At 39.7% G+C, this 72,089-nt stretch overlaps 2 long non-coding RNA genes across 7 annotated transcripts; one reads left to right on the top strand and one right to left on the bottom strand.

Annotated features, from left to right (window-relative positions):
* Window positions 1-18,070: 18,070 nt before the first annotated feature.
* On the top strand, window positions 18,071-46,337 carry LOC138753633 (uncharacterized). 2 transcript variants are annotated; one of them, XR_011351314.1, is made up of 4 exons: window positions 18,071-18,342; window positions 35,557-35,610; window positions 38,937-39,048; window positions 43,941-46,337. It is a non-coding gene; the product is annotated as an uncharacterized lncRNA (long non-coding RNA). The 2 variants fall into 2 exon arrangements; XR_011351315.1 differs by lacking the exon at window positions 43,941-46,337 and adding an exon at window positions 43,043-43,123.
* On the bottom strand, window positions 20,349-57,045 carry LOC138753632 (uncharacterized). 5 transcript variants are annotated; one of them, XR_011351312.1, is made up of 5 exons: window positions 56,973-57,025; window positions 41,114-41,198; window positions 39,156-39,196; window positions 28,810-29,018; window positions 20,349-20,543 (listed from the first exon to the last, which is right to left on the bottom strand). It is a non-coding gene; the product is annotated as an uncharacterized lncRNA (long non-coding RNA). The 5 variants fall into 5 exon arrangements; XR_011351311.1 differs by lacking the exon at window positions 41,114-41,198 and having other exon boundaries at window positions 56,973-57,039; XR_011351313.1 differs by lacking the exons at window positions 41,114-41,198; window positions 56,973-57,025 and adding an exon at window positions 45,992-46,009.
* Between the last annotated feature and the right edge of the window lie 15,044 nt (window positions 57,046-72,089).

Genomic DNA, 72,089 nt, shown 5'->3' on the forward strand with positions numbered 1-72,089 from the left:
TGGGGCATGGAGGTTCCTTTTTAAACTGGCTATTCGTGAATATATGGATTCTTGAGTCTGTGTGTGTGTGTGTGTGTGTGTGTGTGTGTGTGCTCATGTGCAACAGAGAGGAGAGAGAGAGAGAGAAAGGAAGAGGCAGACAGACAGGCAGAAAGAATGAGTCCAGTCATGTCAAATGTTGACAATGTATAAATCAGCCATTGGATCTGCATTCAGTCGCTTAGTAGCAGGATAGACTCTATTTCTTTAGGTTATCTGACTCAAAGTTATGCCAGCTGCTCAATCAGTACCTAAGCCATGAATCTCTGAATTAGATGGCTGAGGTACTGCACATTAATTCATTGAAATCTGAACCTTTACATTTAATTGCAGTTTAAAACTAATTTGTTCATACTTGCATTAATTTTCCTGGATTTTAATTTGTATTTTAAACTGCTTATCGTATCTGCCATCATGAAAGACTATTAGTCAGGTTTCTGCTTTAATTGGGAATAGATTCATATAATTTGCAGATTTCTATAAAAATGTAAACACAGAGATAGGTTCAGTGCCCTATATACCAAGAGGATGATGAACTGAATAAATATAAAGCATATTCCCATCACGTAGGAATATTTTTCAGCCCCTTGAGTGATACAGGAAATCCTTCTGAATTCTGTGATGATTTTTGAGATAGATATCATGTTATATTTTAGGGGTGCCTGCCATGCTGCAATTACATTACAATTGGGAAAGCTCTTTGAGCATTCTGCATACCCATTGTGCTAAAAGCCTGCCTCCTGCTGTTTGAGAGAACAGCTAATTTCTATAATATCATAATTCCACTGCTTCACAATGGATGCTGTACTGGCAGAGAACCGAAGTATAGAGGTTCAGCCGCAACAGCTATTTTAGACTTCTGATCATTCTAAGTCTGAATCAAAATCAGAAATTATTGCCATGAACAAGTCACAAAATTTGTTGTTTTATGGCAGCATCACAGTGAAAATATCCACCTTACAACAATAAATAAAAATAGTGCACGATAAGTCAATGTTTTTGGTTCCATTGATCATTCAGGAATCAGATGGCAGTGGGGAATAAGCTGTCCTTCTGCTTCTGAGTACTCATCTTTAGGTTCCTGTACTTTTTTCCCGATGGTAGCAGAATGAAGAGGGCACGGCCTGGGTGGTGGGGGTCCTTGAGGATAGAGGCTGCTTTCTTAAGACACCGCCTCTTGTAGATGTCCTCGATGAAGTGAAGCCAGGTGCCCGTGATGTCGCAGGTCAAGTTAACCACACTCTGGAGTTTTCTTTTCCAACTCCACACCAGACAGTGATGCAACTAGCCAGAATGTTCTCCACAATATGCCTATCGAAGATTTTGAGTGTTCAGTGACATACCGAGCCTCCTCAATTACTTCACAAAGTATAGCCACTGCCAAACCTTCTTCACAATTGCATCGACACGGAGGCTCCAGGGCAGATCCTCAGAGATGCTGACCCCAAGGAATTTGAAGTTCTTGACCCTCTGCACTACTGAGACCTCAATGAGGAATGGATCGTGTTCTGAATTTCACCTGAAGTTCACAATCATTTCCTTGGTTTTACTAATGGTGAGTGCGAAGCTGTTGATGCGACACCACTCAACAAGCTGATTTACCTTCCTCAATGCTGTTTGTTATTCTTCAACAACCATGATGTCACTGGCAAATTTTGAGAGAGCTTTGGAAATGTGCCTGGCCACACAGTCATAGGTATATAGTGAGTACAATGGGTTAAGTATGCATCCTTGAGGTATGCCTGTGATGTTACTCAGTGATGAGGAGTCATTATTTCCAATTTACACTGCCTAGAGTCTTCTGATGAGGAAGTCAAGGATTCCTTTGCAGAGGTGAGTGCAGAGACCAAGAATTTTGTCCTTCTTAACCAGCACTGAGGGAGTAATGATGTTGAAGACTGAGCTGTAGTCTATAAAGACCTGCCATAGGTATGAGTTGCTGTTTCAGAGCTGAGTGGTGAGCCAGCCATATTGTGTCTGCTGTGGAGCAATTGTGATAATAGGCAAATTGTAGTGGGACCTTTGCTTAGGTGTGTGTTAATTCCGGCCATGACCAACCTCTCAAAGCATTTCATCACAGGGAATGCTAGTGTTCTTTGGTGGTAGTCATTGAGGCAGCTCACTCTGCTCTTCTTGGCCACAGGGATGATGATTGCCCTTTTGCAGTTGGTGGAAACATCTGCAGCAATTAGAGGTTGAAAATGTTTGTGAACATTCCAGCTAGTTGGTTGACACAGATTTTCAATACCCTGCCAAGTACACCATCAAGGCCTGATGCCTTGTGAGGGTTCACCCTCTTGAATGATGTTCTGACGTCAGCCTCAGAGACATATCACAGGGACCTCAGACTTTCCAGGAATTCTCGTCGGCACTGTTGGGTTCTCCTTCTCAAAGTGGACATAGAAGGTGTTCAGTTCATAGAAGCATCACAGCTATCTATGGTATTCTCCCTCACTTTGTAGGCTGTAATGACCTGCTCTCTCTGCCATAGGTAGCATGCATTTGTCTCTGTCTTTAGCTTACTCCAGAATTGCCACTTAGTTTCAGAGATAGCTTTCTATAGGTTTTACCTGGACTTCTTGTAGAGATTTGGATCCCTGGCCTTAAATGCCCTTGATCTCATCCTCAGCAGGTTGTGAATCCTCTGATTCACCCAAGGCTTCTGGTTTTAGAGCACCTGGTATGAGCGCATGGGTATGCACTTGTCCACGCAGGTCTTCATGAAGTCTATGACACATGTTACATATTCATTCATGTCTAAAGATGGTGAGTCCACTGATTCAAAACAGTCCTGCAGATGCTCCTGTGCCTCCCTCAACCATACATTTGCCATCTTCACCAGTGATGCTGTGATCCTTAGTCTCTGCTTGTATCCCAGGAGTAGAAGTACAGAGTGGGGATCAGACTTACTGAAGTGTGGTCATGGTGTGACTAGGTAGGCAGTCTTCATGGTGGTTTAGCTGTGTCAAATTAGCTCTTCTGGTCTTACACGTGATGTGTTGATGATAGTTGGTTAGCGTCTTCTTGAGGTTGGCCTGATTGAAGTCCCCTTCAATGATCTGGAAGGCATCAGGACATTCTGTCTTGTGGCTGCTCAGTCCCTGCAGTGCCAACCTGTCATTAGCCAGGGCTGGACTGTACGCTGCAACCAGGATGATGGCAGAGAACACCCTCGGCAAGAAGAATGGGTGGCACTTGATTGCTAATTCTTCCCGGTTGGGAGAGCAAGACTGGGACGTAACCATCACATTTGTGCACCATGGTGAATTGATGATGACTCAAACACCACCTCCCCTGATTTTTCCTGATGCTGGCATCTAGTCAGTGCAGTGAAGGGTCTAGACCTCAGGCTGTAGCGCCATGCCCCGAATGTCCTTGTTTAACCATGTTTTCTGTGAAGCTCATTACACAGCACTCCTGGATATCTCTCTGATGTTGTAATCTGGTCTGGAGTTCAACTTTGTTTTTTGCAAGATTGTACGTTGGCCAGGAGGATATTAGGGAGCAGAAGCCTCAGGGCCTGACATCTTAGCTTAACCTGTAGCGCACCCCCCACCCCCCGCATCAACATGGTTGGGTCTTCTTTAAGTGGCCCGTGAATTAGTCGTTGGTAATTCCTGAGGTGTTGAAATTGTCCGCACAATGAATCTTTAAATCTCTCTCGATGTTTAAATGGACTGACTGCCTGCTACTTGTGACTCCTGTGGAGTTTAAATGGCCCGTTCACTGGCTGTTTGGACCTCCTGTGGTGTTTAGCTTGCCTAAGCGTTGGCTGTTTGAAGGTGCCATGGTCCATCAGAGATTGTCATTGCTACCAATTGCTACCATTCTTAGAACATCCTTATTCACAGGTAAGTTTGATTCTATGGTTATGGGGTTGAATTTTAATAGTTGGTGGAAACATCTGCAGCAATGAGAGGTTGAAAATGTTTGTGAACATTCCTGCTAGTTGGTTGACACAGATTTTCAATACCCTGCCAAGGACTATTTGATAATTCCCATCAGAGCTGCATGCAAACAGTCACCACTGTAAGGTGCTATCATGAAAAAAAAAATTCTTAGCAATGACCAGTAACAGAGGACCACTTAAAAGGTAATTAATAATGTAGCTTTTGGAAAATTTATGTTTGGGGTCTTTGAGAGGATGTACCAATGTGAAATGGACAGACATCAACCTGGATGACTTACTAAATGCCAGTGTTTGCACTAAATGAATGGTCAAAAATAATAAGTGTTTCATTGTCCATAGGAGGTAAACATATATAGCAAATGTTTCAGGCCTTGATGAAGGGTTCAGGCCTGACACATTGGTTATGTATCTTTGCCTCCTATGGACACTGTGGGACCTGCTAAATTTCTCCAGTACTTTTATGTTTTTACTATAATCACTGCATCTGCAGACTTTCTTAATTCACTCTAAAAAGTGTTTGCAGATTTCTAAATATTGATGATATAAAGTGAGCTGGTTGCCCACTTTGCCTCACAAGTCATACCTGCACCACTTGGCAAAGTGCAAAGCCAGGATTAGAAGAGAAACACAGGTAGCATTGTAACATGCTACGCTATTCCAAAATGTATGGCCTGCCCTAGTAAGACAGTATTACTGACATATGAAAGTGTTTGCATCGTCAACAACAGCAAGTTGCACCTTCAATCTGGAAGTGGTGATATATCGAAGGAGAATGGAGGTTGAAAAATTCATTAAAGCAATGAAGGAATGAAAGGAAAGAAATGATGGGAGAGTGTAGTTTGGAGGCTGCAAGGGTGAATGAGGTAAGATGTACACATTGGAAGGAATTGAGAAATTGTTCCAAAATTGTACATAAAATTGAGCTGTTCAGGTAACATTTGAGTTTCTGATCAAATGTATAACTGCAGACATACAATCTGGAGTGAACCAGGCTGTATAATAGGATATATTTGTTTTTTTCTTTCTTTTACATAAACATTCATTGCCATATTAAAGCTGTAACCTGGGCACATTATTTTCATCCAAATGAATAGCTAGTTAAATTGAATATAAGGTGAGACTCTTACCAGACCACTCACCTCTTGTATTGATTATTGATATGCCAGATAAGAAGGAGACGGTTCATAGATGGCACCTTAATACATTGCTGTTAAAAAAAAGACCAGACTTTATTTGGACTCTAGTTCTGTGAGACCAAATGTAATGCCACTGTGGATAAACTTCTTCTATGCGACACATTAAAAGCATATTTGAGAGGTCAAATAATTAGCTATGCCTCAAGGATTAAACAAGAGTATACAAGGAGGTGGAAGAATTGAAGAAGGAGATTACAGTTTTGAAAACAACTTCAACAAGAGGACTCTGAGGATAAACATAGATGGTTAATTAATAAAAAAACTCAAGTAATATAAAATGGAAAAAAGGGATAACAAGATTTAAGCAGAAATACTATGAACTAGGGGGAAATCAACCAATAAAGTCCTCTCCTGGCCATTGAAACCAGAACACACGTCCAGATCAATAAATGTGATTAAGCTAGATTCAGACAGGATCTCTTACAAACCAATGGATATAAATGAAGCTTTTAAGCAATTTTATGTTAATTTATATAAATATCAATTGGTGAGGGATTTGAATAAAATTGAGAGTTTTCTGACACAATTGGATCTACCAAATTTAAATTTAGAAGAAATAGAGGGATTAATCACTCCCTTTACTCAAATTGAGATAGGGAAAGCATAAGCCTCCTTGCAAATTAATAAATCCCCGGGAGAGGGTGGATTTCCATCAGAATTTTATAAAGAATTTAAAGATTTGTTAATACCTCTGTTTATGGAGGTATTAGATCAGGCAGTTGTGATCCACACCCTCACAGAATCTTTAATAACAGAACAGTTATTACAGTGATTCACAAAAAAGATAGGGATCCATTGAAACTGTCGTCTTATAGCCCCATATCACTTTTGAATACAGGCCACAAGATTGTTGCAAAAATCTTGGCAAATAGATTGGAAACTTATTTGCCTAAATTAATAAATGCTGATCAAACTGGCTTTGTGCCGGGGAGGCAATTGATAGGCAATGTATGCAGATTGCTCAGTATTATACATCTGGCCCAAACAAGAGATGACTTGAGTATTTCATGGCTCTAGATGAGGAGAAAGCCTTTGACAGACTGGAGTGGGGCTTTTTAATTCAAAGTGCAGGAAATATTTGATCTAAATTAAACATGTATTAACTGGGTTAGAGCTCTATATTCTGAGCCTAAAGCTAAAGTACTAACTAATGGTCAAATTTCAACAGCATTCTCACTGTCCAGATCTAACAGGCAAAGTTGTTCATTATCTTCGGCTCTTTTCCTCCTGGCTATTGAACTGTTAGCAGAATCCATATATCTAGATCCAGACATAAAGATTTTCAGAATCAATCTGGAACAACATAAAATCAATTTATTTGCTGATGATGTTCTGATATATTTGACATAACCAGTTAACTCATTACAAAAACTGAGGTCTAAATTGGAAGATTTTAGTATTTTAATGGGTTATAAGGTCAATTGGAACAAGAGTAAAGCTATGTCACTTACAGGTGGGAATTATGAACAAATAAAGAGAAATTCTCCATTTAAGTGGCTGCTGAATGGGATTAAATATTTAGATATTAAGGTAGATAACAACCTACAGAATTTATATGTTTAATTATCTTTCCTTGCCTCAGGAAACTGAGGATGATGTTAATAAATGGGTGACCCTCCCAGTAACTTTGATTGGAAGAGTCATTTGTATTAAAATGAATGTGCTGCCTAGAGTTTTCTTGTTTCTATACCTCAGAGATTCTTTCAAAATCTTAATAAATACATCAGGAAGTTCCTGTGGAAAGATAACCCTTCCAGAGACTCTATTGATAAATTAACTTGGAATTGGGTTGATTAACTCTCCTGGATTTCAAAAGTATTTTTGGACAACCCAACTGAAGATTTTCACCTCCCTCTTTGGCAGAAGAGACAAGTCTATATGTGTAAAAGTGAAGTTGCATAAGGTTGGTGAGAGGAGAGCAGAAAACCTTATATATATGTAAATGGAATTCTAAATTATTATCTGGCTCTAAAGAAGCCCCCCTATTAAAGCATATAATTACAATATGAAATAAAATTAATGGTCCAATTGGGAACAAGGGGAGTCTTTCACTTAAAACACCTCTGACTCAAAATATGTTAATTCAATTAACAATTGATAATAAAATCCTGGACACTAGGTCCCAGAGAGGGGTCAAGTGTATTGAGGAATGCAGGGACAAGTTATTACTATGGTAACCTATGACCATGTCCTCCTTTGGAATGGTCACCCTAGCAGGCAATTAAGTTTGGTACACTGTCTTGTACAGCAATTGATTATTTAATTTTGTCTGGGCTTGCCACTAAGGTCCTTAGCCTTCTATCCATACTTTCAGTCAAAAGTTATTCTTGTTCTTAATTTTTTACAAGGGAATTTCCTCAGAGCTGCTGCTCCAACAAACAGGGCACAAACCTGCAGTGTGGGGTTTCTTCTGTAATCTGGAAGAGGCACAGTCCTTCAGTTTAATGTCTTCAAATCGAGGTAGAGGCTTTGAAAGTTGTAAAATGTGAGTAAAAACAAATCAATTTTGCATATTTACATTGATGTTCGATATTATTTTGGACAATATGAATTGCCTGCAGAGTTGTGCAAGATGCAAGTGGCTACATCAGATCATTCTGATAAGACCTGAAGACTGATTTCATGCTCATCTTAGATCAACAATTTCAAAGGTTCATTGTTGTGTGAGCAATGGTTTTATTCTTGAAACTGGATGCCAACTGATTTCTATCCCAGGATTAACAAAGTTATTGACTGATTTTTCACCCGAACCTGAAAACTGTATAAGTATGCATAAGATCTTTCTTTTCACTTCTTTATGATGGGAGATAAATTCTTCTTTGTTGCTAGAACTGTTATCATGTAAATTATGTTCATTTCTTGGATGATTTATGTTGCAATGTGCCATTTAAGTCAGGTGTTATTTCCTGCTGACAAAATGAGTGAATGTAATCATTCTAGTCAAGATTGCCAGCTCAGAACTTTAAAATACATTACTTTTTCAAACGTTTGCTCTCCATAGATCATGAACATTAAGTTGCATCGAGTGATTTGTCAGCTATTATAGAATTCTGTACTCTGTTCCATTAAAATAGTTCTCATTGGTGTAAACATACACACACCCACACCCCCACCCCCACACCCACACCCACACCCCCACACACACACACACACACACACACACACACACACACACACACACACACACACACACACACACACACACACACACACACACACACACACACACACACCTTATGATTAAGTTGACTCCTAATGTAACCAGTCACATTTTTTGAAACTATTATCTATGGACTGGGTGTTGTTGGGCAGTAGACTGCAAGGACACGGTCTTTCAATTTAAATGATGCCTGCTGCTGTCGATCATATCCATTTTATTTCGAGTCATTCTTTGAGAGTCCATTTAATTCTTCAGTCAAAATAAATTGATGTTCATCTCAGATGATCTTCCGGTAAAGCAACAGTGAGCTATTGTATGTGCTAATAAGTTCAGATATATAATTTTATAATTCATTTTGTAAAGCCTCCTGGATAAAGTGGGATCCTAAAAGCAGAAACCGCTTGTCAAGGGAGCTTTTCATCGTGCATAGGTTCTATCTGGTCAATGTCTAATTCTGTTCCACTTTGCACTTCAATTGCAGTACATCAATTTCTAGTTGAAAGAGGAAAAACACAATCTTGAAAATTCCATTGTATGGCTGCTCTTCCAGCATAAGTCCTAATGCATTCACTTCTTTTCGTGAATGTGTTACAAGTGAAATTTCTATTTCCTCGTACATCAATACTTTTATTTGAAATATTTGCATTGTTAATGTCATGTAGCTTGTATGATATCATTAATTTTTTAGACAATTAAAATATAATTAGAGGAATGTTGAGTTTATATGTTCTTCACACATCTATGTCGGATTTCTAGGGTGCTCCGGTTTCCTGCCACATTCCATTACCTATGGAGTGAGAAGGTTAGTTGCTCACACCAATGTATTTGGGAGTTGCGGGCTTGTGGGCCAGAAGGGCCTGTTACTGTACTGTATCTCTCAATTAATATTTTAAAAATGAATTGAGTCAACATTGTTAATCACCAAATAGGCATGATTTTATTTTTCTGAGGAGACTGTTCCAAGGTTCAACTTCACCTTCACTGTAAACAGACAGTGTGCTTTACAGAGACAAAATGACGCTGTTGCAATGATGCTGAGGTATATAACCGATTAATATGATAGACATTGCAGCAGCATAAACATTGTTGTTACAAGTGAACCCTCAGTTTTTGACATGGTTGATTAAATGATTCTCAAAACTCCTGTGGAATTGTAGAAAGAGATATAAAGACTGGCACAACTTTCAGGCTGGATATTTCTTTTTTAATTAGGTCATGAGTAATAATTTAAAACATTTACTCTAATTGTAAGGCAGACAATCAAAGAAATAAAGGATAATACTCTGGATACTGAAAATCTGAAAAATGTCAGGCAATGCAGGAGATGCTCAGCAGGTCAGGCTTCAAGAAAAAGAGACACTTTCTCTGCTCATTTCAGCGGTGTCTCCAGACTTAAACCAGTGACCCATAGAGAAAAAGAGTTGAGGAGCTGGATTGTCATGATCCAGGCCCATCACCTGCACTTGAACCCACTTGAAGCTCAGTTACTCTTGAGATCTGGCTGAGGTGTCCATTGCAGCTCTTCCATGAATCTGACTAGGCTGTGAGTGGTGACTAAACCATTGACAGTGGGAACTAAGGCCCTGAGAATTGGTGAGCTTGATGACCTGATGCTGCAAATGGTCTTGGGCCTGATTTCTAAATATCCCTGATGACCAATAAGCTGAAATAAACTTCTAGGATTTTCAAAATATACTTTTAAAAGGTAATAATAAATAAATAAATAACCCAGATGAATTTACAATTACTTATTCAAAGATATAAATACACTTTGAAATAATTTTTAAAATCTAAACAAAAATCCCCTTTTATGAAAATGGGCATTATTGGATATATATTATCCACAGCCAGCATAAGACTGAAGGGATGGGTGTAAGAAAGTGTAGTGAGACAAGCATTAAAACAAATGATGAGTGTGGATGATAACTAAATGGACAGGAGTAGCAGAATCGTTATGTGTTGACTATAACATTGAGTATGCAATGCTGAGATGTATCTATTCAGAAGGAAAGGTGCTCTTCTTCAAGCTTATTTGAGCTACAATAGAACTGTTGGATGACAGGGACAGAAAATTCAGATTAGAAGTGAAATGGATAATTAACATGAATGATGAAGGGAAAATAGGAGTCACTCTTGCAGACTGCCTGGAAGTGTGGAGCAAACAGTCAGTAACTCTCCTTTTCGCCTTCTTGCCGTCATTTTCTCATACGTTGAAGAGCTCAAGCCTGAAACATTTGGTTATTTATTTTTACCTTTGCTAGGTAAAGGACACTGTTTGACCTGCTGACCTCCTCCAGCAATTTTTTTTGTTTTTACTTATCTCTGTTTTGTGTGTGTCATCTGTGATAACAAAGAGCAAAGGAGGTTTAAATCAAAATAATATGTCACTTAACACACGAAGTGTTTGAAGAGCTTAAATACATATGTTCCCATTTTTGAATGTGAAAGGGAATTGACTAACCTGAAGACAAAAGTTTAAAATTTTTTTGGAAAATTTCATTTTTGCATATCTTCATACATTTCAAATTAACTTGCTGTAACATTACATAATAGATGCTAAATAATTTCAATTCCCCTCCCCCACCTCCAACCATCCCTAACCCCTGCAGATAGAAAAAAGATAGAATAAAAGAAAGAACACATTCATTGTAACAATTATAATCACATTAATAATCCCAATATATTTCTTGATGAAAGTACCATATTTTCGGAGGGTGGGGGGATTGAATTACAAAGTTTGGATTAGTCTATATTCATAAATCTCATATAAGGCTCCCATATTTGACAACATTTATCATAATCATCTTTCAAATTATAAGTATTTTTTTTATAATGGGAGACAATATTTTATTTCATGAAACTATTCTTCTAATTTAACATTATTTCCCATTTTCCAGGTTTAGCTGTACCCTTTCTCACTACTGCTGTTGCTAGACTCAAAAATCTCTTTTTATATTTATCTCTTTCTTCTTTGGCTTGGCTTCATGGACGAAGATTTATGGAGGGGTAAATGTCCACGTCAGCTGCAGGCTCGTTTGTGGCTGTCAAGTCTGGTGCGGGACAGGCAGACACAGTTGCAGTGGTTGCAGGGGAAAATTGGTTGGTTGGGGTTGGATGTTGGGTTTTTCCTCCTTTGTCTTTTGTCATTGAGGTGGGCTCTGCGGTCTTCATTTATCTAATTCCAACTTAATATCTTCATCATTTATATTGGCCAACAAAAAAATTCTTGGATCTAATTTAACTTCACTTTTAATATCTTCTCTAAGGTAACACATAATTCTTTCCAAAAATCTTTTGCCTTTTCACACAACCATACTGAGTGCAAAAAAAAAATTACCAACCTCTTTTTTTTACATCTAAAACATTGAGCAGAGAAATTTAAATTAAATTATTCAACTTATAAAGTGTATAATATATTGGTTTGTGAGGTGTGAGATTACCAAATTTTAGAAGTTATTATAAGACAGCTCAATCGAGACTTTTGTCTTCTTGGTATCAAAGGGAAGAAAAAGTATTTTGTGTAGATATTGAGATGAATAATATCGGTGATGAAAGTCCAGTCAAAAATTGTATAAATGGAACTATGAAATTTTTAAAGGTAGAAAAGAAATACTAATTTTAAAACACTTGTTTTGAATATGGTATGGGATACATGTGGAAAGAGATATAAGGAATTATCAGTTGGCTCAATTGACTTTAAAACAAAATCAACTTCTCTTTACTTACAATGAATAATTCTTTATTTGACAATTGGTATGAAAAAGGTATACAAAAAAATACAAGATTGTTTTAGATATTCATTGTTTATGACATTTGATCAATTAAAGGAGAAATATGGGATACTACAAAATACAATATTTGCATATTATCAATTATGATCATATTTGAAGGAAAAATAGGAATGAATTTGAGACTTCCAGAGTATAGTCAATTTGAATATATAGCAGATACCTTTATTATTCAAAGATTTATAATAAATTACAAAAATAAAGGAAAATAAAGATTTGTATAAAACTAAACTGAAGTGGGAACAGGATTTAAATATATAAATTCAAGATGAAATTGTGTAGAGCTAATGTAACTAATACAATCAATGCTAGATATCAAATGGTTCAATAAAATTTTTTACAAGTTTTATATTTTTAAACCACTGTCATTTTAGTTCAACTAAAAACTGCAATTACCTCAATTAACTTGTGAAGGCATTAGATTTTACCCAGTTTTTTTTCAATTCTCAGCACCTTTTTGTCTTTTTATCTGACCAATTTAAAAACTATATTCGTTGAAAGTACAAGGGAAGGATAGCTCTTGGATTGCCATTACTATTCAAAGATTATTAGCATCTATTTGTGACGTTTCCAAAGAGAAGCTACCTTCTTTGAAAGGATGAGCATTCTTTAATTAGCATGGACACACGTTTGATCACAGTCCTCATCCCCAGAGTTCTAGTGCACTGCCGATCTCAATCGTGCACCCCATGCAAAATCAGCTTGTTGCAACAAGCAAAGTGAGTGAATGGGTTAAGGTGCTCAGCTAATAGCAGGAACACGTTTTATTGCTCTCAGCTTCAGAGTAAAGTAAATTTATTCTTTGGTCTCCTCAAGTCATCCGTTTCACTTGGAAATGGACACAAAATTGATAGTTCAGGTCGAAGATCCTGGAAAAGTGAGAAAACTAGTTTCAAGCTGCAGTGAGGATGATGAGGGATGAAGAGGATTGGAGGTTGTTCCCAGCTTTTCTTTTCATTCATTTAAGATTTTCAGCAGCTGCAGGTTTTGCTTAATTTACAGTAATTTATAAAACTTACAAAAAGCAATGGAAATATTACAAATTGAAAATAATATTTTGAAAAAGAAAATAATAAAAAATTTATGCCAACAATTCAAAATATGAGAATTATGGACTTAGTTCGGTCCTTCCAAGTCTTTCGTTTCTGCTGAACTGAATGGCCTTGTGGCTACTGCTGCTACGTGGCAGGAAGGTTGCTCTCTGCCACCCAAGCCTGTATAGAACTCAGCTTATAAAGAACAGCAATGAGGAGCAGCCAACAAAATGAGAGATCAGTGCCTACGCAGGGATCTCAGATTTAGTGGGGCTTACACAATAAAATGTCAAAATTTCTCAGCTGGTTCCAGTCCATACTTTTCAAAGGATTTTATCCCAGTGCAAATGCTGACAAGGTTCATGACTAAACTGGTAACTCAACCTTGGTCGTTATCGGTAATGGAAACTTTGAACAAATGTGCCTTGATCATTCAGAATTAATTAAATAAATCAATGAATTATTTGGGATCTGAAAATCTTATCAGAAATCATAATGGCTAACTTCATTCAAGCAATTAAAAATGTAACTGATAGTGAATGAGATGAATACTTTCTTGTAAGGTTAATGCCTACCATGGACCATCACAAGATAACATTTTTTCAACATTAAACCATAATGACCTTCTGACTTGATCCTCCCAACATCTTTTTTTTGCAATTGCTTTGTAAAGATTCTGTGGAAGATCAGTAGGCTAGCAATCATTAGGCCAGTCAGAGTGTTTTCTTTGCAATTTGACTGATGGTTTATGCCAAAATTAATTATGTTAATGTTCTTGTTATTACATAGAAAACACAGTGGGTTTCCATAATCTTGGTGCTCTTTTAATGTTCTTATTATTACCTAAAAAATAGAGTGGTTTCCATAATGTTGGTGTTATTTATTAACAACGACCTTGCACTCAATGCCACCGAAACTAAGGAGCTGATTGTTGACTTCAGGAAGGGAAAACCAGAGGTATATAATCCAGCGATCACTGGGGGAAATCAGAGGTGGAGAGGGTGAGCAAATTTGTTCTTGGGAGTCACTATCTCAGAGGATCTTTCCTGGAGACAACACCCTAATGGGATCATGAAGAAAGCACATCAGTGCCTCTATTTCCTCAGGAATCTGCAGAGGTTTGGTAGGACATCAGAAACCCTGAGATATTTCCACGAGGTGTGGTGAAAAGTGTGCTGACTGGCTGCATCACAGTCTGGTATGGGGATATGAATACCCCTGAGCATAAAACCCTCCAAAAGATAGTAAACTCAGCTCAGAACATCACAAGCCAAACCCTCCCCACTATTGAGAACATCCACAGGGAATGTTGCTGTCAGAGAGAAGCAGCAATCATCAAGGATCCACACCACCCAGCATACACTCTGTTCCCACTAAATGCAGGAAAGAGGAATAAGTGCCACAAGACTCATGCCTCCAAGTTCAGGAACAGCTGCTACCCCTCCACCATCAAACTCCTCAATGACAAACTCAGTTGGGGACATTTAAGGACTCTTACTTGTGGACTTGATTGTTTTTTTTTCTATTTTGTCTGTATTGCACAGTCAGTTTGTTTGCATTCATTATCTGTTTACAGTTCTTTATTTGTTTACATGTGTACATTGTGTACAGTTTTATTGCACTACCAATAAGTGGTAATTCTGTCTCGGCCATCGGGAAAAGAATCTCAGGGTTGTATGTGATGTCATGTATGCACTCTGACGATAAATTTTAAAATGCATCTAAATTTCTGATGAGGGTCTTGCTTTGAGCTTAACTGAGTGTTAAAGGATGGTATTTAGCAGCAAGAATATCACTGAAGACTGCAGGTGAATGTATTGCCTTTGTTTAAGAGAATCCACAACAACCAATGATTCAGTTGCTTGGAAACACAAAACAAATACGTTAATCCTGAGTGGTTCAACTTCTTTCTGACTTTTGGATCTGAATTATTGTTAAGGTTATTTAAGACGTGATTTCAAAAGAGATTGCAGCAATGTGATTTCTACGGCCAGACTTTATTCAGTTTGAAGTAATTAAAAGAAAATTGCTTTTATATTTGTGGTTAAGAAAATTGCTCTCTGCTTCTGTTGAATTACAATGTGTAAGATGGAGGGCCAGCAAGATATTCAGGTAGTGATATAATGCCATAAGCAAGAGGTCAAAACATTCCAGGCTCCAACTTAATTAAATGTTTTAATTAGATACAGTATATTTGTGCTTAAAGGGATGAATTGATTGCACTTATTTAATTATGACAATAAATACAATGGAAATTAATAACTTAATTTTCTCTTTGACAATATTTTCATGCCCACACACTTGTTTTCTAAAACAGTCACTGAAATTTGATTCTATTTTCTCACACTTATTGGCATCTTTCAGTATTTATGTTGACACAGAAGCAGATGGCTATTTTATTCATAGTATTTGCGTCATTTGGATTGAGAATTGCTGAAATAAAATGAGGAACAATGAATCGTGTATAATATTTTTCAGGATTATCTTTGGGATCCTTATCCTTACCCTGATACAAGGTTTTAAAATGACTATCAATGAGACTGAGGCAATGAACATTTCAGATTTGGTGGGGAATCTTCTCGAATAGAGCAGAAGTGAAAAGGAGTTTACCGAGGATATTTGATCCCAACAGAGCTAAATATATTCCAGATAACGATACTACATCCAAGGATTGCAAGATCTCACTGACTGTATACACGTACTTTCCTTTTCCGCTGCTGCGTGCTAACTGAAGCAGTTGGAATAGTCAGAATCATATCCGCACCCCTCTGTAGTTTCTTGCCGTTTTGGGAGAAGCAACTCCCTAGCCACACTGAGATGCACCCTGATTGGATGCTACCAAGAGTGCACCTGTAGAAGTTATTAAAGGATGTTGGCGATCCCAGGCTTCTGAGGACCTAGAAGCTTTGGAGAACTTTATTGGCCTAGCAGTAACATAAAGTGAACCATGACAAGTGACTGGGGATGTTTACTTAAAGCTATCTACTCTCTGCACCTCAGTGCCATTGATGCAGATTGGGTAGTAAACTTTCTACTCTTATTTCAGATCCATCTCTTTGGTTTTGCTGACATTGAGAGAGAGGCTGTTGTCTTTGCATTATGCTACAAGTTCCTCTATTTCTCCTCCGTACTCCACCTCAATGGTGTTTAACATCCTGCCTATGAAAGTGGTGTCATCTGTGAATTTATAGCTACTTAAAATAATAAATAAAATAGTAAAGTAACTGCATCCAATGAGGATAGTCAATCTGAATATATATAATTACAGAAAGTTGAATTAGGTTTCATATCAAGAAATTCCACTTTTTCCTGACTAGTCAAGATCTGAGGAGTGGGTTGGCACCTCATTCACTGTGTGGGCTTTCTACAGTTGCAAATAAAGATAGCTATGTCACATTTCTATTTATTGACTATAGTTCCACCTTCAACATCAAAGCGCTAACTAAATTTGTCTCAATACCCAGACCTCGGAGTCAGCATCCACCTGGGAGTAGATCCTTGACTTCTTGACCTGGAGACCAGTCTGTGATATTGATGATGACATCCCCTCCATAGTAATTCTCAACACTAACATAAAATAAGTTAGGTGGAAAAGTGGCAGATAGAGTTCAACTGGATATGTTTGAGGTGATACATTTTGGAAGGTTAAACTTGAAGGCAGAGTACCTGGATAATGGTAGGATATTTATCAGTGTGAAAGAACAGAGGGAACTTTGGGTTCAAATCCATACATCTCTCAAGGTCACCATGCAGATTAATTAGATAGTTAAGAAGGCTTATGGTGTTCCGGGCTTCATTAGTAGGGGTATTGAGTTCAGGAGTCATGAGATGATGTTGCAGCTCTATAAAGCTCTAGTTAGATCACACATAATATTGTATTCAGTTCCAGTCACTTCATTGTAAGAAGGATGTGGAAGGAATGGAGAGAGCGCACAGGAGATTTACCAGGCTGTGGCTTAGATTGGAAAATATGTTTTATGAGGCAAGGTTAGCTTTTCTCTTTGGAATAAAGAAGGATGAGACGTGACTTAATAGGAGTCTATAAGATTATGAGAGGCATAGATAAGGTAGACAGCTTGTACCTTTATTCCAGAGCGGGAGTAGCAAACACCAGAGGACATCTGTATAAAGTGAAGGGAGGAAGATTTAGCGGAGACACCAGCGGTAAGTTTTTTTTAAACACAGAGAGTTGTGGGTGACCGGAATGCATTTCCAGGGGTGGTCAGGAAGGCTGAAACATTGGGGCATTTTAGAGAATCTTAGACAGGCACAGAAATGAAAGAACAATAAAAGGTTGTGAGGAATGGAGGGTTTCATTTTATTTTTAGGTATATATAGGTTAGCACAATATCATGGGCTGAAGGGCAGCATAGTTAGTGTAGCAGTTAGCGCAATGCTGTTACAGTGCTAGTGACTGAGGCTCAAATCCGCCACTGTCTGTAAAGTGTTTGTACATTTTCCCTGTGTCTGCGTGGGTTTCCTGCGGGTCCTTTGTCTTCCTGCCACCAGTCAAAACATACCAGGGTTGTAGGTCAATTGGGTGTAATTGATTGGCACAAGCTCATGAACCAAAAGGGCCTGCTATCGTGATGTATGTATGAATTTAAAATTTAAATCCTGTGCTCTAATGTTCTATGTTCTACATTTTATTGTTCTGATCAACAACATAATTTGTAAATCAGAGAAAGAACTTCAACTTCAGTCCACAATTCTAGTCTCTCTCTTGTTCTCCTCCTCCCCACTTTCTTTCACAAGACTTATGGTAAACCTCACCACAAGTAATAAAATCCCTTTCAGTAGCAATGGTTGGTCCTGTGCTAAAGCAGCCTGATTTGGTTGAAGGCCATGACAGCTAGAACATTGTTTCTATTTTCTCAACTGCCAAGGATAGGGCTTGTAACATCAACAACTTTTCCATTCAACTCCTGCTCAAATTCAGAGTCATGGGAAATCCACTGCCTTTGTTTCTCCCACTCGGGGAGCAAATTGTAGAACTGCAGGATGGGAAATGGGGAAAAAAAAAAGAATTTGTGTGGAGAAGCTCCATATCTCTGCCTTTATAGAGTACAGCCATGTTCTGACTCTTGTCTCAAACTCTTTGCAAATATTCAGCCCATGAACAGGATTTTGCTGTCATCAGATTCTGGCCTGTGATGAATTACCAGCATTTTTAGTGCATTTGTGTGTTTTCCCTGAGGAGAGTACATGAATGGAGGTAGGTGAAGGTTCAAGGGTTTCTGTGGTTAATTGTAATGTGACTGCACAGAATAATGTTTTATGGAGCAGGTTAATTCTGTCTTTTCCTTGTTCAAGTTCATTTGTAAAAAATCATATTTCCTAAATGGTTGTCTGGACTTCCATATTTCAGTCTTTGACTGCTCTATTACAATTAAAACTAGGTGTGAGCTTGCCTTTATCATGACCCATATCATTGATATCATTGCATTAATTGGAATAGCTCAGATAATTAAAACCATTAGACCTTTTATTTAGCTGGTCTGCAGATGAACTAAATTTTATTACCTCTGGGAAAAGAAACAGATAAACTTGGTTGGGCAGTAATTTTAGTTTTACTGATATTACAAATGCAATGATAGAGCAATTAAAATTATAGTATGAATACAAAAGCTTTCAACTTCTTCATCTTTTTTTTATCCAATGAACAACAATTGTGCAAAAGCCAGATGGTCAAAAAACAATATTTCACTCATTCATCTCCTTCATCTCTTCAAAAAGCTGGGAGATACAATTGGAGCAGCAGCGAGAGTATATCAAATCAGCTTTATTCAAATCATGGAAAAAACTGCAGTATCCATGTTGAGATGCTGAATTGGGCTTTGTTAATAAAGTAAACATGGATTTGAACTATGTTCTTAGTGGGAGAGAATTACCTGGGTCAAAGAAGTTACTGCACCAGGAGAACAAAACTGTAAACTGAACAGCTGCCCAAGACCTGAACCGAGGTTAAATGAATGCATCAGCCTCCTGTGTGGAGGTGATTCGAGATGAATAACATTGATCACTTACCAACATCTATTTTTGCTAATTTAAATGAAGCATGGAAAACTGAAAGTAAACAGGAACATAGAACCTCAACAATGCCTCCGACATCAAGGGAAATTGAGAGACATATGGCAAAAAAAGTTTAAAATTGCTTAATAAGTGTTGTGATATAATACATTGTAGTTTTGCCTGTCCTTTTGCACAGTGCTCTTCCTGTGACTACAACATGGTTAGTGGAAAGGCTTGATTTTCAGAGAAAAATATAGCAGTATCTTTTTCGGATGACCTTCCACTGCTCTGACTGAGAAGGCGAGGCTTTGGATGCTAAATTCTTGGCATGAGGAGGAATTATCTGGGCTGTGAGCCACAGTGGCAACCCTTCAAGCTTCAGTACTGCCAAGCTGAGCTTACAGGACAAAGGCTTGAGATCCATGTGCAGCACCCAGATGCTATGTGGCATCTGCCTGTGCTGTTGTAGGAACCAAGACATCAGTGAGACATTGTGTGACAGCAGTCCCCAAGAGCACTGTTGAAATCCGGGCATTTGAAAACCTCAACTGCAAGCCGTGCCCAAAATGCTTTGCATGGCCAGTGCTAAAATTCATCATCCTCTCTGACAATGCTGTAGACATTTGACATTTATATGGTACTTAGCATGCTTCAAGAGATATTTTACTTTTGCCTTGTTGAGTCTTTTGTTTTGACTTTCAATTTCTCTAAATGGTTAAGCTGCGATAGCAAAAAAGGCACAGCAAGATGAAGTAAAACCTGACTGTCTGCAGACACCATGACTGAAGTAAAAACATAATGCTGGAGAAACTCAGTAGGTCAAACAGTGCACTTTATGTCACAAAGATAAAGAAACATAACCAACACTTGAGTTTAAGCCCTTTATAAGGCCTCAAGCATGAAACGTTGGTTATGTTTCCTTATCTTTGCAACATAAAGTACACTGTTTGACTTGCTGAGTTTCTCCAGAATTGTGCTTTTACAGTAAGATAGAAACATAGTACAGTCTGGGAAATTATAGTTCAATTTACTTGTCCAGAGAGATTGATGAATTAGTCAAGAACAGTCCAGTCAGAAAGAATTATTGAAGATTCCCTCTTCAATAATTCTCTCTTCCCTTTCCTCTCCCATTTCTATTTTCTGGCTGTTCATCCTATCAAATTTTACAAAGACGAAAGGTTGGCAATTATAACACATATCTGCTAGGTCTCATAGTTCAAGACTCCTTTAATGAACTCCAAATAGCAAAATCAAAACTTGAGCACGGTATTGTTCTAATCGCATGGTATAGTGAAACTGGCATTCATGGCAGGACTGAGGGCTTATGTGCATGGGCTACTCTTCAAAATCAAGTTCATGGGTGTCTTTTTAACCATATGGACTCACTTTCACTTGCTCTGTGGACTGAAATGGAAAGAAGGCATCAGAAATCCTTTCAGAAACCAGGCGCTAACCTATATAATGCATGGGCATAGTTACACAGTTGGTCTACACCTTTGAAATCACATGAATTGCCCATCGTACAAGGTGAGTGTTGTCAAAGATATTGTGAGCAAGGCTCCAAACCACACAAAGCCCATTCTACTGTTCTCTAGCCACAGAATATGGCTTACAAATTGTTTTATTTCGCATGTTAAATCACCAATAAAAGAGATGATGGGTTGAGGGTTGAGAAGGCATGAGTCCACAGCAATTGATTACTGTGCATGAGCTCTAATGCATGACCTGTGCTTTTATAATGTCAATATTCCAAGACTTTCACAAGACTTGTAAGTAAATCTCATGTAAAGGTTGACTCTGCATACCATCTCTCTCCATGCTTCTCCGAGGCAAGCTCAATTCCGCATACTCACAACCATCCAATGCGTCAATCTACTATCAATCTAATGAGACTTTAAGCAGGAGAGAGCTGTTACAATAATATCACAAATTGAAAATACAACACCAATCCGTCTTTCCCCATTTTGATGATTTGCTCTCTTTTATTTGTTTGGCTGTGATAGTCAGATCCAACCTTTACATTGTTACTGACTGAATACCATTCTGTAAATAAACTAGTCCTTCAGACATAGCAGGGTTTCAATTAAAGTAATTATCTGTTTTCCTATTAAAACAAACCAATCTTGGAATAAAATTTTGGTTTTTTGCATAGTCGAAGAGTTTTTATAATAATTTCTTATAACCCAACAGCATTTTGACTATTTAGCATTTCCAAAGGCTTTGGGGGTGAAACCAGATATTTTGGAGCTCAAATTATGATGGCCTTGTGAATATCATGATGTTTGTAAGTGGTCAGAAACCACAAGCAGTCAGAAATGGAAAGAGAATGTCAATGGGATCAAATACAATTCTCTCTATCTTCTCACAACTTGCATGTTTTTGGAGTTCTTGCCATGCAGTGTTTTTACACTATGTTCAGCATCTTGGTTCATGAACCACAAATTCTTTTGATGATAGGCTACCCATAAGTATGTTAGCAGATCATGGCTACGTGGTTCCGTACTTGAAATGCCTCACAGTTGCATTCATTTTGCCATGCTTATAACTATTCTTGATCCAGCTGGACCCACACTTTTGGAGATTTCTCTGTGTTATTTTCTGCTAATTCTATCCCAAATGTTACCCCATAGTAAAGCCATGGATCTTCTTGTTTATTGGCCAATTTAATCTTTTGCAATCCTTCAGGAGCATTTAAACTTAACTACAGGGGACCTCACATGATCAATCTATCTTCCAGGATCTAAACCTCTATGTTTGACTATTCCAAAAAAAAAACCCCACCTCGATGTCCATAATTAGAATTAGTTGAGACATTAGTGTTGACAGCAAGTATATTGTACACTACTGTCTTACAGTGTAGTTGTAATGGCCATTGTTTTCTTCTTTTAAATTCATAGCCCATTGCTGCAGCCTAACCAGTTTAATTGTTTCCAAATACTATTGTGGAATAATTTCATTACTCATCAATTAATAGAATTGTATTCCTTTTGACATACAATTTCAAACCAATAACTAAAACCAACATCTCTTTTAAGTCACAGCAGAATGAGAAATAACAAACTATTGGTTAGAATGTAAATATTCTAATATAGAATTCTTTAATTTACTGAGACTCCTTAATATTATTCAAACCCAAATTAAAAGTGCTGGAGTCCTCCTTCTTGCACTCACTTTTGCTAGGTATCAATCCCCTTCAATTTGCTCCCTGAATTCACAGAAGTACTTGGGCAAATGAATGACCTGAGGACGGTATACCTTCTGCATATTTTCTGAGATTGCACTGCACATGATAATATGGCTGAGAATAACACTCTCAAGCAATCAATTCCTCATATGACTCAGCTTGGATCAAGCATTTTAAACTGATTTAAAGGTAATTATTTTCACCAAATTATGCTCTTGTAGCTTATGAGAAAATGTTGTTTTCATGACTTCCAGAAATTTATTTTTGCATGCATTGTCGAATTTTATATAATTATGACATGGCCAATTAAACTGATAATTTCATGTTTTAAAAGAACTGTCTGTTTAGATGCAGCTCGTCATCAACCTTGGCTGCAAAGATACCTGATTGTCCTGTGGTTACCCAAATCTTACACACAACTTGGTGAGACCAATGCAGTGCCAGATCTTCGCCCAATGTAGTTGCCAGAGCCAGCCTCGACTTAAAAGAAAAATCAACAAACAAAAACTTTGACAGGCAGGAAAATCATATCTCAGTTTTTCAAATCAAACAAAAAAATGAAGAAATTTTAAAACACAATCAAATAAATCCCTTAAAACACATTAAATCTATTTTGTAAATAATTAAAAGTATTTCAGAAATGCAATGTACTTCGTACAAAAAGGTAATGTCATTTACCTTTCATCCCTTTGGGGGTAAAATGCCTATTACGGAGTTATTGACTAAAGCATAGTTAGAGAGTCTACGATACTTGCCGTCTGAACTTTAGATTATAAAGATTATATAAGTTACATAATAAAATAGTCAAGCTCAAAACAATGCTACGAGGAGGAAATTATTTAAGGAAATGAAGAACAGTTGAGACAGCATTATTGAACTGAAATGCTTAAAGCATGTATTTCAGTCGCGTTCTGCATCTACAATTTGGACCCTTGGTTCCTCAGTAGGGATTTTTATACATAAAAGACACATAAATCACCTGCTCAAGTTTTAACAAAAAGGCAAATTTATATTTTATGCTGATTGAAAATGCAGCTTAGGCGGAGCTTTTTATGCAGGGCCTGGCCTTCTGAAGCTGAAGCAGGCGGGGTGATATGTGCAGTAGCGCTGCCTGCCACTGTGACACCAGGAAGGGAAAGCGGCCTATACTGAAAATGGCAACTAAAGAGCAGGGACGAATGCTAGTGGAGATCTGTGGAAGCAATGATAGGACTCGGGTAGATCTTCTGTGCAACGTCACTGCCTTTTTTTGACCGTATGGGTTATCTAAAATCCGTGCTCTTGGGCACCGGGCTGACGGTGCCATCGCCATGTCATCAGGCCTCCCCTTTGGTCCCACATTCAGCGGCATCCCTTTTACGGAGGAGGTGGAGTGACTTCGCTCTGACTCCACCCTCCTAAGTGGATGGAAGATGGAATGAATCCTCCTTTGGACCTTTTACGGAGGTACATGAAATTTAAAGACAGAGAATATTTGTCTTTACAATTGCTTCTTTTTCCACTGCGAGCTGTTAAAATGAACCATTTGGCTGGGATACAGGAAATGAATGGAATATCCTTGGTTTACTACTTTCCGATGGGTACAGAATTAAACAGTCGGAGTGAGATTTAAGAAGGAGTCGTATCAGTAGGGTATTTTCCAAGAAGTGAGGCCAGAGATGTGGAAAGGTCACAATAACATTACCAAGTCAAGAAGGAGTTGGTTGGGGATCCTGTTGATCAGTGATTAGTTGATTGACAGACTTTGGTCATTAGGAAAGTGATGGAATGAGGATGTGCCAATCCCTTAAATCAGGGTATTTATGTTTACAAATGAAAGGTAAAAAGCAGGCATTTAGCAGAGAATACTTTGAGGTGGATTATTCCTGTTAGTCTGACACTAACTAAGGAAAAAAAAGACCAAAAAAATTACTATAGTTGATCAAGCCATCTGTCGAAACTTCTCAGGTCTTATTAATCCATTTGAGGAAATTGTCACAAGATATAGGCCCATTGATCTATTGAGTTTACTCCATCATTCTAATCGAGCTAATCCATCCTCCCTCTCAGCCCCACTCCCCGGTTTTATCCCCATAACCCTTGATGCCCTGACTAATGAAATACCTGTCCATCTCTGCCAAATACATCCCACAACCTCTCTTCCACAGATGCCTGTGGCAATAAGTTCCACAGACTTACGGCCTCCTGACTAGTTTGATTTTGCACTAGTATGAGATAATTACAAAGTCTATCTTTCTTTATGAACCAATAAGGTACGCCTGAAACATGAACTGTCTTTTACTTCCTATGCCTGCTGAGTTTCTCCAGCTCTTTTGTGCACTGCACTAGACCCTAGCAACTGTACATTTTCTTGTTTACCTTCATTTCCTGACATTCGGTATAACTTGTAACCTTTTAAAAAAAAAAGTTAAACTCTTACATCCCCAGGAAGTTACGATATACCACTTGAAGCACGATCAATTGCACAAAGGCCGAAGTTGCCGAGACTGAAGGCTTTTATTTACAAGAGATGGACAGCATCGCTGTGTTGGTCGCCCACACTGACCTGGACTCAAACAGGGGGCAGGCTTGTGGCAAGACAGCCTTTATGGGGAAGAAAGTGGGAGGAGTCATGAGCTGGCCAGTGAGACCAGGGTCAACCAGGAAAGGTCATGATATATACATATGGCAAATGTAGACAATAGTGGTTTCACCACACCCTTCAACACATCCATACAAGTCCCCTCTTCCAACCAGAAATAAGACCAGCATGAGGAAAAAGTGTTTTAGCATCGTAAGCATTCTTCTGTTTAAAGAAGAACCCTTCCCTTCACAGAAAATGGGCTGAATGTTTCTCTACGAATGCAAAAACTTATAATTGAGAAGCACAATGTGCGTATAAGAATATAAGGAGCAAGAGAAGGCCATCTGGCCTATTGAGCCTCATCCACCATTAACTGAGATTATGATTGATCTGATGATCAGCTCATCTCCACCTACTTGAATTTTCCCCATATCCCTTAATTCACCTTTGTATAAAGCTATCCAACCTTCTCTCAAATATATTCACTGAAGTAGCTTCCACTGCTTCAATGATTTTTGATTAGTTGATTGACAGGCTCTGGTCATTAGGAAAGTGATGGAATGGGGATTTGCCAACCCCTTCCATGGATTCACCACTTTCTGGGAAAAGTAGATCCTCCTCATCTTCATCCTACATCTACTACTCTATTGCCCATAGTCCTAGTCTATCTGACCAATAGGAACAACTTACTTATCTCTATCTTATCTATGCCTTACTTATTTTATACATCCCCTCTCATTCTTCTAAATTCAAGTGAGTACAGCCCCAGATGACTCAATCCCAGATGACTAACCCTCTCATCTCTGGCGAACCTCCTCTTGACTCTCTCTAAAGCCAATACATCCTTCCTCAAACAAGGAGACCAGAACTACATGCATTATTCTAGATGCAGCCTCACCATTCTGAATATTTTTGCATACCTGTCCTGGGAACCAATTACAATATATTTCAATATGCATAATTAAAGTGGTCTGCAAAATGCATGCCCAAATTTTCCCCTCCCAAATGGTAAGCTTCTAACCTTTGTAGTAGTAATGAATAGAATCCATGTTGATAGAATATATGATTTATAAATGCCACTGGGAACTTCCTACCTTAGTAAGTTGGCTTTGAGGATTGGTTTCACATCAAGATAATTAATGCACAAGAATATTGACCAAAAATATATTGAACATGATCACAAGATCACAAGAAAAAGGAACAGAAGCAAACCATCTGGCCCATCAAGTCTGCTCCATGAAACCTCCCTGAGCTAAACCGTTCTTGAATCTAGTTCCAAGTTCCAGCCTTATCCCCGTATCCCATGATACCCTGACTAATTAGATACCTATCCATTTCCCCTTTAAATTCCCCCAATGATCCTGCCTCCACAGCTGCAGGTGGCAACAAATTCCACAAATCCAGTACCCAGAAATTTCTCCTCATCTCTGTTGTAAATTGCTACTTTTTAATTCGAAGACTGTGCCCTCTTGTCCTGGAATCACCCAACAGGAGAAACATCTTATTTACATCCACTCTATCCAATCCATTCATTAGATGAAATGTTTCTATGAGATCCCCTCATTCATCTATATTCTAATGAATAGGGTCATTCTAGGAATGCATTCCTCATTCCTAGAATCATTCTGGTAAACTTCCTCTGTACCCTCTCCAACCTTGTTATATCCTTTCTGAGATCTGGGGCCCAAAACTGCACACAGTACTCCAAGGCATTGTGATCATTGTGTAGTGCAACTCTGATATGAAATCAGCTCAAAAATTGTGTTGGCCGTTTGTTATTTTGATATAAACAAAAAAAAACTGATTGTAAGGACAACGGTGTAGCTTTTGGCAAAGCCAATGGTAAATGTACATATAAATGAGCACTATCTGTACTTATCAAAAAGCTATCAAAATCCAGGATATAACTTTTATTTCTAACCACTTTCACAAGATATTCAATTTGTTTTCTAAGCAATACTCCATTTCTCAAATAACAACTTTTTTTTGGCAAAATAGTATTTTTTTCATGAGGATTTAAGGCCCTATTTATTCTCTTTGCTTAGTCCTTCAATTATGTATCCATTTCTATTGACCAAGAGACCTCATTTTTATTGGTCTTGAGCTACAAAAGCCAATATATTTGACAAAAATAATACATGGATTTGAATTGCTGATTGCTCAAAGAACAGAGTTGCTCTTTTACAACAGCTCCCTCTATGGGTTGAGCTTTGACCACATACATTCTGTTGTGGGTTTCTCAATTTTTATAATACTAAATGTCAAGCCACATCTATATCTTCAGTTAACAAGTTTTTAAGTGTACTTGATTAATAGTTGGTACAACCACACTCTTATCCTTCATCAGAATTCTTTTGTAAAATGCCAATATTTTTAAAACGTGGTTCTCTCATACTCTATGTCGAACAAATCTTCCTTGCTTTTCTCTGTGCTCCCTCTTGATTGTATCATGGGATTTTGTCTGAATTTGAGAGCTTTATTCTGACGGTCCTAGCTGTGCTTCTTTGCCACTTTTCGACCAATTCCTTTTGGCCTAACCATGTCTTCCCTCCTCGTTGAGTTGCAGAGAATCTCAATGAGTTCTCACAACTCCAGTCTCAACCCCTCTTCTCACAGCCAAAACAGATGTGAATTCCTCCGGCTCTCAATTCCACTACAGCAGTCTCTGAATTCAAGAGGTCATCCTTTGCCTTCAGCGAGATTTCACTATTACCCACACAGCAGGCTGATCATCTCTTCTATTTCCACTAACCATATACCCACCCATTTTCTTTAAGTTGCAACTGCAGGATGTTAGCTCTTCACCTCTTCTATTCATTTTTCATAATTGTTCAAAGATCTGAGGGAAGATATGGCAGACTAGTACAAGGAGGAGTTGAGGCCTGTGGCCATGATCATATTCAATAGCAGGGCAGACTTGAGGGATCAGATAGTTTAATTCTACTCTTTACATTCTTGTGACTTCATCACAGAACAATCCTGCTCCAATCCATCATAGGCATTCCCTTGTCTCAGAATTACTGACAGATTTGGGACACCAAATTTTTCACATAGCTTGCACTCTGAAAGTTTGGATCCCAAGTGAATAGTGCAGCTGGGGCAAGTTTTGCTTAATGGTAACTCCCAGCAAATTCTAGGACAGGATACAAGAGCCTGTTGATTTCATTGGAATTGTTGGATTACAGACTAGGAATCAAAGGAAAAGTTAATTAATTCTTGAAATGATTTTGCATTTGTTCAATATTTTAATCATGATTAAAGTGCTTCAGTTTTTGACTTCGACTTTCTGTAATTTTAATTTTTTATCATTTTAATTTTCATAATCACTTGTTTCAATGTTAATTGTTTGCAAATGTCAGGTGCTTTAAAACTCTACCATTTTTACAGCCTGCTGATCTATGGGTAAGGCGTTGGTTCTCCACACCTGGTCTGTGAGTGTTGGTACTGGGAACTATGAATTGTCTGAATGTTTTGATGCAATTGGGCTGAGCTTTGTACCAGATCCCACCCATCTATGGAGGTGCAGAAATTCTAGATAATACAACTGTCCAACTCAGTAAAACACAACGTGATTGATGCCAAATCCACATGCCCAAGCTACAGATAATATCCAACAAAATTCAGAGAAAACTGCAAAGGTTTCTGAAATTGAGTCATAGAATCTTTCAGCACAGAAATGGTCCAACAAGCCCATGCTGAACAAGGTGCCATCCTGTTTTAGCCCCACCTGCCTCCATAAGACCCACACCATTCCAATCTCCTCCCATCCATGCAGCGATCCACGTGTGCCTCGAAGGATGCTAACTTACCTATCCCTACCACTTTGACTGGCAGCTTATTCTCTCCCCCTACCGAATGAAGAACTGTCCCCTCACATTCCTTCTAAATCCCACCCCCTTCACATTATTGTTATATCCTCTCACCTTGGATTCTCCTACTCCAGGAAACAGACTGTTGCACCCTCAGCACCTGAGGTCAGGATCAATACCAAGTTTCTGGTGCTGCAAGGCAGAAGTGCTACAAGCTGTACCAGAGTGCTGCTAAACATGAACTCTTTCTCTTTCAACAAATGCTGCCTGACCTGCTGCATTTTTCCACCACCCTCGATTTCTATTTCATGTGTGAGATGAACCTATAATAACAAGGAGATATAATCATAGGTAAACTAGCAAGCGAATATTGAATTAAAAATTAAGTGAAGGAAGAGAGAAAACTGGTGCGTGAATGGCTTAAGACTGTAATTATAGGCCTATGCATTTCAGCTAAGACCCATGTTATTTCTTTCTGGAAAGCTATGGGTTAGGAAAAGCAACAGTCTAATTAAAAAAAAATGGCAAGTGAAAGAATGACATAAATAAATAGAAATCTTCTCATTCTACAAAGTCACTTGGGATTAGTTATTTTTACAAAAGCGATAGAATCAACACTGGTTTTATGTGAGAAGTGATTATTTATGTATTTTGACAGTATACGGAGAGTTAAAGATTGGTGTGTGATAATTCTGTATTCCAGAATAGAACTGTGGTAAACCAGGCAATTTTAAAGGTGACACAAAAAGCCTGGAAATATATTGTGCAAAAGCTCAGAGCCAAACCATTGAATCTGCCTAGACATTCAGCTTTGTCAAATGCATGTTTCTTATGCTCAGATAATTCTCCCTCTTCAGCAATCTTGAGGTCTGGGAAAAATTCTCCAGTGTATAAATAAGCACTGCAGGTCAGGTTGAAACGGTGGAGGTAGTTCAAGGGATAATCTTGCATTAAAACCAGTGGCATTTATGCTTAACTATTTAATCATTATTCTGCCTTCTCAAAAGTGATTTTTTGAATATATAGCCCTTGATGTTAGCATCTAGATTTTAGAAGCTTTTCTGCACTACAAGTTAATCTCTGATTCTATTCATAGACTAAGAAAACACGTAAAGTCCAACTGAATATTATGTGCCTTCTAATTAAATTATTTTCTTAAAGAATTTTGATAGATTTCCACAGAATGTCTTATTGTTTAATTTAATTTGGAGATACAGCATGCTAACAGGCCCTGCTGGCCCATGAGCTTGTGCTGTCCAATTACACTGATGTGACCAATTAATCTACTAATCTTGCATGTCTTTGGAATGACGGAGGAAAACAAAGCACCCAGTGGAAACCCACATGGTCATGGGGAGAATGTTCAAACCACTTACAGACAGTGGCAGGTAACTGGCACTGTAATTGCATTGCACAAACCGCAAACCGTATTTTAAAACCATATTGTTTTCTTGTTATGACTTCAGTGGTATCTTTGTAAATAATGATATTTTTCAGTCAGATTATAGGTGTCAAATTTCCCTCCAATGATAATTGCTTTTGCATCTCTGTAGAGCACGTCGAAAGAACCAAAGACTTATTGATCCAAACCAAGGCTTTTATTAACTAAAAGACTGGAGCATATCACAAGTAGGTCGACCAGTCCAGAATGACCTGGTCTGGCTAGGAGCAATCCTTTAAGACCTGCCAGTAGGTGTGGCTACACTCTCAGCCAATCACAGTCATCCTACACTACCATCTGTACATATACACATTGGTGATAGAATCTGTACTATCACACAGTCACAGTTAAGAAGTTGTCAACCAAACATCTGAAGTAGGAATGTCAATCCAATCCTGCTGGTTACTCTCCACTGTGACTTTATCAGCCACTACTGTTGCATCTATAGATAAAGTGTAGAATTTCATATAGCATTCACAGATAATTTGAAAGGTATAGTCACACAATTATTGTACTAAATCTGGAACATCTTTTCTCCATTTGAAATTGTACAATTTAATTGCATCAAACCCTAAAGATCATTGCATACTAGCTTCCTAAGAAAATCAAGACTCGGCTCTTATTGTAAGTAGGGTATAATGTCCAGGCAAGACATAAATGTAAGAATAAATGTAATGCTTTCACATTCCTGGGGTGCAGATCAACCTACCTGTTTCACTCGTCCATTTATTTTGAGCAAACTCGGTATGATTTCATTGTCCTGATACACAAATTTTCTGACAAATACTTTATTAAATCATGTTGTGTTCGTAATGTGACTTGATCAAATTTTTTTTCCCATAGTTCATTTACAACCTGTAGTACGTCTGAAGGATGTCATTGAATTATTTTTTAAAATCAGAGTAAGGATAACAATCGATCAAGAAGGGAACACTTAGTGCTAGAGGAAACCATCCTGTACTGGAAAGTGAAGAAATAATGTGTATCTATTCTATGATAGTTTTACAATGAAAGTTTGACACAGCAGCACTGAAATAAACAAGGGCCATGTTGAATGGCTGCTGCTGGTGACCAGAATTCACATTATCACCATCAAATATTTAATGGGGCATAAAATGGTAAACTCACCAACAGCAAATGGATATTGAATGGCCTTATCAATGGCACTAGCCGTAGTTTTCCGAAATTGTCTGAAAATGGAAGCAATTTTATCTAAAGTTTGCACTGTAACATTTGATGTCCTCTCAGTTAAAAGGAAAATATTTATTAGGAAATTGGACTTATCTCAGTTGTGTATTAGGTGCTGGAATCAATAAAGAATAAAATTAGTAATCGTTCAGAAAATAGTGAGCCAATTTGTGAATGCTGAATGTGGATTTATTTGGAATAGGGTGTTAGGGTATGGGGTTATTAATTAAGTTGGAGTTACTTAGATAGTATTTAGGAATAAAACAAACATATTTGTATCTTTTCAAGGAATATGGGCTACACAGTCAGGACTAGTATTTAAATGTGCATCCCCAGTTGCCTTTGAGAAGGTGATGGAGAGTTGCCTTCTTGAACCACTGCAGTCCTTCAGGTGTGAGTAAACTCACAATTCTGTTTGGGAATTTGACCCAGCAACCGGGAAGCCACAGCAAAAAATTTGCAAGTCTGGGTGTTGTGTGGCTTGGAGAAAAACTTCCAAATGATAGTGTTCACATCCTTTTGCCATGCTTGTCCTTCCAGTGACAGAGGTAATGAACATAGTACATTGAAAAATATAGCACAAGAACAGGCGTTTTGGCCCACAATGTGTGTGTGTCAAACATGATGCTCAACTTAAACTAAAACTCAATTACTTGCACATGATACACATCCCTCTATTGGCTGCATATTCATAGAAGTCTCTTAAATGGTACTATCCAGTCTACTTTTGCCATTACTCTGCCTGCTTGGACTGTAAGGCGATTGAATGTTTTTTTCATTACCTCGTGGGTTTCCTACTTTCCTCCCACATTCTAAAGATGTATGGGACCAGTAGGTTGATTGATCCCAAGAATATAATTGGGCAGTACGGGCTCATAGGGCAGAAGATTCTGTTGCTATACTGTATCTCTAAATTAAATTAAATCTCCAACTCCCCTTGTTTTGACCAGATGTCCTCGAGTATATGTGATGCTTGAGTTGTTCCAAGTGCATCTTGTGGATGGTACAAACTTCTGCTACTGTGCATCAGCAGTGGAGTGATTGAATTGCTGTAGGTTAGCCACCTAGCAAGCAGGCTGCTATGTTCTGTGAAGTGTTGGGCTTATTGAATGCTGGTAAAGCTGTACTCATCCAGGCAGGTGGAGAGTGTTCTAATGCACTCCTGACTTGAGCCTTGTAGATGATGGATAGATTTTGGTGAGTTATGAGGTGAGTTATTCACCATGGACCACATATACACACGTGTTCATTGAAATACAGCTAATAATAATAAAGAAGAGAAAATCATGCGAATAGTTCACAAGATTAAAGATATGAAGCAATTAGCAGGGGACATTGGATATTTTGAACTGGAGAGAAAAGCTGAAGAGCATGTTCAGTAGCTTTTGTTTACATTTCCAGCTTTGAATATAACATAGAATAGTAGCACACAGGAAAAAGGCCCTTCAGCCCTCATGTCTGTGCTGAGCATTATCTCTAAATAAATTAAGCTCTGCTGCTTGCACTTGATAAATACCTCTTCATTTCTTTCACTTGTCTACACACTATTCTTCAAGGTCTGGTAATGACCTAACTTTTCTCATTATATCTTCGCTGGTCTGATCTTTCATTTCTTTGCTTGACTATTTCCTTTTACCTTTCAGCTTGCACTGCCCTTCTAGTTTACCATTTGATATCTCCTGCAGTTTTTTTTTCTGCTTCCCCTCCACCTTCACTCTGTATTCAAAAACTTATGTCATCACTAACTTTTCATGTTTTGATTAAAGGTGATTGAAAGAAACAGTAATGCTTTTTCACTCTCTGCAAATACTGTGTGAGCCACAGAGTAAATTTCACATTCTTTTTATTTGTTTAAATTTTATGGCATTTGCATTGTTTTCTGCTTTTTGCAATGAACCATCCCAAAGTGCATAGTGGAAGCAGAATAGAGGTGCAAGCTAATATTGAGCCAACGGAGGAAAGAGTAGAAAGGGGCTAAATGATGTGGGGAAATGACCAGACTTTACAGGTGCACTTAAAAGATTAAAGGGGAGAGAGGGAGGAAATTCCGAGCTCAGGGTTTAAACAGAAGGCTGTAGTTTCTGGTAGTGGCCAGTGATTGCCAGTGATGAGCTACATGGATTCTCTTTTTAATTTTTTTTTATTTTTTACACTATGAACCATATTAACCAAAATACACACAAACATTTCCCTCTTGAATATACACAGTGTCATTTTCTCCCCTTTCCCCCCTCCCTTCCCTCCCTCCTTCCCACCCCTCCTCCAAACCCATTAAACATTCAATATATACATTACAATAAACCCATTAAACAGAGTCATCACACAATGAAAATAAACAAGAAAATTGTGTCATCTACTTTTACACACTGGGTCAGTTCATTTCGTCTTCTTCTAATTCTATCATTTTAGGGGGTGGAGGTCTGCGGTAGGCCCTTTCTAATTGTGTTCCATGTACGGTTCCCAAATTTGTTCAAATAATGTGACTTTATTTTTTAAATTATATGTTATTTTTTCCAATGGAATACATTTATTCATTTCTATGTACCATTGCTGTACTCTCAGGCTCTCTTCTGATTTCCAAGTTGACATTATGCATTTTTTTGCTACAGCTAAGGCTATCATAATAAATCTTTAATAAACATGAGGTTACACATGATACAATTTAATTGGTTACACAGGCTATATGTCATGCCCCAAAAGTTAAATAAATGGGACCCAACAGTATCAGATAGATGTTTTTGCTGTAAGAAGGAAACAGGAACAACTGTACATGCAATTTGGGCATGTGAGAAAGTGGAAACGTTTTGGGAAGATCTAAATCAGGTATTAAATAAAATCACAAAAAACAACATACCAAAAAATCCAGGGATCTTTCTTCTAAGTAATATAAGAAGTAAAGACTTGGGCCTCAAGCTACATGGATTCTTGAAGGTGGTAGAAAGCAGAGACTTGAAAGACAAGGAGAACTTTGAAATAGAAGCATATGAACAGGGGCAGATAGGTAAAGAGAGTAGAAAAGCAGACATGATCTGGTGACTTTTAGTATGCTGCAAGAGATTTTCCATGTTGAAGGTTCTGGAGAAAGCAAAAGAATAAGCTGGCCAGGAGAGTTCATATTGTAATCATTGCTCATTTCAAGTTCGGAATAAGCATTGGTTCTTGTCGGGCATGTAATGTCCTAAATATGCTTGTCTCTTTAAAGTAAAATCCTCAAAACATTTTTTTAATGGTTGGCATAGTTAAGAAAAATGGAGGCGCCACTGGCATATACTGCCACTGGTGCGGACTCGGGGCGAGCGGACAGTGGAGATAGGTCAACTGAGATGTTTCAACCACCTGGATCTAATGCTGGTGGTACCATTCTGGTTTTAAATGGCCTGTTGGAGGAGATGACTGTGTTTGTAAGTAAAATCCTGCAGCTGTGTGGTCTCTGCCCAAGATGTCAGAGTATTAGCTTGGCAGCAGCATCGAAGGGTTGCAGACTCGTGGAGAGCAGCCAACCAGCACTGGGCACCAGAAATCTTACCTCATTGAGAAGAAATTACCCTACAGGTCAGTGACCACAGTGGCGGACCAGAGAGGGGCTCGGTGGCTGAAGGACCTATACAGACTGAGGGTGACTTGCGGTTGTGGAACTTGCATGGGGTGCGAGCTGCTGGAGATTGGCAAATGGGAACCAGATATCGGAGCCACAATTCAAGAGGGTGCAGAGGGCAAGAAAATCTCTGAAGGGCTTTGGGGGCTGAAGGTTTCCTGATCCTGCCGGAGGTTTGGATCTGGAGTTCAGATTGCCAATAGATTAAACATGATTCTTTGCAGCTGCAGAGGCTGCTGGACGCAAATCTACAGACTCTCAGAGATCCTAAAGGAGCATTTGGCGACACTAATAGCGACTCTTGGTCTGCCTTACAGCAGATTAAAGGAAATTTCATGTAATATTACATATTCTGAGCTATTAAATGACAATAAAGAAATCTTGAATCTTGAATAACCTTACTTCTTCTCTGAGAAAACACTAACTTACATGCAATTGATGGCTTTTTTTAAATTTTGAACCTTACCTTTGAAATTCATTGCTGATTAAGACCTAGTGGCTTTATTTTCAATATTTGAGAGTATTATATAATATACAAAATGAAGTCTCTAAGTTAATTTGATATTTCTTATGAAACTTAGCTTGTCTTGTTCCAATTCAATTGACATGTCATCTATGTTATTGTCTTCTGATGCAGAATACTAATCATGTGAGGGCTGAAACCTCAGTTGATTCTTCCTGAATTTTTCAAGTAAGTATGTTTCATTAATGTGCATCACAGTACTCTGGCAAACCAGTTAAAGTACAATTCCTGGAGCAACAGCTTTTTAATTAACCACTTAGGAACATAGGAACAGGAGTAGGCCAAAAATGGCCCATCGAGCCTGCTCCACCATTCAATATGATCATGGCTGATCTAATTTATGAATTAGATAATACACTTGCTCCTTTCCTTGACCAGACTAACGCTATCAGGCCTCAATTTATTTTAATGCCACTGTTTATTTTTCTGCCAGAATATCATTCACCATTTTGTAAAAGTATATATAGATTTATAGCACCAGCTGGCTGGAGTTTGACTCAGGCTTTCCATTAATAAGAAAAAAATAGATTTTCAACATTCAGCCATCTACCTATGATGTTTTAATGTGCGGATAACGTTAATGTTAATAATAACGTGCTTTACAATTTGGGTAAGATCACGGAAATTTAAAGATCATTGTTTGATGCAGTGAGAGGAATTTGTATACATAACAACTTATCACCTCCTAAAATCACGTGCAAAACACTTTGGCGCAAGTGGCAATGATAGAATTTTGGCAACAGATTCATGCAAATGCTTTTTCTATTGTGCTCTTTTCAGAGATATACTGTGTTTTGTTCGTAATATAAATCATGGTAACATTAAGGAACATGAGGTATCCTAAAGACATGGTAATTTGACAATGAAATCTTTGCTTTAGGTCATAATCTATAATAATTAATTAGGCATGTTAGACATCAGTTCAAGAAACAATTATGTTTCCGTTTAGATCGGAGGATATAGGATATTTTGGCATGGACATGTGACAGCACTTGCTTGATGATGTCAAAGATAGCTCCCCGTAATGATCTAATGAGAGTCTTCCCCTTTTCTAAACTCTGCTGCTCTGAGGCATGAGTTGAAGAGTTCTGTAGCATTTGCCTGCTGTGCTGTTAGCATCTGGCTGAATAGCCCCAACTCCTCAATGTGATTCTTCAAATGACATAAAAAATGCTCATGTACTAGATACCAGGCAGCCAGAAGCACAATATTAAATCAAGTTTTAGAATTTATAATGTATTCTCAATAATGTGAGTGGCTGAAATAATACATTTTGAAGAATTCAAAAAGAACTTTAAATTTCAAGCATTTATAAGCAAAATATAAACATATTCTTGAAGTAGATTTTTAAGTCACAATATTTTTTTAACAGTAATTGTGGCAATAAAATAAAAGGTATTCTGGGAATTGTACATCAGGATGGTTGGCCAACAATTTAACTTAATCTCATGTTTAACATGTTGGAGGTGGACTGAATCACTGGCAGCAGATTGGGCATTTGCAAGTCAGTCTATGCATTCAAATCCCAAAATGAAGTAACGGTGAATGACAGAGGATTCATCATTTCTATTGTACAATTTGACCAACTCATTAAATAAGGATTGAACATAAGAAATAGAAGCAGAGTTGAGTACAATCTTTTCTTGACATTAATTTCTACTTCAAGAATATGTTTATATTTTGCTTATAAATGCTTGAAATTTAAAGTTCTTTTTGAATTCTTCAAAATGTATGGTTACCATAATCAACATTTTCTTTCTGTTAACAATCGTGTGTACCGATAGAAAATAATTATTTTCATGCTTCCTTTCCTGATTGAAAAGCTCAAGCTGCCATAGTAATTCCTTCTACATCAGACACCTGTCAAAGTTGAAGTTGTTAAAAGAAGAAAGGGCAAGGTTTTAAGCAGAAGGGGCAGGATTTTACTTTATGACTGAATGGAGCTGAGAGCCAATGTATATTATTATCATGGACAAGAATGATGAATTATCAGGATGTTTTGCAGGATAGATCAATGATTAAATGAGCAAAATTTTATGGAATCTTGTTTGGCTCCTAATTGGCATGCATTTGCATGGGGGTCACCTATGTCAAGTCAACATTAATGAGAGTACCAGCAGCAGCTGAGTATATTTGGTCAGTTATGGATAATGTTAAGGCAATAGAAGCAGGAATGTAAAACAATGGCACAGCTAGTGGAGCCATTGCCGCACAATGACAGAGACGGAGTTCAATCCTAACCTCAATCTTTTCTGTGTGGAACTTGTACCTTCTCCCTGTCATTGCTTAAATTCATCTGATAGCTTTGGTTTCCTCATACACCCCCAAGACATGCAGGTAAACAAGAAAGTCCAGAGCTGCTGGGGTCGAGGGCAATACACAAATATACTGGAGAAACTCAACAAGTCACTTGGCATCCACAGGGAGTAATGGCTAACCAATGTTTGAGCCTGATGAAGGACACAAACCAAAAACGTTGGTTACTTCTTATGGATGTCTCATGACCTGCTGAGTTTCTCCAGCAATTTGTGTATTGCCTTAGCCATGCGGGCTGGTCAGTTACTTGGCCATTTTTAGTTGGTCGAGCATGTCAATGGGTGGTAAAATCAGAGGAGAGTTGATGAGAATGCAGGGAGAATAAAAAATGGGATTAATGAGGAATTAATTTAAGTGAATGGTCAGTGTAGACCCGATGGGCCAAAGGCCCTGTTTCTGTGCTGTTTCTTCCCAACTCAATGAGTAATAATTGCTTGGAGAACTTGTGGTAACTATGGTGAAGTAGAATAACAAGCTGTTAGAGAAAATGTTGTTACTCTAATTAGATGTGTAAAGTATGAAACCAATAATGACCACCTCAGTCAGCTTAGATAAATTGTTTAGGATCTGGTTTGGTATCAAATAACAACTCCATCCTCACACCCACTGTGTCAACAAGGCAACTTGTGAGTAACATACTCTCTCAGGGATATCACTGACCTCCATGTGGAAGAGCTGGAAGTCCTGGAAAAACTAATTGGGCCCAGAATAAATAATACAAAAACCATGTAGTATTATTCACAAGTACAGAGTAGAGAAGCTTTGCAAAACACTACCAATAATAATGAAGTCGATGATGGCTTTTGGAAGCTAAATAATTCAATATGCATATTCTGAAGAATAACTGACAAAATGCAACATGTTATCATTTGATCTATTGTGCTATTTGTCACAGAGCAATGAGAACACTGGCAATCCCATAGATTTTCTACTGGAATAATTTTGAAATCTAGCTCATTCTAGCAGGAACACAGAGCTACTCTGCCTTGGGAGTAACACAGGAAAACCCTGAGATTTATATTTGTGTGTGTTGGCTAATGTGACAGTTAAAAATGTGGACTGAGAACTAGACTTATCAGTGCTCCAAGCTGATAATGTATTTCACAGCTAATGTGTACATCATGAAATATAACTGTGCATCTATTATAAGGCCTTTATATGGAAAGTTTTTGTTTCAGAAATAAGGAATATGATAAGGAATGGCAAAAGAAGGAATGCCATTCTATTCTGGAGCCTTTCTCTATTCTGCAATACTGGTAATAGCATTTCCTGACACAAGACTGCAAGTTGGTGAGAGAGAAATTTGCAATCGCTGTTATTTTAAGTATAAATTTTCTGAAACTGGTACATCTCCTGCTTCTAAACGTCTTCTGTATTATCTACTACTAGTCTCTTACCTCTTACTGAGAGTCCAAAACCCAGTTCTCAATGTATGGTTCTTTAATGGAAAAAAGAATAACCAATCAGATTTTTCCTTTTCTTGCACATAGCAATGATCTACAACAAATAATTCCATTTATATGGTGACTTTAGAACAGCAAAAGTATCTTAAGATACTTTATGGGCGTGTTATCTATGATACGTGACAAAGAGCCCAAATAATATTGGAGAAGGAAAACAAAATCTTGGTCAAAAAAAGTAGTTTTTTGGCACTGTCTTACAGAAGGAAATGGATTCAGAGACTTGCCATAAGAATTCCAGATGTCAATCTTCATAAGTGTGGACACTTAAATTTGGGGGCACTCCAGAGAACGTATCAAGGAAAAAAAATGTAAATGACTCAGATTCATGAAGCTGTAGGATATTACAGGGATCAGGAGTACTGGTGTCATGGAGGGACTTGAAAGTAGAAAGGAGAATTTTGAAAGGAAAGCATTGCTTTTAAAAAAGTTGGTGTAAGTCAGAATCGCAGCATCCTAGTGCAAACATCCATATTATAACATCTTACTGCATCAATGTAAGGAAGGAATACACAAATAAATAAATAAATACATGCATAAATAATTAAATGTGCACAAGAAGAAAGGCTGAGTCTTTGGATTCATAAAATTATTGATTATTCAGGTATCTGATGGCAGTGGGGAAGAAGCTGTCCTTGTGCCGCTGAGGGCTCGTCTTTAGGCTCCTGTACCTTTCATTCCGATGGTAGCAGGAAGAGGGCATGGCCTGGGTGATGGGGGTCTTTGAGGATAGAGGCTGCTTTTTAAGACACTTCCTCATGCAGGTGGTCCTCGATGGAGTGAAGTCTGGTGCCTGTGATGTTAACAACCCCCTGGAGTTCATTCCTGTCCTGAGAGTTACCGCCTCCATACTAAGCTGTGCTGCAACCAGTCAGAATACTCTCCAAGGTACATCTGTAGAAGTCCACAGGAGTCTCCAGTGACATGCTGAATCTCCTCAGCCTCCGGAGAGCCTTCTTTGTGATTGCGTCAACATGACACAGAGGAGCCTGAGAAGCACAACATGGATCTTCAATGAGCTCATGTTGATAAGGAGATTTAGATTTAGATTTCAGATTTATTGTCAGAGTATATACCATCCCTGACATCACATACAACCCTGAGATTCCTTTCTCCTGCAAGTGTGGCAGAATTACTACTTATTGGAGGTGAATCTTGTGGCTTCTATATCTCTTTCCTGATGGCAGCAGCAAGAACAGAGTGTGTGCTGGGTGGTGTGGGTCTTTGATGATTGCTGCTGCCCTCCAACGGCAGCATTCCCTGTTGATGTACACAATAGTGGGGAAGGTTTTTCCTGTGATGTCTTGGGCTGTTTCCACTACCTTTTGGAAGGCTTTACACTCGAGGTATTAGTGTTCCCATACCAGACTGTGATACAGCCAGTCGGCATACTTTCCACAACACCCCTGTAGAAATTTGACTGGGTTTTTTGATGTCATACCAAACCTCCACAAACTCCTGAGGAAGTAGAGGCACTGTTGTGCTTTCTTCATAATGCTATTGGTGTGTTGGTTCCAAGAAATATCCTCCGAGATAGTGGCTCCTAAGAACTTAAATTTGCTCATCCTCTCCATCTCTGATCCCCCAAAATATCACTGGATTGTATACTTCTGGCTTTCCTTTCCCGGTCAACAATCATCTCCTGAGCTTTGGAGACTGAGTAAGCTTGATGTCGGTGCACCATTCAGCCATGTTTTCAATCTCCATCCACTATGCAGACTCGCCACCATCCTTTATACAACCCCCTAGCATGGTATCGTCAGCAAATTTGTAAGTGGTGTTATTGTCGAATTGAGTCACGCAGTCGTAGGTGTAAAGTGAGTAGAGCAGGAGGTGAAGAACACAGCCCTGTGGTGCTCTGGTACTGATGGAGATTATGAAGGAGATGTTCTTACCAATCTTCACTGATTGTGATCTGAAGGTGAGGAAATCCATGATCCAATAATGCAGTGGGTGTTAACTCCAAGGTCTTGGAGGTTGCTGAAATGAAAGAGGAAGGATTGCCAGGAGTGCATTGGAAAAGTTGAATCTATAAGTAATAAAGTGGCTTACAATAAGCCATGCCTTTATTACTTACAATTTTACCGGTTGAACTGAAGCACTTCCAAATAATTGTAATCCAGTTAACAGAAGGCTGTCTGGATTTAGAGGGCAAGATCTTAACTGAATTGTTTTGACTTTAGAAAGGAACTATTAACTAACATAAGCTGATGTACCTTGATTTTCAAAAAGGCTATTATTTAAACTTTTGGCTGGTGAGCAACCAGAGAATGGGAAAGATAAAGTTGTCCTTGGTCATAATCAGATGAGCTGGAGCAATGTATTGAAGGTGGGATCTAGAGCACTTAACAGGGATCAATAATGTTTTTAATATTTTTAACAATTTCTAACATTTTTTTCAGAATTCAAGTCATTGGGCTTTTTAAAAAATTCTTGTGTGTACTTTCGAAATGAAGATAGTGTAGTTAAAATATTTAACTTTTACCATATTTATATTCAAGCCCCTGGAGCTTCCTTACCTTCCAACACCTTGGGAAATTTTGAAATCCGATCATTACCCAGATGTCAGCTCACTGAACTGGTATCCTTCACGATGAGAAGGTTCACAGGAGAAATCAAAACCTCATCCTTATAGCTTTTCAGGCCTTCATTTACACTGTACTCAATCCAAATAAAACCAAGCACCAGAGCATCAAGTTTTAATTTTGGTGTGACACAAATGCCGGAATAGTAACTAATTTTCAGCCAATTTATGTTTTTGCCATTTGATCATGAAATGAATATAAATTGTCCAGAAGCAACAATGTAAATTGGAAGACTGCACACTGAATTGGCATCATAATGTGCAACCCTGTTGCAGGCCAAAATGACACAATGGGCTTACCTGGCCCAGGAGAATCACAATCTGGGATGGATGTCATCAGAATGTCAGATTATGACATGAAGCCTCCGCTGCATCCCAGGCATCAGCCTGAAATGTCCATTATCTGAAATGCTAAGAGTTTCCATGAATGGGATTTGGGAGCACAGGGGGTCAACTAGATACTGGACAACCTTTCTTCCTGTCTGATTTTGTAGCTCCACTGATTCTAATGCTGTAATCTCTACAGATATCGGCATTCCCTTTCATAAGCTTCTCAAATCAGTGCATCACAGCCTCCAGTCAACACATTATGTAGGAGGTGGAACAGGAATCATATTTAATCACCTTTAGGTGGGGGGGGGGGAAATTTTGCCATTATTTTGCCTTCTTTCAGTCTCTTGCAGTCCTCCCAGGTTCTGCAAGATGAGTTCCTATCAGTTTCATTAAAAGGTGCCTGAAGGATCAGCCAATGGCACAGGTCTCCAGAGATGCTGGATGTGGACTGCTGGTGTGCTTTGTATAATTCACACCAAGTTCCAAGAGGCAGTTTAATAACATAAGAACTGAAGCAGTAGAAGCCCATGCTAGTCCAATGCCACCTGGCATGGAGGAGCTTCTGAATCATAAAATGTGCACCTCGTTTGATTCTGGCTTTTGAACCAGAGGTAGGCAATGTTTAAAAGGGCTTTACTCAGTTTTCTGTTTCTGATTACTTTCCATTTGGTCAGACTAACAACAGACTTTCAGACTCCACCTCCATACGTTCATCTCCATCTCTCCCACCCACAGGTATGGGATTAAGGTGGAGAGTATGGGAGAGGCTGAGATAAGTGGGAGGTGTGGATTACCCAGATTTAAGCTCACTGTGCTGGTATCTTTCCCTATGAAAAGGTTCACAGGAGAAATCAAAACCTCATCCTTATAAGGATCTGATTTTGATTGATACTTTCAATCGTATTAGATGGAGGTACCACATGAAGGTGAGAGAACCAAAGGGATTTGGCCATGTGCTCTCCAAAAGACTCCTGGGCCAGAAGTAGGATAAGCCAAGTTATCAGGTAACAAAATTGGCTCCTGGTGAGGTCTATGTGGACTGGCCATTACTTGCACTAATGCTTAAAAAAAATCTTAATCATGTCCTGTTTTGGAGAGGGAAGGAACAGAGACTCTAAGGCTCTCATCCCCCTTAGTGAGATTCCATGTCTCCAAATGACCTCAGTTTAGTGTAAGTTGAGGAGAGAATTAAAGCCTGAACCATGTCTTGGAGCCATAAAAACTGCAGCACATTCTGGCAGGATCAGGGTTTGCAAGAATCATCAGATCCTGCAGTCTCCCATCAACACTCCAAAAACTGGTTTGGTCAGAAGTCACCAACTGTTAAGGTTGACCACTTACATTGAGATCAGTGATGACTTTTTTCAGACAAATCAATGTTGCAGTCCATACAGTGTCATGGAATAAGTGACTTTGACAGCGCAGGGCTCATATATCAGACCCCACACTACTATCAAGTCAATTACCTTTATGGCACAAATGTTGTCAGTCAGAGCACAGTGCGAATGTACATCAGATTTGAGATCTTCATGGACAATAATTAATCAGGTCAATTTTTTTTTAACTAGTCAGCAAAAACTTCTTAGTGATCCAAATTGCTTTGAGGACAGTTATTGTTTAATTCCCTACAATTGCACAAATGCTGGCTCAATTTATTGTTCCAACTAGTGATAGTTCAATTCATGGCAATTACTTTAGCTTGCTTGGGGACTATAATTATATGCTATAAAATTGCATTATGCTGTTCAAAAAGCTGTCTTAGTAACACCAAGATCTAATTCTGATATAATCTATTCAATTTACAGTGGAAACAACATGCCTCATTGAAAGAATCAACTTTTAAAAGAAGAAATGGGAGAGGATGGCATTACTTTCGCTTCACTGTATCCAATGCTTCTCCACCTACAGTCTTTATGGTGTTCAAGTTTGTCTCACTCTTCACTCCAACCTTTCCCATTTTATCTGTTTCTCTCCTTATTATCTTAAGGTTAGAAGTTAGCATCTACTAAAAAACAATTGACAAGGCACAAAACAAGGCAAAAAAAATCATAGAGATGTCAGCAGAAACTTAGAGGTTCCAGTGCAATTTAGTTTGTGAATTTTACAAAATACCTTGGAACAAGGGAGAAAAAAAATTAGAAATACCCAGGAGCAAAATAAATACAGTAAAACCCTTGCTATCCAGTATCTATGGAGATAGGTAGGTGCCAAATAAGTGAATTTTCCAGTTGTTTGAGATTGGTGAACTAACAGCGAGGCATGCCAGTTTTAAACTTCCATATTTTTTACCTATTTATTTTCCTCGATTTTGTCATCAGTTGCTTGAATTCCAGATAACAGGGGTTATACTGGGTGTTTAAAGGAAATCAGCATTGAAGCTGTAACTCACAAGTGCCCAACCTCAAACTCCTCAGTCTAAGTGGAAGCTGTATGAAAACTGCCTCAAATACAGGGAAAGTGGGGTCATCATTGTATTTGATGGGTCATGAAAGGAGGGTATGCAGCAGGGAATTAACAGCAACAATCTGTCATTCTGCAAGTTCTCCATGTACCATTCAGGAGGCATCACAAAACGGATGTATTATTACTGGTGGTGTATGTCTTCAGAAACTGCATAGGACAGTGGTGCAGCTGTAGAGTTGATGCCTCACGACTCAAGTGTGTCTATGTGGACTTTGCATGCTTTCCCTGTGGCTGCATGGGTTTCCTCTGGGTGCTTTAACCCATGTCTTAAAGATGAGCAGGTTGCAGGTTAATTGGCCACTGCACATTACCCTGTTATGTAGGTGAGTCGTGGTATCTGAGGAAATATTGGGAAAGCTGGAGAACAAAATAGGTTGGAGTAGAACTAGTTTAAAAGTAAATGCTTGTCCTTTGGTGAGGCCTCGTTGGACCAAAGGGCCTGCTTTTGTGCTGATTCCCCTTGTATGAACACTGGAGGCTTCCTACAGGAAGATAGGAAAGCATGTTGGGATTACTGCTCTTTCATGCAATGGAGATTAAATGGTGATACATAATCCTTAGAGGAGGAAGAATAATTAAGGCAGTTGTGGGAATCAGTGTGATTATAATTATTTCTTTCTTTCTTTCTTTGGCTTGGCTTCGCAGACGAAGATTTATGGAGGGGTAAATGTCCACGTCAGCTGCAGGCTCGTTTATGGCTGACAAGTCCGATGCGGGACAGGCAGACACGGTTGCAGCGGTTGCAGGGGAAAATTGGTTGGTTAGGGTTGGGTGTTGGGTTTTTCCTCCTTTGTCTTTTGTCAGTGAGGTGGGCTCTGCGGTCTTCTTCAAAGGAGGTTGCTGCCCACTGAACTGTGAGGTGCCAAGATGCACGGTTTGAGGCGATATCAGCCCACTGGCGGTGGTCAATGTGACAGGCACCAAGAGATTTCTTTAGGCAGTCCTTGTACCTCTTCTTTGGTGCACCTCTGTCACAGTGGCCAGATTATAATAAACAATGATTTACAGCCTATCCCAGAAACCTGATAGACAAACTTCCAACTCTCCCTTCACTGGTACTAGAGAAGAGAAGTGATAATACTCATAGATGTGACAATGGAAGTAATTAACCTTGCAAGGGTTCACTCCATTGACATGAGTTGAAAATCCCTAACTACTTCTCAAAAAGTGCCATTACCTAGTTCTCAACGGAAGGTTTAACCCAACTGACATGCAATGTAAGTCTTTACCTGCTTCTCTGGCTAAAGGAAATTCAGTCCAGTTTTAAAAAAAGAATTGAAATAAATGTACTAGAATATATGATTGAAAGAAAGCCATTTGGTGTTTCAGATTCCTATTTCTACAGGCCACCAATAAATATCATGGACATGTCTTTTGCCAAACCTTTAGTTACCTGTTTTTGGCTTATCTTCATTTTTATTTATTAAACATATTTATGAGGCAGCTTCAGATGAGTATTTTTGTATTAAAAAATTACATAAATGCATGTCACTTAGGTTGCTATGGAAATATTGATGCTTCATATGCCAAATTGCTGAATTCAAGCCGAATGCTATGCTTTGGAATCTATGCTAACATATTTTGAAATACGTGGCAGTACATTTGGTAGAAGGTAATGAAAATAATATTTTTGAATCTTTTGCAATGATGTTTAGCTTCAGAATGAGATATTGTTGCATGGGAATGATTTCTAGTGTTTCACATAAAATTAAGGAGAATTTTTTTTAATATTTCCTAAATCACCCATTAAATAAACATTGGTTACCTTGTGAATTCAGCTTAATTTATTTCTGATGGAACAGTTAGATGATTCCACATGAACACACTTCTATAATTTTCAGTGTCATTAGTCATTAATTGTGTCATTTATGAAATGTGGAAATCAAAGAGAGTTAACTTGTAAAAAAAAAATTGTGTTGATACTGCATTTTACACACAGTATCTTTTCCAGTTTAGAAAAATAATCAGAAGTAACCCATATGCAGTGTGAAATAATTTATTTCCTAGGACAGAAATTATTTGCCACAGCGTTAATGGCCCAGGTTCCTGTCCAGTGTTGTTTGTAAGGAGTTTGTACATTCTCCCCATGTCTGCATGGGTCTCCTCCAGGTGCTCTGGTTTTTTCTCACCCTACAAAATATACCAGAGTTGTATGTTTTTTGGGATAATTGGACGGCATGGACTGTTACCATGATGTATGTCTAAATTTAAAATTTAAATTTAAAGTATGTTTCTCTTTTAATTCTGTGTAAAATGTTTCATAAAAGAGTACAAAATCTCTCATCCAAAGATTTATCAATAAACACTTCAATTTCACACTTTCATTAACAATACTCAGATCTTAACAAATCCACCTTACATTTTCATTATATTATTGCATTATTTATAAACCTGCATGTTCTTTTAGTATATTGTTAAACTTGGTTTTTTTTGTGCCAAATTGTTCCACCAATGCATGTTGAATTCTTTATCTTTCTAACAAGTGAACCATATTCAGTCACAACATAAACTCTACTAACCGGACTTTTTAAAAAAAAAGTTTCTTTCAATATTAATGATTCTATATATGTTTCAATTCTGTGATCGTGGTTCAATTTAAATAATGCACTAGTTATATGTGTCCCTGTCTTTCACGAAAGCGTGAAAAAGCAATTTCAATAATTATGTAAGAGAATTAGTTGCATTTCACAAGACTCATGATTCAAATGATTCTCCATCCTTAACTATTCATATGAAGCCAAACAACAGCTCCAGGGTCCCAACCCCATCTTTTCATTAGGCATTTTTTGACTTGGCAAATAGTTTAATGATGTCATAGGCCACACCTCCTTTTTAGGACATATCCATTGCCATTTACCCTCCCTTGTTGACTGACTTGTCCCATGACAAACTCCCTTTGTCTTATCCATCATCCCCATCGCCTTCATCTCATTCCTACCTTTCTGCTTTAGTTAAGATTTTCCTTCCCCTCCTCCACAAGAGAGTTTTACTGATCAATTCTAGAGATGACAATGATATAAATGAGGGTGTAATGATAGCGATCATGTTTGCATGGCCACTAGCAAAACCTTGATTATAGTTCCTGTTTGATTAGACTTGGCTGCCAGGAGGAGACAGTATGTAAAATCTGTAATGGAGGTTTTCAGCCTCATGGCATGCCTTATGTGCTGTTTAGATCAACTCTAAAGTAAAGAAACTTTTCCTTCATCCATGTGTTGTCTAAGAACTCACTTATATGAATACAAGATGAAACGGAGGGTTTCATCAACAGATTTACCTAAGCAGAGAAATATACAGGTGTTGTGTGTGGAGGAAATGTGGCCTCCCTGCCTGTCTGTTATGTGTGTATTGTGGGTGGTCACATCACCCATCGGTCAAGGTTGGTCTCTGGATACTAATTAGTGGACACCTTGACGTTGGCTAATTCAAATCACTAAGCACCACTGTTGACTAGACACATGGATTAGCACTGTTTTAGTACCAGCTCAAAGCAATTTTGCTCTCTCTGCCTCATGGTCTGTGTCTGGACATTGCTCCATGTCAGGTCGTTACTGTGGACATCGTTTGGGAGGGTCGTAAGTAAAGTGTGCACTGCACTGAAACCGAGCCATAGTATTGTTATAGATCAAATTGTTATAGATTAATACTTGCAGTAGAGCTGTACCTCCCAACGATCAGGGGTCTAGAAGCTTTTGTATACCGCAGTGTACAGTGTGTAATAGGGCTGCCTCCCGATGATCATGGGTCCGGGAGTGTGTCTACATCCCTGTGTATCGTGTGTAATAGGGCCACCTTCAAATGATCAGGGGGTCAGAATTGTGTGTACAACCCCTGTGTGTAGTGTGTAATAGGGCCACCTCCTAAAGATCAGGTGTCCAGGAGCATGCGTAGAACCCCTGCTCATAGTGTGCAAATGTCTGCATCACCTGTGTGAATTCGTAATTGTGTACTGTTTAACGCTTTCCCCTGTGACAAGGAGGCGGAAAGACAGAACATGAGAATAAACTTGCAAAAGAAGGACTGAATTGGGAACAAAGAACTGACAGAACAATAAAAACATGCAGTTTGGTTTTGTCGTCACAGAAGAGGAAACAAACAAATTTCCAGAAATGCTCAGTAAACAAAAGATGAATAGAAAGAAAGAAATAAAGGGAATTAAGATTAGTAAAAGAACATACTGGAGAGGTTAATATCACTGTATGCTAATGAATGTCTACATCAGTGGTTCTCAACCTTTTTCTTTCCACTCACAGACCACTTTAAGTAATCCCTATGCCATCAGTGCTCTGTGATTATTAAGGGATTACATAAAGTGGTCTGTGAGTGGGAAGGGAAGGTTGAGAATCACTGTTCTAGACTCAATTGTTACTGAAATATTTTGCTTGAGAAAAATTGTCATTGGTTCATTTCCTTTGGATTTATGAAACCGTGCATATAACGAGTCAATGAGATATGATTAGAACAGTGGTTCTCAATTTTTTTTTCTTTCTACCCACATCCCACCTTAAGCAATCCCTTACTAATCACAGAGTACCCATGGCATAGGGATTACTTAAAGTGATTTGTGAGTGGAAAGAAAAGGGTTGAGAACCATTGCTCTACATCTTGAAAATCTGCATTTCAGAATACTAAAAATAGCCAAGGAAATATCAGGGTTTTCACTTTCAAAAATGAATTTAATTTCAAAATGCAGAACTGGCAATAATTTTAAAAAAAGGAGCAAAAGGATAATCAGATATTGATAAATATATCAGTGTAATATTGGTAGTACAGAAAATGCTGATCGATTACAAAGGATGTGATAACAGAACACCTGGAAAATAGCTGGAATGGATAAAGTCAGCATGGAGTTATGGAAGGGAAATCGTACCAAATGACCAATCTACTGAACTTCTGATTGAACAGATAAGGAGTACCAAGGGGTTCAAGACATGTGGTTTCCAGTTTTCCTTCTGTCTGGTTTAGCAGCAAATAGAAGGGAGATGGTCTCTAGATGAACAGCTATTTAGAGAAGGACAACCTCCAGGCAGAGGAGCTGCTGATATTTCAAACTACAGACTTTGATGAACACCAGGCTTCATCAAGGATAGCAAGCAAGATTTAGATAAGGCAAGGTCATTTTTTCCCTCTTTTTTTCAGTTGGCTAATTTATTGGGAATAGTTTGGCTGGGTCATTTTGGTAACCATGGACAACTTGGGCCAAAGGACCTGTTTCCACGATCTATGACTCTAAAGGGGCAGAGATCCCATTTAGTGACACAGAGAGTCAATTCTGTGGTAGTGAGAAAGACTCTAGGATGATGTGCCACCTCCTTGGTCCCAGGTTCCAAGATGTCTCAGAACATTTTGAAAGGCTGGAGTGAGAAGGCAGTGGTTCATTCTGAATCTAACAGAGGCAGGAAGAGAAAGAAAATCCTGCAATGAAACTTTTGGGAAATTGGGAAGGAGCAAACTCAAGCATTGTGATCTCAAGATTGCATCCCATGCCACATGTTAGAGAGGCAAGAAATAGGAAGGTAGGACAGTTAAATTATTGGCTCAGCAGCTTGTGCATGATTGAGCATTTGAGGTGCATTGATCATTGGGCTCTGTTCCAGAAGTACAAGAAAGTCTGGTTGAACCTGAACTGGGCACCAGTATCTTCTATTGGAGATTTGCTTCTCAAAAGGGTTTAAAAACTAATGTGGCAAGGAGGTGGGAACCAAAGCAGAAGATATGTCAGTGGAGAGATTGAGGAGATACCTAGTCAACTTGGAAAGAATGGCAGGCACTTGTCTTCACTGCTTATTCATATAGCAGAATCAACCCATTGATGCATTAGGTACTGATAAGACTCCAGCCACCTTAAACAAATCCTTTCACGAGGAAGCATAGATTGTTCAGAAATCTTGAACTTTCTCAAAATCAGACATAAGGAAAGTAAGAAGAATAAGGACAATTCCCCTCCATTGCTGAATTGTTCCTTCTTTGATTTTATTTTTCTCAAATGAAAATAAATAGACAGTATAGAGCTCTAAACCCTGAAGTAATTTCTTTAGCTCTGTTCAGAACTAGGTACAAAGCATTAATGTGCTGTCCAAAAAATTGTCAGCAGGGGTGATGGGATAGGGCAACGGAGTGCATTTTGTAAGATCACTGATCTGATAAGCCAGTCTTACTATTTGGTCTGTGTGCCTTTGACTCGAATGTTGTCATAGCCCAAGAGAGGCAGTGGGGACGAGCTCCCGTTGTTGCACAAATGCTCTTCATGGCGTGTGTGTCAAACAGCCTCTGACAACCATGTCCAACTCCTGTATGGCTTAGCTCTTATGCCTGATGGAACTATTCTCACTGACAGGAGAAGGCGCAAAGGCGGGCCACTGGCATCTTGAAACCAGTTGTTCCAGCAGATGGGGCTTGTTAACCATGGATAGTTACTTACTAGGAGAGGGAAAACTCCGATTTCAAACCTCCGCTGCCGTGGCTATACTCGCTCATGGGAAAGACTTTGGGAGTAAACTCTGAGGAAAAATTCGGATTCAGAATTCCGAAGGCCACTGTCTGCTGGACCCAGCCCTGGCTCGGCAACTGTTATGATGCTGCTGGCTCTAAACTGTATCGACTTTCATCATCCCTTTGGACCTATCATTAGCATGGGCAACAGACAGATCTCCATATTAACTTTACACCGCAGCGACTACCAGAGACCCAGTACCCATGGTTGATCACAAATGACAGAGGCTAAAGAAAAGATTCTGGAGTGATATAGACAATTTAACAGCAATGTTAATGGGACCAATAAAAGAAGAAGCTATACAAGGTCCAAAAAGATTGGAGATTGAAAACTTGGCAGAATGGTGCAGCGACAACAACCTTGTACTGTACTTAATGTCACCAAAACTGGTTGTTGACTTCAGGAAGGGAAAACGTGAGATGTACGATCCAGTGATCATTGGGGGGAATCAGAAGTGGAGAGGGTGCGCAAATTTACGTTCTTGGGAGTCCCTATCTCAGAGGATCTTTCCTGGACCCAGCACACCAATAGGATCGTGAAGAAAGCACGTCAGTACCTCTACTTCCTCAAGAGTTACGGAGGTTTGGTATGACACTGGAAACCCTAGAAAATTTCCTCAGAAGCGTGGTGACCGGCTGCATCACGGTCTGGTATGGGGACACCAATACCCCTGAGCATAAACCCTTCCAAAAGGTAGTGGACACAGCCCAGGACATCACAGCAAAAACCTCTTCACTCTTGGGAACATCTGCAGTGAACTCTGCCGATGGAGCGCCACAACAATCATCAAGGATCCACGCCATCAGGTACATGTTCTGGTCTCACTACAGCCATTAAAGGTAAAGGATTACACCAGAAAAGAGGTATAGGTGCCACAAGACTCACACCACCAGGTTCAGGAAAAGCTGCTACCCCTCCACCCGACTCTTCGGCCACAAACTCAATCAGGGACTCATTTAAGGACTCTTACTTGTGTACTTTATTGATTCTTTTTATTCTCTCTGCATTGAACAGTTTGTTTTCATTCATTATCCATTTACATGTATTCGCTGGAATCAAACCTGGGTTGCAAGCTTTGTAACTGCATTGTACTAACTGCTACAGTTACTGTGTTGTCCCTTACTAACCATGCAACCCAGTTCAAGATAATAATATTAATATAATCACTTGATTATATTGATTTTTCAAAGGGGCTGTTCATGAAGATATTTCTGATTTTTTTCTTTATGCAAACATTATGAAGGGAAAACTTACAGAGGATAGATCACACATTGATCTGCACAGTATTTCAAGGATTTTGTTTGATGAGATTAAACAGTATTTGTGGGTGAAAGATAGGCAGCCAGTCAGTTTCAAATCAGTTCACAAATACCCTTTACAATGCACCAACTGAAGTGAGTGTTTTTTTAAATTTAAATATACAACACAGTAGCAGGCCATTTTGACCCACAATTTCATGCTGCCCAATTCATACCCAATTAACCTACAAACCTACAGTGGAAGGAAACTGGACCTACTAGGGAAAATCCACGCAGAGGTACAGATCGCACGGGATTCGAACCCTGGCCCCAATCGCTATTGCTATAAAGGTGTCATGCTAATTTCTAAGCCAACCCTTACTTAGAATTGTTCACATTCAGAAACCTTGTTGGGCATGGAAATAAATAACAGGGCAACAGCATCAATGTCTGCAAGTATGGATGCTGGAAAATCAAAATTATGACATAGAATGTTCTATTAAAGCCTTGAATGCTTTATAATAGTTTAATAAGATGGAACCTAAGGATGTTAAAATGACAGCAGACAATATTATCTTCATTACAGAATCCCATAATGGATCAATAAGTAGCTAATCAGCTCTTGGTTCTATGTCTACTCCTTGGAGAGCAAACCAGTCAGTTCATTCACGTTCTTTTCCAGTGGACCAGTGTGTTATTTTTGTTTCACTGTCTACCCAATACATCTTTAAAAGCTGCCACACTTACCAAGTGAATTCCAGATCATAACCATTCTCATTAAAATGAGTTTTTCCTTGACATTCCCTCTGGATCATTTGCTCATCACTTTGCATCTATATCCTTGGTCCTTGAATGACCTATATTTTTCATCCAGTGAACTGTTCACTGCCAGAGGTCCAGGGGTTCATTAGAGATGATGCACTGAAGACAGGGATTACTGATATAATAAATGGGTAATATGTGAAATAAGGTTGCAAATTTGCCATTAACCCTTTGGACACCATGTCCCTGTTTTCAGGGACTACCAACAAGTGCATAATCTCTGTGTCTCTGTTTTCTGGGACTGGTTTTATACCCAATCACCAGCTGGTTCATGCTGGTGTTCATTCTGTGGTTTACCCATGGTCCCAATCCAGAGTAAACACTTTGAAAGGTTAAAGCTGGCTGGGGAACAAAGGGTTAAAAATGAGAATTCTAAATAAATATTCCCACCCAACCAAAATCCATGCCATCATTGTCGGTACTTGGCAGTAAGTAAAGAAACATTCAAAGAAGGTGTGAAAAGGCTGAGAAGCATTGTAGTAATATGAACAACTCCTCCTGTCTCCCATGTCTGAACTCTTCCATCAAATTACCTTTTGACTTTTATTTTGCTGAAAAAGAGTAATCAACCTTCTCAAACTGAACGTTATGATTGAAGTTATTCATTCCTGGAACTATTCTAGTGCATTTCTGGGAAATGAAAATCAAGAAAACAACTGCAGGAGGTCGATACATAGAGTGGAAATGATTGAACTAATTTCAATAGATGATAATGTTAAACAATGCCCTCTCCTCACAAAAATCTCATGTTCACAAAATATTAATTGTTATTATCTATCAGTTCTCTGAACAACTTACTAATTTCTACAACCATGGTAGTAGATTCACCACTCTCTTCTGTTATTTTGCATCTGGTTTATATCATTAAATTAGTTATGTGTTGTACAGCAGATCATAATGCATGCTGTCTTGTCAATGTACATTTGAACATAATGGAGAATAAGAATTTCTTTATTCATTTTATGTTAGGCAATAATATATTATTTTACAACAAACAAGTTTATGATTTTGCTGAGACAACTCTACTGGTGTAATCCTTTACCTTTAACTTGAAAATCTGTCATAGTCACCCACTTTTCATCTGCTAGTTAATTTTGCCTCTTTGAAATATTGGCTACATGTCAGTGTAAATCAGTGTTCCTCAATAGGAATAATACCATAGAAACAATTGCACTTACAGTTGAGTATAAGTCTATTCTGTCTTCTGCATTGCCATCAGATCATAAGTCCACTAGACAAAGCAGCAGAAATAGGCTCTTCAGCCCATTGAGTCTGTCCTGCCATTTTAATCATGAGTTGATCCATTTTCTCACTCAACCCCTGCCTTGCCTTCTCCCCATAACCTTTGATGCCCTGGCTAATCAATAACCTGTCAATCTTTACCTTAGGTATACCCAATGATCTGGCTTCCACAATAGCCTGTGCTAAAAAAAAATTCTTCCATATGTACCTCTGTTCTAAATGGAAACCCTTCAGTCCTGAAGTTGTGCCCTCTTGTCCTGGACTCTTACACCATAGGAAACATCTACCCCATTCATGCCTTTCAACATTCAAAATGTTTCAATGAGACCCCCCCCTTCTCTCATTCTCCTAAATTCCAACAAGTACAAGCCAAGAGGTGTCAAAAGCAACTCATTTGATAACCTTTTAATTCCTGGAATCATCCTTGTGAACCTCCTCTGAATCCTCTTCAACAGCAGCACATCCTTTCTTAAATAAGGGGCCCAAAACTGCTCACAATCCTCCAAGGGATGTCTCACCAGGGCCTTCTAAAACCTCAACATCACATCCTTATTCTTATATTTTATTCCTCTTGAAATGAATACCAGCATTGCAGTTGCCTTCTTCATCACCAACTCAACATGTGTTTACTTTAAAGCTATCCTTTCCTACAGGTTGCTTTGCATTTGGGAATTTTCAATTTTCTACCCATTTAGAAAATAGGCTGCCCATTTATTTTTTTTCCCCCAAAGTGCGTTACCAGATACTTCCTAACCTTTGCCACTTCTCTGCCCATTCTAAATTCTTCTGCAGCCTCCGTTTCCTCAACACTTCTTGCTCCTCTATCTACCTTGGCCACTTTGCCACAAAACCATTCATTCCATAATCCAAATCATTAATACACAACATATCAAGATTGGCCCTAATGCCAATCCTTGTGGAACTCCACCTGCAACTGGCCGCCAACCAGAATATGATCCTTGTATTCCTACTTCCTGCCAATCAGCCAATGCTCTACCCAAGCAAATATGTTTCCAGTCATACCAAGGGCCCTTATCTTGTTAAGTAGCCTCATGTGCGGCACCTTGTCAAAGGCCTTCTGAAAGTGGAAACGCACAACATCCACGGCATCTCCTTTTTCTAGCCTGCTTGTCACTTCTTCAAAGAATTCCAATAGGTTTGTCAAGCAAGATTTTCCCTAAACAAAACCATGCTGGCTTATCTTTTCATATGTCTCCAAGTGCTTCATAACTTTATCCTTGACAATCAACTCCAGCATCTTCCCAACAACTGATGTCAGGCTAACTTTATTCTACCTCCCTCCCTTTTTTGAAGGGTGGGGTAACATTTGTGATTTTCCAGTCCTCCCAGGAGCATGCCAGAATCTATTAATTCCTGCAAGATCATAACTAAAGCCTCAACAATTTTTACCGCTACTTCTTTCAGAACCCGAGGGTGCCATCCATCTGGTCTGGAAGACTTATCCACCCTTAGACCATTTAGGTTTCTGAGCACCTTTGCCATTGAAATAGTAACTGTACTCACTTCCCTTCCTTGATACCCTTTGACATTTGTCATACTGTAAATATCTTTCACGGTGAAGACTGATGCAAAATACTCTGCCATCTCCTTGTCTCCCATTATTATTTCTCCAGCGTCATTGTCTAATGGTCCTATGACTACTCTCACCTCACTTTGACTATATTCCTGAAGAAGGTGTTTGCATTCCCTTTGATATTATTTGGTAGCCTATTTTCATACTTCAACTTTTACCTCCTTATGAGTTTTTTTAGTTTCCTTCTGCAAGTTTTTAAAAACTTCCCAATCGTCTATCTTCCCACTGATTTTTCTTTCCTTGTATGCCTTCTCTTCTGCTCTAACATTGGCTTTGTCTTTCCTTATCAGCCACAGTTATGACATTTTTCCATTCAAATATTTCCCCTTTTATGGCACTGTACATACTTAACCTGCTCCTTCCTTATTTCTTGCAGAAATTTCATCCATTGCTCCTCTGCCCTCTTGCCAACGAATGCCCTCTTCCAATCTACTTTTGCCAGTTCCTTTCACATGCCATGTAATTCCTTTTACATCACTGAAATTCTGACACATATCTGACTGTTGTTTTTCTTTGTTACATCTCATATAAAACTCAATCATATTGTTGTTACTGCCCCCAAATGTTTCCTGTAATCTAAGATCCCTAATGACTGTTGGTGCATTACCCAATGCAGTATGGCCAATCCCCCAGTGGGGTCATCAGCTAACTGCTCTAAAACGTCCTCTCATAGGCTTTCTACAAATTCTCTCTTGAGATCCAATCCCAACTTTGTTTTGCCAATCTACTTGCATGTTAAAATCCCCCATGACTACCATAACATTGACCTTCTGACATGCCTTTTCTATTTGCTGTTGTAATTTGTTGTCCACTTCCCAGCTACTATTTGGAGATCTGTATATAATTACCAACAGTGTATTTTTACCCTTGCCATTTTTTTTAACTCCACCCACAATGATTCTATATCTTCTGATCCTTATGTCACTTCTTTCCAATGATTTAATGTTGTTCTTACCAACAGAGCCACACTACCCATTCTGCTTACCTGCCTCTCCTTTTGATACACGGTGTATCCTTGGGTATTCAACTCCTAATGATATCCAACCTTTAGCTATGACATTGTGACATCATACTTACCAAGCTGTAGCTGCACTACAAGGTCATCTACAATATTTATTATAGTAGTATGATGGACCGCCGCTGCAGCCATCGAGCCGGCGCTCCGGGTGGAGATCACAACCAAAGGCCAGCAACTTGCTCAGTGGCACTGGCCCCAACCAGCAAGCAGGTGGGTGAATGGCAAGGGCAGCTTAAAGGCCAATGACCCTAAAATGGCACTGGCCTTTCTGCGCAGTCAACAGACAGGGACAGCGCGTGGGGAAGAAGGGCATTACTCTACGGGCAAGAACCCGCACGCAGGAAACCTGCTTTTCTTATGCAGGTTGTGACGTCAGCAAGGGGGGCCACGGCGCGAACAGTGCAAGTATAAAATTCTGGCCTGAGCCCTAATAAGAGCTTAACCTGACTACACTATGTGTGTGTGCCTTCTTTTGAGTAGCGCACAGCTACAATTGGTGACCCTGACAGTTTAGATGGCATCTGAACCCAGCGATGAGCGAACAGGCAGCAGTCAACATGGTCACTCTCAAGCTGCTGACCTTCTGCACAAATCTACCATGTGTGTAATTTGACCAGACTAAGGCATGGTTCCAGATCTTGCAGATCACAGCAGAATCCACCTGATACTACCATGTGGTGAGTGCCTTGGACCATGACACAGCAGGATGGGTGGCCAACTTCATCCAGGCACCCCCCCCCCCCCACTAACATCGGAAGGCGCATACACCGCCTTCAAGGGCTTGCTGACCGAGACCTTCTAGCTGTCACTGCATGAGGGAGGGGCACATTCTGCTCCACCTAATCGGGTTAGGGAACAGGCCCTTGTCAGTTTCATGAACGAGATGCTGGCCATCCTGGGTAAACACAAGCCTTGCATTCTTGGAGCAACTGCTCAAGGACATCCAACTGCTCCTGGTTGATGTGGATTTCAGCGACCCCTGGAAAGTCACAGCACGTGGATGTTCTGTGGAAACAGAAGAAAGAGTGCTCGGCATCCGTGGGGCTCGTCACTAAACCCCGCAGCCAGACCCATGCAGAGCTGCTGTGAAAACAGCAGCGCCACAGAGGAGATGATCCAGACGACCACTACTGTTTCTACCACCAGAGATTGGGCTCTGGAGCCCACCGATGCAGGTCGCCATGCAGGTTTTAGGGAAACGCTGGGGCCAACCATCGCTAATGGCTTCCTTGTGGACACAGGAGCAGAGGTCAGCATCCTTCCCCTGTTGGGACAGGACACTAGGAACAGGCAGTTGGGCCACACACTGAGGGCTGCCAACAACAGCACGATTTGGACCCACGGTACCTGCAAGGTCCAACTGCAATTGGGAGGCAGTTTCTTCTCATGGGTGTCCACACTGGCCACAGTGGAACAGCTGCTTCTCAGGGCAGACCTCCTGTGCACCCACAACCTGCTAATGGACCTCAAGGGAGGAGATTGGTCCATGATAAGACTTTTCAAACCTTCCCCCTCAAAGATGCCAGGCTCCCAGCACTCCACCTGGACTGCGTACAGAGATCAGACAATAAGTACACCAGGGTCCTGGCTGGGTTCCTTGCAGTGCTCACACCCCATTTGAAAATGGTGATGCCCTGACATGGAGTACAGTACCACATCCTGACCCAGGGCCCGCCACTCCACACAAGGGCAAGAGACTTTCCTCCAGAGAAGCTCCGGCTGTTGAAGGAGGAATTCAGAAAGCTGAAGGAGCTTGGCATCATATGGTAATTGGACTGCCCATGGGTTTCTCCCCTGCACATGGTACCCAAAACAACTGGGGGTTGAAGACCATGTGGCAGCGACCACTAGCTCAATGAAGCCACAACACCAGATCGGTACCCTATGCTGCACATCTAGGAATTTGCAGCGATCCTGGGGCAAGGATCTTCTCCAAGGTGGACCTCAAGCAGGAATATCATCAGATCCCCATACACACCGATGATATCCCCAAAACAGCCATCATCACCTCGTTCGGCCTCTGAGAATTCTTGCGAAGGCTGTTTGGGTTAAAGAACACTGCACAGACCTTCCAGAAACTCATAGATGCAGTAGGCCAAGACCTGGATGGGACCTGGTAGTGAGCAAAAACCAACAGGAGCACATGATGCACCTCTGTAACTTCTACACCTGACTGAGCAAGTTTTGCCTGATGATAAACCCAGCCAAATGCCAGTTCAGATTAGAGACCATAGACTTCCTGGGCCACAGGATAACCAGGAAAGGAGCCACACCACTACCCAGTAAAGTGGAGACCATCCAGAAATTCTCCAGACCCAACACAACCAATGGACTACAAGAGTTTGTGTGGATGATCAATTTCTATCACAGCTTCATCCCCTCAGCTGCCTGGATCATGCGTCTCTTGTTTGCCCAGATAGCAGGCAAGGTGAAGGACATCACCTGGGACAAGGAGTCAGTGGAAGCCTTCATGAAGGCCAATTATGTCCTGGCAGACACTGCTCTCCTAGCATATCCCAGGTCAGGCCTTGATGGTGGATGCCTCAGGAACGGTGATAGTCAGAGTTCTGGAGCAGCAGATCAAAGGAATTTGGTGGCTGTAGACTTTCTTCAACAAGCATCTACAACCTCCAGAAGTGAAGTACAATGCTTTCGACAGAGAGCTACTGGCACTGTACTTAGCCATCTGTCACTTCATGTTTTTCCTTAAGGGCAGATCCTTCATGGCTTTCACAGATCACAAGCCCTTGACTTTCACCTTGGCTAAGATCTCGGACCCCTGGTCAGTTCGCCAGCAACAACACCTGTCTTACATCTCTGAGTACACCACAGATGTATGTCAGATCTCCGGCAAGGACAACGTGGTGCCTGACGCACTGTTCAGGCAAAGTATGCATGCACTATCGAGGGGAGTGGACTTGTTGACACTGGCGGAAGCACAGCAGAAAGTTGAGGTGATGCCCCAATACTCGACCGCAGCTCCAGAACATTGTCAACCCTCCTGTACGACTTGGCCACCGGTCATGTCAGACCCATCATCCCGGTGATTTGGAGACAACAGGTTTTTGACTCCATCCATGGACTGGTTGACACATCTGGCTGGTGGCTAGCAAATGGATTGTGGAAACAGGTCAGCAGGTGGGCGAAGACATGCATGCAGAGCCAAACAACTAAGGTACAGCAGCATACCAAGACCCCAAATCAGTGCTTTGACCCCGCAGAATGAAGGTTTGACTACTCCATGTGGACATAGTAGGATACTTGCTGGTATCTGTTCAGGATGGTCAACCGTTTCACCAGGTGGCCAGAAGCGGTCCCGCTGGCAGACACATCCACAACCTCGAGCACCGGGGCCCTCATCTCATCCTGGGTGGCATGGTTTGGGTTACCGCCCCACATCAAATCTGACAGAGGGATCCAGTTCATTTCCAGTCTGTGGTCCAACCTCACCAGCCTGTGGGGTGCCCAGCTGCATCACACAACAGCTTATCATCCACAGTTCAATGGGTTGGTGGAGCGCTTCCACAGGTACCTCAAAACCCCGCTCATGACCAGATTCCAAGGACCCAACAGGGTAGACAAGCTACCATGGGTGCTGTTGGGCATCCACACAAGGAAGACCTCAACACCTCTTCGGCCGAATTAGTCTTCGGAGGTCCACTGGTAGTCCCAGGAGAATTCGTACCATCCCCAGGCAGACAGCAGTGTTCCTCAGCAGGCTAAGGGAAAGAGTCAGCAACCTGGCCCTGATTCCACCATCCAGGCATGGACATGCGAGGACCAACATACCCAAAGACCTGAAGGACTGTGAGTATGTTTTCATTCGCAGGGGTCCACATCGTCCACCGCTTCAGAGGCCATATGAGAGTCTGTTCCGGGTCATCCGCAACAACAGGGCCACATTCAAGCTGGAGGTCGGAGCCAGACTGAGGTCTTCACCACAGACAGTCTGAAGCCGGCACACCTGGTTGAGACACCAGGACCCTGGCAAAGAGGCAGGCCTCCAAAGGCTGCCGAGATTTTGCCTCTGGGCACCAAGGACAATAATAAGGACAATACTGCTGGTTCTTGGGGGAGGGGGGTGAGCACAACCAAAGGCCAGCAGCTCATGCAGCGGCACTGGTCCAAACAAGCGAACTGGCAGGTGAACAGCAAGGGCAGCTTAAAGGCCAGTGACCTTAAAATGGCACTGACCTTGCTGCGCAACCAACAGACAGGGAAAGCGCGTGGGGAAGAAGGGTATCGTTATGCAGGAAATTATCCGCACGCAGGAAACCTGTTTTTGTTATGCATGTTGTGTCGTCAGCCAAGGAAGGCAAGTATAAAAGTCGGGCCTGAGCTTAACCTGACTACACTATGCTTTCGAGTAGCATACGGCTACTGTATACATTTAAATACAAAATGTTCAGCCCTTTATTTGTTACTTTTAGCTGTGTCCCTGTTGCATTACAATTCATCCCATTGGCTGCAATTTTTCCCTATCTGCCTGTCCTTCCACACAAATGCCCCATCAACTGTCCTTACTTGTGTGCCAACTGAATCTTCCTCTGCCTCCTCACTTTGGTTCCCACTTCCCTGCGAATCTACTTTAAACCATTTCCCTCTCCCAAACCTCCCTGCCTGGATATTGATTCAATCTTTCCAACCTAAAAGCAGACCACAGTTTCAATAGCATATCAACTTTGCCACCAGAGGAGAGGACACTCTCGATTGGGAGATGACAAATGTCCCTGCTGCATACAAGGCTGGACCTCACCCCCACATTAGTCACATAACTGTCCTGCTAACCTCAGCCTACAGACCACAGGCAAAGCAAACTAGGTCACTTTGCAGGAACTGTTTCAGGGAGGTGGCCACCAACAATGGTCATGTCAACATATTAGCAAGTGTCACTGATATCAAAAGCTAACCAGAAACCATGGTTGAATGCAAAGTTCCGGGTCCTGCTCAGAGCTCATGATGCTGCCATCAAGACAAGGGATAGGATGGCACTAAGATCAGCCAGGGGTAATCTCTTCTGTGCAATCCAGAAGGCAGGGGTGTGTACGGAAGATCCACACACAAGGTGGATATGGCAAGGAATCAGGACTATATAATAATCGCTCATAAATCAATCTTGCAAATTAAAGATAGTGACGCATCCCTTCGGACAAATTCAATGTCTGCTATTCACAAAAACACACAAAGTTGAAGAAACTCAACAGGTCAAGCAGTGTCCTTTATAGAGCAAAGGTTAAAAATACATACCGACATTTCAGGTTTGAGCCCTCAATCAAGGTAAGAGAAAATGCTGGTAGGCGTCTGAACAAAAGGGTAGGGGAGGAAGAGGTGGTCACAAGGCAGGAGGTGATAGGTGGAGAAGGGAGGGAGGGATTATTAGGTGAAAGGAGGGGGAAGCGAGGAAGGAGAACTGGAAATGGGAAGGGAAGGGGGAGGAGGAGGGGGAAGTGAAGCAGGTTAGCAGAAACCAGAAATGTCGATGGCATTAACTCTTTGTGTGTTTTTACTTCAGCAAGATGTCTGCAGATTTTCATGTGTTATGCTTGCTATTCACTGTTTGATGGAAAGACTAGGATGATGCCAAAAAAAGCTTTGTGTTCGCCAATGAACGAGCCCCCTGCATACCTGGGGATGAGGTGGAAAAACCCTATTCAAGGTGAACCCACACAAGGCGGCGGAATCAGAAAACATACCTGGTTGGGTACTGAAGGACAGCCCAGGCTAATTGACAGAGGTCTTCATGGACGTCTTCAACATCTCACCACAGCAGTCGATCGTTCCCGCAAAGTTCTAGAGAGACACCATCATCCGGGTACCCAAGAGGTTGACATTAACAGGCCTCAATGACTACCACCCTGTGGCACTGACCTCCACCATTATGAAAAGCTACAAGCTTCTGGTGATGGATCACATCAAAGCACATCTCCCAGAGATGCTGGACCCATTTCAACTTGCCTAAAGAAGAAACCATCCCATAGACAATGCTACAGCCTTGTCCCTTCTCTCTGTCCTGACCCACCTGGAGAAAAATGCCTTATACGCCAGGATGCTGTTCATTGACTTTAGGTTGGCATTGAACACGAGGCTGGTGGAGAAGCTATCCTCGCTTGGACTGAATACCCCTAGACTTCCTAATGGAAAGACCACAGTCTGTATGAGTCAGTAGCAGAATGTCGCGCTGAGCTCTGGTGTACCTCAGGCTGTGTGCTCAGCCCACTCCTGGTCATACTACTGACCCATGCCTGCATCGCCAAATCCAGCTCCAACAGCGTCATCAAGTTTGAAGATGACACATCAGTAGTTGGTCTCATCAACAACAATAATGAGTCGCACTGCAGAGGTGGGAAATCTTATGATCTGGTGCAAGAGTAACAACCAGAGTTTCAATGTGGACAAAACGAAGGAGATGATTATGGACTTCAGGAGGACAAGGAACGACCACCCTCCACTACACATCAACAACTCTGTAGTGGAGGGAGTGCAGAGCACCAAATTCCTTGGAGTTCACTTAACTGGTGACCTATCGTGGACACTCAAAATCTCCTCACTTGTAAGGAAGACATGCACTTCCTGAGAAAAATGAAGTGGGCAAGGCTACCACCACCATTATGTCAACCTTCTATAGGAGCTCTATCAAGAGCATCATGGCCGGCTGCCTCACAATGTGGTACAGTTGCTGCAGAGAAATGGATTGGAGATCTATCCACAGGACCATAAGAGAGGCAGTGAGGATCACTGGAGTCTCCCACCTCCTAATTGATGTGATCTACTGGGATTTCTGTCAGAAGAGGGCGCACAAAATAATTGAGGACCCCTTCCACCCTGCTCATAGCATCTTTCAGCTCCTGCCATCATGGAAAAGATAAGGAGCATCAGAGCCTGCACCACCAGGATGAGGAACAGCTTCTTCCCCTGGAGAGTGAGAATGCTGAACGACCAAAGGAACTGTTCACATTAACTATCTGAGAGTCTTATATTCATGAAACAATTTATTTGTATAGTTGAAATACTTGCCCTGCATGTGTATTGTTTGTCTGTATGTGAGTTAGGTCTGATTGCACGTCTGTGTGCTTTGCACCAAAGACCAGAAAATACTGTTTTGTCAGGTTGTACAATCAGAAGACAATAAACTTGATTTGACTTGATGACTTGACTTGAGCAAACCTCCTTGCCAAGATATTGGCTTCCCTCAAGTTCAGATGCAACACCTCCCACTTGAATTGGTCACCCCTTGCCCAGAAAAAAGATTCCAATGATCCAAGAACTTGAAATCCTGACCTTGGCACCATCTTTTTAGCCACCCATTTGTCTGCTCTAGCTTCCTGTTCTGATCTTCCTTTGCTCGTGGCATTGGGAGTAATCCAGATATTAACACTGGAGGTCCTGCTCTTCTGCCTCTTTCCTAACTTCTAAAACTTACTTTGCATGATCTCTTCCCCACTCCTGTCTATATCATTGAGTCCAATATGTACCACAACCTCCAGCTGCTCACCCTCCCTCTTAAGAATATTCTGCATCTGCTCAGAGACACTGGGAGGCACCACTATCCTGGAGTCTGTTTTGCAGCTGCAGAATCTCCAATCCATTCCCCTGACTATTGAGTCCCCTATGACTAACACTCTACCTGGCTTCACCCTTTCCTTCTGAGGCTCAGAGATGATCATGGTGCAGTTGCTCTCTGGCCCAGATAGGTCATTCCCCTTATCAGTATCCAAAGAGCTACGCTTGTTCCTTTTTTGTTTAACTTTATTTAGTATTTTTTCAATAAAAATAAACAGACTTTTACCGAATAAGTAGTCTAATAATAAAACAAACCCATCCATTCCCCCCTCCCACAAAAGGGAAGCATTAAAAATAAACAAAAAGATTCAGTAATTTACAATATTACTAAATTCATATTCTTCATATATGGTGTCCACATCTTAATAAAAAAATCATAATTATTATGTAAATTATATGTTATTTTCTCCATATAGATACACGACTTCAACTCATTACGCCATCAAACTACATTTAATGCCGCTTCATCTTTCCAAGACAGCAATACATTTACGACCAACTGTCAATGTTAGACGAACGAAAGCTGTCTGAAACTTATCCAACCCCAAGTCCACTAACGGACTAAAATGACCTAACAAACATTTTTTAGATCTAAAGGAAATTGAATTTTAAACAAATTTTGAAGAAAAATCCTAATTTTAAACCAGAAAGGATGAACTTTATCACAAAACCAAACAGAATGTAGAAATGTTCCAACACATAATCCATACCTAAAACACAGATCTGAATTACTAAATCCATATTTTTTCAATTTTTCAGGGGTTAAATATAACTGATGCAAAAAATTATAATTAACCATACTATATCTTACATTAATTAATTTAGTCAACCCATCACAACACATATTTTCCCAATCCACCTGACTAATCTCACAACTTAAATCATGCTCCCATTTAATCCTAGATGTATCTATTTTTTTAAATCATTGTATCTTGTAATAATGCATACATTTCTGATATAAAACCTTTATTTGAAAAATATGAAACCATAAATTCAAATTTAGTTAACTTAGAGAGCTATGCTTGTTCCTGAGAAAAATGGCTACACTACCTGCCTATTCGCTTTCCCTCTCCTGACTGTCACCCAGCTGCCTTGCTCCTGCCTCCTGGCTGTGATTGCATCCCAGCTGTGATTGCAGACCTGTAACTTCTGCCTATCATCCCCTCAGCCAGAATTCATCCAATTCCAGCTCCAGTTCCTGAAAACAGTAAGTAAGGAGCTGCAGATGGCTGAACCTTTTGCAGATGAAGTCATCAGGCATCCTGTTGGCTTCTCTGAATAGCCACATTCTGCAAGAGGAGCATGTCCCTGCCTTGCATGAGTAATTTACTTGCCTTTGCTTTCTCCTGAGATTCATATAAAACATCAGTGCTTGGAAATACCTCATGAGTGCTTATGAAAAATACAGTATAGATTATTAAACAAAACCAGTGAGATGCCATCAATGGTAATTAAATCTATATTTATTCACAATGGTTGACAGAACAAAGAATTGGCTGGACTCCAGGGAAGCTCCATGTCTTGAGATATAGAAAGTGAATCTATATCCTGTTTACTGACTAAAAAAAAGAAAAAAAATGCCTTGAAAAATAAAACACCTGAAAAATAAAATAAAACTTGCTTGTAAAGCAATAAATACATGGGAGATACATTCTAACATTTGATTATTACAATTTAGCATTAATGTATCAGAAAATTACCTGATTTAACAGAGAAAAATCTATTTCTGCAAGGATGTTCCAATTTTCAAAACAGCTTAGTGTATTTGCTGACTGGTCAAGTGACAAAATTATTTAAGAAATCCATTGATGAATAAGATCATTTAAAGAATATAGTTGTCTGGTTGTCCTTGTTGGGCACTTATTGATTATCAATACAATTTCATGACTAATGGTCCTCTATATATGTTCCAAAACTATTTCTGATCTTATTTAATTTAAGCAGTTGTCAGATAGAAAGGTCAGCATTTTCTATCCCCAGTTGTCTTTGAGGAGATGATGGTGAGCGATTATCTTGAGCACTTCAGTCCTTGTGGAGAAGGTACTCAGAAAATGCTGTTGAGTGAAGAATTTCAAGATTTAAGCTGATTGATAACGAATGAGTAGTCATCTAAATATGAATATCATGTGACTTGGAAGGAAACTGCAAGAAAATGCTAAATGAAATCCCACAAGCTTCAGGCAGTTTCTTTGACCTCAATGAAACAAAAAGACACCAATACCATGGTTCCAGCTGATGACGATGAAAATGTGGTGGAAGAACTTTCCCTTAGAATTTTGGGAGGAATGACCCCTGCATTAACCCAAGAGAATTGCTGAGATCTTTCCCTTTTGTGCTTATATAAAAGTCTTACACAATGTAATTCAATTGGTGTTTAGTGAGATTTTAATTATTTGAAATTTTCTTGCCTCTTTTAATTTCAACAGCAATTACATGTTCCCAGCAGGTGAAACACTGAGCTAGGTTTAATGCATTCTGGAAGTATATGTTTGTTTTCCTTCTATTTAGTCGATCACATATCTAAATGTAGCCAATTCCATTCTAAACTACCTGTAGTATCCAATAAGATCCAACCTATTGTTTATATAGAACCATAGAACACTACGTCACAGAAACAAGACCTATGGCCCACCTAGTCTGTGTCAAATTATTTATTCTGCTTTGTCTCATCGATGTGCACCTGGACCATAATCCTCCATACCCCTCCAATTAAAAAAAATATTTTAAAATGGTTTCTTTGTTCCTTTTTTGGTGTGGTTCTTTGTGATATTGCTGCTTTGGAACAGGGTATTCAGTGAAAAGTTAGAATGTGATAAAGGCACTTTATGCAATTCCTGACAGAATTAAATTGTTTGTGACACAGGGCTTTGTGTACTTACTGAGGGGATTATCTGGTTGCTGGGTATTGCAGCCAGGAATATCAATGAGTGCATTTTTGCTTGAATAAAAGACCACAGGCATTCATATGATGTCTTGTTAGTTGGTGAAGGGTGCCTCAGCCAGCAGGGATAATTCTGGTTCCAGATCGAAAAATTCACCCACCAGATGTGTCTGTGATTAAAAAGAAGATGCCAGTAGGAACTAAGCAAAAAGTCATCAACGAAAGATTAGAAAGATGCCTGTGGCTTGATTGAATGTGAAGTTGTGTTTGTGCTATTGTATGTAATTAATTTTACTTGTATATAGTTGGAAAAAATGTAATATGATCACCGAATGTGCATAGATGGTGATGTCCAGTAAATCCCGATCTTGTTCAGCCCAGGCATCGCCCAAATGTCTTTTGCTGTGCAGTTTGGCTTTAAGGATTATTAATTTAGTATAACTTTAGTCTGATTATTTGAATTGTAGGTCCAGTATAGGGTTACAGTTTCGTTACTTAGTATCTTGGGTTTTGGAGAATGAAACTCCCCAGGATTTCAATTGTACTAATTAAAGCAGGCTCCAGCTAAATAACAAAGAGGCGTCTTAAAAATATGACGGTGACTTAAAAAATGAACTCTAACACTCAGTGTTCAGGAATGCATGTTTGATTGTCTTTTTAGAACTTGCGCAGTAGGTTAGTTGATCTTATTTAGTTTCTACAGCGAAGAATTTGCACAGGAATTGGTGTCCTGGGCAAAGAAAAGGGAAAGCTAATTTAATAATCCATATTTCTCCCTCCGCACAATTAAAAGAATAGTTTAAGAGTTGATTATCACACCATCCCAAAAAGGAATGACTTGTGAAATTATTTCAGTGCTTTGTTTTACTTAATCATTTTCAGGATGTGGGTATTATTTGTGAGGCCATTATTTATTGCCCATGTCTACTCTTGAGAAAGTGGTGGCAAGCTGCCTTCAACCACTGCAGTCCTTCCACTGAAGGTGCCTCCACATTATCATTTCGACTGAGCAATAATGAAAGATTAACATTTCATTTTGTAAGTCAGGAGATTGGGTAATAAATTCCAGAGGTTTGCCACTCTAAGGCTAAAGGTTCATCTTTGTTTTAAATGGGCGCCCTTCAATTCTGAAGTTGTGCCCCCTTGTCCTAACATATGATCGAAGGGAAGACTATTATTTGGGTGGGGAAAAAATTCAAAATTCAGTGGTGCAAAGGGACTTGGGAGTCCTTGTGCAGGATATCCAAAAGGTTGACTTCCAGGTTGAGTTGGAGGTGAAGGCGGCAAATGCAATGTTGATGTTCATATCCAAAGGTATACAATATAAGAACAGGGAAGTGATGTTGAGGCTTTATAAGGCACTTGAAGAAATGATACAGTTTTGGACTCGTTTTTTAAGAAAGGATGTGTTGGCATTAGAGAAGGTTCAGAGAAGATTCCCAAGATTTATACCTGGAATGAAGGGATTACCATATAATGGCTCTTTGCCTGTATTCATTGGAATTCTGAAGAATGAGGGGGACATCAGAAACACACTTTGAATTTTCAAAGTCCTGGACAGAGTGGATGTGGTAAAGTTGTTTTCTATGCTGGAGTAGCCTAGGACAAAAGGGCTCAACTTCAGAATTGAAGGGCATCCATTTAAAACAGAGATGTGGAGAAATTTCTTTAGCCTTAGAGTGGTAAACCTCTGGAATTTATTGTCTCGGGTAGCTCTGGGGCCAAGTTGTTGTGTGCATTAAAAGCAAAGATTGATAGGTTTCTGAATAGTCAGGATATCAGAATCAGAAACAAAATTTCAGAATCAGAATTTATTGTCATGAGGAAGTCATGAAATTTGGTGATTGCTGCAGCATAATAGGGTAAACATTCCTATGAACCACTTTTACAACAATAAATAAATAACAAGATAGTGCATGAAAAGTTAGGTAGAGTCTTTGATTATTCAGGAATCTGATGGCAGCGGGGAAGAAGCTGCCCTTGTGCTGCTGAGTGTTCGTCTTTAAGTTCCTGTACCTTTTTCCTGATGGTGGAAAAGTAAAGAGGGAATAGCCTGGGTGGTGGGGGTCTTTGAGGATAAAGGCTATTTTATTAAGACACCGCCTTTTGTAGATGTCCTTGATAAGGTGAAGGCTGGTGCCTGTGATGTCACAGGTTGAGCTAATAACCCTCTACTTCTACTTCTAGAAGTTATCAAGAGTCTTTGGTGACATACTGAATCTCCTAAAGCACCTCACAATGTATAGCTGTTGGAGAGCCTTCTTTGTGATTGAATAGACATGGAGACCTTGGGACTGATCCTCGGATATGTTAACACATAGGAATTTGAAGTTCTTGACCCTCTCCACTGCTGAGCCCTCACTGAGGACTGGGTCGCATTCCCCTGACTTTCTCCTGAAGTGCACAATCATCTCCTTGGTTTTACTAATGTTGAGTGTAAGATTGTTAGCATGGCACCTCTCAACGAGCACATCGATCTCCTTCCTGTACGCTTCCTCATTGACGTTTGTGATTCTGCCAACAACTGTGGTGTTATCAGCAAATTTGTAGATAGCATGCCAAGCCACATAGTCATGGGTGTATAATGAGTAGAGCAGTGGGCTAAGAACACATCCTTGGGGTGCGCTTGTGTTGATGATCAGTGAGGAGGAGACTTTGTTTCCAATTCGTACTGACTGTGGTCTTCTGATCAGGAAGTTAAGGATCCAGTTGCAGAGTGGGGTGCAGAGGCCTAGAGTTTTTAGCTTTTTGACCAGCACTGAGGAAAAAATAGCATTAAAGGCTGAGCTATAGTTGTAAAGCAGCCGTATGTTTGAATTGCTGTTTTCAAGATGATCCAGAGATGAGTGGAGAGCCAGTGATGATGGGTGAATTGCAGTGGGTCCAGACCTTTGCTTAGGTATATGATCATTCTGGCCATGACCAGCCTCTTGAAGCATTTCAAGAAGAAGTAAAAGGATATCGAGGGTAATGGATCAGCTTATGATGAAATGGCCGAGCAGATATGATAGGCTGAGTGGCCTACTTCTGTTCCGAGATCTTATGGCCTAAGATTCTTACAAAAACTCAAGTAGGAATGAGTGATATTGAATATATTCATGAACAAAGAAGCTGGGAAGGAGCTAACCAGGTGATGTGGTATTGGACAGAAGGTGGGAGAGATAGAGAGATGGTTAGTGGAGGAGACCTCTGAGGGTGAAGGGTAGAGAGAAAAGTAAGATCAGGGGTAAGTAGCAAAATGATGGAAACAGTGAGACCAGGAACTGGTGTTGAGAGGGAGTGGGGGTGGGGGGGGGTTCATGAGGATTACTTAAATATACAAAAAAAAAATCAATATTGATGCCATTGGCTTCAAGAAGGTCCAGGAGGAATATGATGCATTGTTCTTCAAGTTTATATTTGGCCTCACCCTGGCAACGGGTGTGGGCCAAGGACCGAAAGTCTGTGTGGCAATGCTGAGGGGAATTAAAATGGTTGACTCTGCTGAGACCCACGGACAGAGCGAGAGTGTGAGGTAAAGTGGTCACCATTCTGCCTTTTGTCAGTCCAATTACATAAATAAATTGTTAGATAGATAGATAGAAATAAATAGATAAATAAATCTATACATTCAAAATACTGCGGTTGTATTAATAAATAATTAGGTGAGAGCTGCTTGCACTTCCCTGTTGCATAAATAAATATTTCTGGTGTCTCATCTGCTTCTAAATAAATTACTCTATAACCCTTCATACATAATTAAAACAGGATAGCTGCTATTGAAAAACTATACAGAACATATGACGTTAATTATATTAATAGAATGCTGACACAATAAATATGTATGTCATTGTATATTATATGCAACAGTACATGAATCGGAAGGACTTTTATTTCTTAATTAAATCAAGGACAAGTAGCAAGTAACAATAGCCAAATGAGCTGATTAAGATTTTAAAAAATTTATTAGGAACCTTATCAGACACTTTTTCCACAAATGGACATAATTCTCCAAACTTTTGCATGTTGTGTGAGGAAAAGCAAGCAAGGAAAGAAATGAAGGATAAAACTCACATGGCCCTGGCTGAGGAGGAGGCTGAAGTGAGGTGATGGGACCAGGCAGTTGGGACATGAAGTGGAAAGCCAAGTGGGAGACCATAAATAACTGAATAACAACCGGAAGGGGTTCCTAGATCAAACATTACCCTTGAAATGTTGCCCATTTTACATTGACATGCATGGTAGCCTATTTGCATTCAACAATATGTGATTAATGAACAAGTGGCTCTTTTGTTGAAATTAATGGATTGAAAAATGATAGGGAGGACATTTGTCAAGCCTCCTGCATCCCTTCAAGTAAATTTGTCAACACTTGTAACTTTCAGTTGAGCACTAAGATGGATTGTGTTAATTTAACATCTTACCTAACAGCCATGGCAGCTGCCAATGCAGTAACCCCCCCCCAGCACCATGCTGAACATCAGCTCAGAAATTCAACAGCGGGGCACGAGTTTCTTGGCATTAAGCAGGGACCTACACTTGTCATATGGAAAAGAAAAACATGAACTCATTAAAGGCAGGTAGTAAATACCCCACAATATTATTATAGGCTTAAAATATCTTATTCCTAAAACATTGGGTTCTTTGAATAAGCAGTTAAGGAA

This window comes from Narcine bancroftii, chromosome 2, assembly GCF_036971445.1.
Source record: "Narcine bancroftii isolate sNarBan1 chromosome 2, sNarBan1.hap1, whole genome shotgun sequence".
Taxonomy (NCBI): Eukaryota; Metazoa; Chordata; class Chondrichthyes; order Torpediniformes; family Narcinidae; genus Narcine; species Narcine bancroftii.